Below are 72,089 nucleotides of genomic sequence, written 5' to 3'. Positions count from 1 at the left end.
TTCAGCATCTTTCAGTGCCTCACTAAAAGCTTTTGCTTTACTAAATTGATTTGCTCAGTAACTGCTAATTGTTCAGAAATTCATACACACATTTTATATACTCATCAGTATTCTTTCATTTTCTTTTTGCAGATAATATTTGTTTTTATTAGGGTTAAATCATTTTATGTCATCATCAGTTGTAATTATTAAATAATAGTAGAAATAACTAGGGATGTCACTAGAACTGATACTTTGGTACCAAGTGGATGCCAAAATTCTGAAAATATGAAGGTACTTGTTTTTCTATATTATCTGGGCCTTTTTTCTCTGATAATGCTACACTGTAAACAACAAATCCGTGCTGAATTAGAGCTAGTAACGTTAGCTGTTAGCATCCGGTGGGCAGCACAGTCCTGCGGAGCTAACAGCTAACGTTAACAGAGGTAGCACTGAGTTTCATTATGACACGTTCAAGCTCTATTAAGTTACAATGAACATTGGGCGAAGGTAAAATATAACATTATCATGATATTTTCAAATGTTATCTTGTAAAATGTAGATTTTGGAAGGAAATGCACATAAATAAAGGTTGACTGAAGGAAATGTTTTCACAGCAATATGAATAGAAACAGGTACTTTTATTTTCAGCTAATTGAGCAGGTGTTAGTAGAATATTCAAGTTACAATGAAACAAATGTTGAGCATTTTTATCTCCTGCAATGCGACTTATTTCTGAGTGAAGAACTATACTTGGCATAGTTTAGTTAGGGGATGATGATTCAATGGAATCTTTCTGATATGATTAGTCTCAAAAGTAGGCATGGTTTATTAAATAGGCTCACCTTCCTCACCTGTGTTGTTAGATCTGTTGCGATCTCTATAAACAAAACGGGACAAGATTTTGGTCTTAAATGTTCTGGTTACCGTTTGTAGTATTGACCAATTATGTTCGAGCAGGATTTGGTTGAATGCAGGTAAACAGTCCACTTAGTTATCAAAAGGCAATCTGGGAACCAACCAGCTACGGTCTGTCTACGATTTAGCTTTTTTATTTATACAAAATTAGCTTGTTAACTGCCTACCTGTGAAACAATCCGGTCGCACGTCGACTCTCAACTCTCGATCTCAAGTTGCTAATCGGACTATGGTTGTTGATATATCACAATGGTCCAACCAGCAGTGTAGAGAAGTAGATACCTTGGATACCAACCCTTGACAGGATAAGCGGTTAAAGATGTTGAATTTATTAATAGTTTAATGGTTTTAAACTATTAATAAATATATACTATCATGTTATTGTTACATTAGCTTTCAATTTTGATTTATTTATATAGTCTTAATTATTCGTAATATTATTTCACTAATTTGGCTTTTTATTATTTTTACCTTTATTATTTTTAGTGCCATTTTCATCGTTTCCTATTCGTGTTTTTTTTGTATGTTAATATATGCACAGGATCTGGATGCCTTACAAATGTTATTCCAGGACACTGCTGTCATTCTCCTGCCAGCATGAACAAGTTCTACATTTATTAAATTACACAAAGTCCATCTTCATCATGTATTCTCCAGCCTGATGGCACAGAAACCTAACTGGAGGATGTTGTTTCTGCTGTTGTTGATGATGATGCTGATTATGATGATAATGATGATAGTGATCAATCAAGTTGAATCCCACTGTACAATTGATGACAAAACATCCACCAACAGAGGCTGGTGTGCTTGAGACACAGAAAGAAGCTGAGAGGGAAGGCTGACTCACCGGTAGGTAAGCAGGTAAAGGAGATGACAAGTGGACAGCTGGTGGCTGGTGTCTGGTGGCTGTCATATTAATGACGATGGAGACTCAGAGACACAGGAAAGTTCCATCTGCAGTCTTCACGGAGGGGTGTTTGCAGAGCGTTCTTCTTTTTTTCTTCTTTAACGACAGCGAGTGCAACACCGATTACAAACACTCGGTGATATTGATGGGGAGTAATGAGTCCTTGTCAAGGGCCGGGTCGGTTTAGCACCAGGGTCAAGCTGATGTAATTCCCTGTGTTTCTCTGCCAGCTTTATTACATCGGCTGTGGTCACACCATCCTACTGGTGTTATAACACAGCACTTCCACTGTAGTAATCTTTCATTAAGTTGCAGTGTTATGAACGATCATAAAACGTATTTAAAGGCCAGGTAGCCTGAATGTAATGAAAACACTTTATGTTAACCAGAAGGGCAATTATCCACATGTGCTGATGTGGCTTAGAGACCACGGTGTTTCCACTAAGCCCTTGTTGAACAGCCTGCTGCAGTAATGTGATGACCCCGCTGTGGCTACTTTTCACAAAATGCATTTCACATATACATACAGCTGCACCCCCACTGTTAGGCCTGGGGCAGCAAACCTGTACATCCCCACTTTATGATCTTGCAATTGTGCTAGTATTGAACATATGAACTAGTGTTGATCAAAAATATAGGTATATGTGGCTATTTCATTTGTATTACTCTAAGTAAAAATGACATTTCCCGTCCTTAACTCCAGACACCCATCGCCTGTACCTCGCCGCTTCCCAGGACTGTGAATGTAGTCCTCGGCAGCATTGCAAGCAACCAAAGACTGTATATAAGAAGTGGACGTAGTTGTGGTGACGTCACCCATTGGATTGTGGACTGCCATTTTGAAGACCGAATTCGGCATCCTGGCAGTTGCCACCTTTTGTTTTTGCAGTCGCCATCTTGTTTTTTTGCAACCAGTGAACAGAAGTGGCCATATTTGGACTGTGAATGAGTGATGTAGAGACGCTGTATACGGCTCTGATAGCGGTAGCGACTTGTCAATCACAAGGTAGCCACGCCCTAGAGCATACCCTGCTTTATGGTCTATTTGACTCTAAATGGACCATCATTTACTAAATGAACATCATGCTGTTTTGAAGAAGACTTGAAACTACAGATTGAGACCATAAACTCATGTTTACAATGTTTACTGAGGTAATAATTCAAGAGAGAAGTCGAGTCATTTTCTCATAGACTTCTATACTATCAGAGGAGTCGCCCCCTGATGGCAATGCTAGGGCACTTTCACATTGGCCACACTCTTCAGAGCCAGCCTAATCGTGAAGCTCCGATGACGTCATTATGCATGATTATTAGCAATGTGCTTCTGTCGAAGCAAAGGGCTTTTGGGAACAATGTGTGTTTTAGATTGAACAGGCTGTTGGACAAGACATTTTTCAGACTACTGGGGCTTGGGAATAATAGACAGAAAGTCCCCCAAAGAACACAAATCGACAATCGCTGTAAATAATCACTGCAGCATAGTGTCTCTGTTCCATTAGCATTTATTTTAACTCTTGGCTGATCTTCATATTCCATATTATGGTCAGTGGTCACTTGCTAAGTCAAGCCCACTGTTCTGGCTTTAAAGGAGCAGTACACTTTCAGAAAAATGTCCAATTTATGAACCAACTTGGAGAAGTTGAAAGTAGTTTTATTGCAATATCAGACCTGGATTAATAACTAGTTGTATACTAAAAGACCTCTAATTTTAGTAACGTGAGTATGTGTACATACACTTAGTTGACTTAACTGCAGCGATGCCCTCCAGGCTTCCAAGGGAGGAAGATAAAACTAATCCCAGACAAACTCCCCCGTCATACTGCAACCACCCATTGACATCATAGCTACGTCAGCGGATGGTGAAAGAAAACCTTCTCTGCTGCTACAGCTGGCTACAGTGAAACAGACAACCTGGGCAAGTATTGTGGACCTTACAGACATACCAATATTTTTTAAAGGGGACATATCGTGCCCGTGCTTCAGCTTCATACTTGTATTTTGGGTTTTATTTAATAATGTTTACATATTTTAATGTTTAAAAAAACCATTATCTGGTGGTACTTCAGTGACAAAACAGAGGAATGATGGTCCAACATGTCTCGGAGCACGTCGTTAACCAGGGTCTGGAAGACAGCCTGTCCCTGGTTCACTAGGGTCTGGTGAACCTTGGCGGTGGTGACGGCGAACTGGGTCTCGTGTCTCTGGATAGCCTCCTCCATAGACACGAACCGAGCCAGTGGCGAGGTGTCGTGTGCTGGATCTATGTTCTGGCCAGATCGTACTGTAACGGGTGAGGTGTGGACCCAAGTGCAGTACGACCAGGAGACAGAGTAAAGTTCTGGAGCTTTATTCAAAGCAGAACACACAGCAGACAGACAGGCAGGAGATAACTCACGGGGTATATTCCATTCGAGCGAGCGCCGAACTGTCAGCGGAGTAGGCAGACAAAAACCAAGAGGAGCGAAAGCTAATCTCGTGGTCGGGGACAGAAGGCTGAGGGCGGTTCACCGGGGCAGGAGCAAGGTAGGAATAACGTGGTCGGGGACGGAAGGTTGAGTCAGTTACCGGGGCAGAGGCAAGGCGGAGAAGTCCAAACAAGCGGGGTCGGCAATGGGAAATCAGTCTGGGGAATAACGCTGGAAGGTCTGGCATGAATGCGGAGAACGATCTGGCAGTGAGTGTGTGTGAGACTGGGGTTTAAATACTAAGTGAGTAGGTGAGAGTGATTGTGCTGACGAGGTGGGTGTGGCAGACAGGTGCACGGCATGAGGCTGATTAGGTGAGTGAGGGAGAGTGTGGTGAGAGAGAGGGGGCTGGGCTGTGAGCTGAGAGAAATAGACAGAGTGCAGGAAGAGTGAACAGGCGTGACTGTGACACTTATTGACTGCAGTTATGGTGGTTATAGCTCGCAGTCCTAAACCCCTCGCACTCCTAAACCCCTCGCACTCCTAAACCCATGAATGGGGTAACTTTATTTTGCACTTCTGGTAGCCTCATGAATCGATATTTTTTTTAATAGGTTTTGGGTTAGATGCCTTAAATAAGGTATTTGGTTTACACAAGCTCTTTATTCTAAGATATAAAAAATAATAGTCAGTTGATACCGCTCTCGCGTATTTTGAAGCTTTTGCGGTGGCTAAATGATACTACTAATGTAGATAAAATAAAGTTTATTTTTACAATCGACACTTGAATTGATGAAGGCACTTACAAATGACAAGGTAGTACAAAATGTAAACCATACTTTGGTGATTCATTTTAACCTCTTTAGTTAAGATTTCTTTAAACTGATTTTTTTTTCTCTTCAGAAAATGTACCAAAACACTAGCTAACGAGGAAGATCTTGGGTAGATAATAATGAGATAAATATGAAACAAAATATAAATCATATCCCCTGAGTAGTCCGCCTTTACAGCAACACTCATGTGACTGTGGTGTAGTTTGTTTATAGCCTCATGTTAGATGAACCCTGCAGCAGACTATTGTTTCAGGGCGACATCTGTAAATCTTTCCATGTACGAACCGTCACAACACATTATCTCCAGAAAAAGTCCATGATCGAAGGTTCAAGCTCTTCCTATAGAAAAGGTGATCTAATCTGATTTTGGATCACACTGATGGTTAAATTAGCATATTATTGAGCCAAAAAAATCCTTAAAACTACTACATTTGAACTATTTTACAATACTGGCTTCACAAGACCACAGTGTGTTAAGTGAAGAGTAAGTGTGTGTTTGAGCATAATAATACAGGGTTATTAATGGTCTCATTAGCAACTTAGAAACAAATTTCACCATGACATCAACATTCAAGTACATAATTTTACTCATTCTTGAAATTGGACAGGGTAGAAAATAATAACTGGATAAAAACACCAAAATAAAAAAGAAATGAAGCAGGGTTTCTTAGTTTCTAAATAGTTTTTTTCACAGTAAACCTGTGAAAAAACCAAAATAGCTAATTTCAATAACAGAAAACCTTTTAGACTGCTTACCAGTAAACACAATAAAGCCCAGGTAACCAATTTAACAAAACACTTATTTTATTCTTAAAAGCCGTATTTCAATATGATAAAATCACAAAAACAGTCTGTCCTCAGGCGCTCTATCATTACAGTGTTAGCGGAATCTTTCTGCATCTCGCTGCTCTTTTCTCCGTCCCATTAGCATTGTTGGGTATGTTAATATAGTGGCTACCTTATATAATCACAACACAGGCAGAGGAGTGGGATTACAGCCTCCTAATGGCCTCATCAATGTAAATCTTCTGAATAATAATAGTAATAAGATGAAATGTGGGTACACACACAAGTTAATGCTGCTCAATAAGAACAAAAATGATTGACGCACACACAACATGCTTTGGACTTCTGAGTTTGCCCACATGGCCATGCATACTTTGGGTCACTTTAGGAAAGACACAAACTGAATAAACATTGAGCAATTTTTGTAGGTTTACTGAAATACCGATATTTAAATGTACAAATGTTGTTGTGTTTTGGGTTATATTTAAATCGCATCCTTATGTCAAATTCTTAGTAGATATTCTATTAAAAAAACAAAAACGTTGCTATTGATGGTTGGGTACTATTTGCATGTATGAATAGCTTAGACTGTATATAAAGATGGACGTCACAACAGCTCCCCAAAAGTGAAGCTAAAACATCTAGATCGCCCCCTGGTGGCAGGCTGCAGTGTTGGTCGTAAACCCCGCCCTCTCCATGTTAGCACATAGGACATGAGTAAAACAGAAAAATCAAAGTACACGTCAAATAAATGTCTTGCCAAAGAAGATTCCTGTCCTTTAAAGTAGTTCATGTAACCCTGATATATATTTTTCTGATTAGTTTGTTGTTTATTAGTTATTTGATACTATAAAAAGAGGGCGTGATGTCACGATTGACAGCTGTGATTGACAACTGCTCATAATCGGTGGGAGTCTGTGTAATACAACAAGCGTCAATTTCATCATAAATATGTTTTTAGTGATATTCTGGTGAGTTGTTGTGTTTCTCTAGCCAAACAGACAACTACAGTGTCGCTAACGTAGCAGCTAGGCTAACCGACTGGGACCTTGCTCGGCTCGGGTGGGTGTAAGGGCGGTACCATGATACTGTGGCTCCACTCCCCGATCACTACTGGGCAAACTCTGGCTCAGAATTCCAAAAATCGTATTAGGTATATTTCAGCTTCCCTTTTGTACGGCAGTATGAAGTTAAGATGGTCCGTGTAAAACTAACAGCTCTTCAACTTCAATTGCTCTTTTGGACATTTCACAACTCGATCACCATTTTACATGGTTATTGAATTGTCCAGACTTTGTTTCACTTGAAAGTGATTTTTGAACGTTTTTACAAATAATAATTAATACACTATCAGTCTTCAGTCAACCACCGATGAAACGCGACAGATTCTTAAAGCGTAGACGCTCGCCTCTATGGTAAACGTTTTAAAAACGAAAGCACAACAGTGTCGTTCAAGTTCATATTTCCTTACATAAAGCTGTTTCATTTTCCACATGTCTTTGAGTGAGTAAGAGAAGTATTATATTGTGTAACTTATGCTTCACCTGGTGTATATGTGTGTGTATCAGAGCGTGGTCAGTGCACAAAGAGAACGGTGGAGCCAGTTGATGGTACAGCCCCGCTGTCGAGCAGATGCACAGTCTGCATAATACTCTGACGGAGACAAAGACAGCCGCTGTGTGGATGTGTCAACGTACATGTGGACTTTAAAATGTAGCAGTACGTAAATAAGGAGCAGTTTCCATAACGGCATATTCTGTTTAGCGTTTTTAATGCGGGAAATACGGCATTTTGATTCTCTGAGAAAATTAGAAACATGTGTGGTACAATTCATTCTGGAAGGGTATAAAAAGCAAATTACATTGGGGAATCATGTTCAGGATCTTATTCAAAGTCATGTTTTTACCAATCTTGAACAAATGCGTGTGTGTGTGTGTGTGTTTCTGTCAGTTCAGTTGGGGGGGCAGGGACCAGGCAAACACATCTGGAAGCTTATTGTGCTTAATGAACAAAATGTTGTCATATATGCTCATATCACAGCTTGGCCCAGACATATATAAGTAATGTGCATACACCCACTCCTGGATGGATACATGGAGACAGTTATCTAATATGAGGATGAGGAATCAGGGAGCATATCATCCTCACTGAGAAGACAAAGGGCTGAGAAAAAGCAGCACATACACATGCGCCGTCCTCCGGCCCAGCGTTGTTTAAATTAATTTCAAGCTTTCGGAGAAACGCTTCACGCTTTTTGAGCGGAGAGCTACTTAGCTCGTTGTGCTGCTCGTGAAGCTAAAACAGGATCAAACGATACAATTTGTTACATGAGCGTAAAGAGGTGAAAAATTTGTTTCCGAGTTGCGTATTACTCCACATGGGCGGCCTGTAAATGGGGCCGCACAGGGAAAATACGGCTACAAACAGGCTCAGCCCTGTCTGCAGGGCTCCTTTGTGCATCTGTCAATCAAGCAGCTCGTCGATATGAGCCCCGGTGCCCATTAGCCTCTCCATATGGTGCTAGAATCTGCAGGAATGGGCTCTGTGCATTCTCATGTGTGTCGACTGAAACTCTGACATCCATCCAATCTGTCCACCTGGTTACATCTTAGGTTTAACAAAGAAATAGAGCTAGCTTTCTATCTGTTTATCTACTCCGTCTGACTGCTAACACTGAAGTTGGTTAACTGACTAAATTAATTAACAATTTTAAAAATGAATAATTTATGTTACGAGTGAAGCAAAATGCCACACGTTCTCTGGTTCCAGCACATATGACCATTTGCTGCTATTCTCTTTTTCTTCATTGAAAATTTGATTTATTTGGGTCATTAAAAGATGTCACCCTGAAATTTTGGAAATAGATATGGGCTTTGAGATGGGACTAGTTTTTGACATTTTATAGAACAAAGCATAGATTTCTTTTTACGCATTTGCAATATTTGAATAAAATTAAATAGAAATTATTGTTTGGTTTAAAATAAGTAAGATTGTTACGTAAAGACAAGACGCTTGTTAACTTATGTATGCGGCATCAGTTCAGTACTGATTTTACGTTTCAAAGATGATGTAAAATAGTTTTTACTTAAACATTACTTAAACACTAACAGCGTTCTCAGTCCTCTGGGTGTAAGTCCTATGTTGGTTTGACCCAACAGTCCACCCTGGCCTCCTCCCTACTCTGACTTTCTCATTCTTTATATTATTGGTTGCAGTTATAGCCATCAAATTAGTTTAAATGTATGAGGGCTGAAGGCTGTCAGTTAAACATACAGTCCATTAAGAGCCCATGGTAGAAAGGTAATCAATACCTTATCTCAAAGGCAGAGCTAAGCGACATCAGCAATAACTGTGAATCCATATCCATATGTGGCACATAGGGTTGATGAGCGATATGTCTTAGGTAAATAAAAAATACTCCATCGGCACACATATGGGAAGCGATGAAAGAAACCTTCATATTTGAAATAATTTCAGGCTGGAAGCCTTCTGCTTTGATGAAGACGTAAATGGAGAATGGAGCAGAGGACGCTATGAGCTTTTTACCGTTTACATTATTTATCCAACACAAAAGGAACCGTCTTTACCTCAAAGACTTTTGCTTATGTGTTCTCAGCTCCATACTGTGCCTTCCATAGTTTGCTTTCTCTTTTTTCAAACAGCAACGCATGCATAAACTGCATGTTTCTCTGCTGCACACTAGACAGCTTAATATTGGAATATTTGAATCAAAAGTGGAGGAAAAAATATTGTAGCAGTAGGTGTTCACGCAGAGCTCTACAATACCTGATATTAGTTTAGACCAGATGCAACTATGTGTTTAAATGTATTGTAATAACCATATGGTACAAACCATGAAAACAACGATGCCGAATTTACGCCTTTATGACTTCTGAGTGTTCTACTGTTTTTATTGCTTATTGCTTATTTATAATACTTGTTTTTTTTTTCATTTTTTATTTTTATCTTGTCTTTCTTTACTATGTCTCTTGTGTGCACTTTAACTCTATGCTGCTGTAAGCCTGCAAATTTCCCCGCTGCGGGACTAATAAAGGATTATCTTATCTTATCTTATCTTATCTTAATGGAGCTGCTACAATGTTAGCAAAGAGTAGCACCAATCGATCCAAGCTCCTTTGTGAAAACAACCATTTAAAAAGGTGATTTGCTTGTCGACTTGCGGAGAGAAGCCGACGTGTGGATTGGTAGATAAAATGAATACAGCTCGATGAAGCACACCGAGCGCATCCGGATGATGTTATGAACCCAGACAAGACAGCGTTTAGTTTTCCAGGATATCTGGGACTTCCACAACAAGCACAAAGCAGAAATATTTCTTCCATGGATGATGGAGGAAATAAAGGAAATAAATGGCTTAGTTGTTAGCGGTTTCCATGGAGATAAGCCACTCCCCTTATCTGGTGTGTCTAGCGCGAATGAAGCGAATGACGAAAAAAAACACAAATGACCCCGCGAGTAACCCGTTGCGAAAAATTTGCTTCGCGTTTGGTGTGAATGCAGCATGAGAGCATTGATAAACTAAGAATCAAATAATTTCTTAGTTTATGAAGGGGAAACAGTTTGAAACATTGAAACACAAATTCTCTCGATACGTTTGTATACAATGTGCTATTTTGCCTTTCTGCTGCCATTTTCTCTGCTCTTCATCTTGAGAACACTTAACCAGGCAGACAGTCGATACCAGATGTAGAGAGCAGTTCAAGACTTCTCACACACACACACACACACACACACACACACACACACACACACACACACACACACACACACACACACACACACATACAAACACACCTTTGGCTCACCTTCCTTCACAGTTCAGTGGTTATTCATTTCAATCACCCCGGCTTCGCTCTTTCAAACATGCACACATCCACATGGGCACATTAACACAACCACATCAGCACATCCCGCTCCAGCATTTAGAGGCAGCCTCCTGTAACTTATAGGTTAAAAACTCACTCAATTACAGAAGATTAAAATGTGCTTACATGTTTCTACAGGGGCAGTAAAGTGCTCAGTAGGCTATGACCCCATTCTACATGCTCCATAAAATTACAACAGTGGAAGTATTTCAAAGCAGTATAAAAAGATGCAATTTCAATGCCAAATATTATTTGGTCCAAATTATGTAGAAGATTGTAGAATGGATAAAAATATCCATGGCATTGAAATTGTGTTATATTGAGTAAAACGATTCATGTGAAGTAGTATTAAGTGCATATTTTATATATGCACTTAATGTCACCCATTGGTCTGTGGACTGGAGTTTTGAAGCCTCGAGTTCGGCGATTTCGCCATCGCCATCTTGGATTACGCACGTAGCCATGTTGTTGTTTTTTGGAGCCCATGAACGGAAGTAACCATATTTGGAATGCTGAGGAGGGACGCAGAGATGCCGTATACGGCTCTGGTAGCGGCAGCGACCTGTCAATCACAGTTAGCTTGCCCTGAATTTTACCCTGCTTTATGGTCTATTTGACTCTAAATGGACCATAATTTAGTAAATGAACATCATGCTGTATTGAAGAAGACTTGAAACTAGAGATTGAGACCATAAACTCATGTTTACAATGTTTACTGAGGGAATAAATCAAGTCTGACTTCTTTTTGCAACCTGAGGAGTCGCCCCCTGCTGGCCAGTAGAGAGAAAGTTTTAAGACTAACGCACTGGCTTCACTCGGCAGAACCGGAGGTTGCCGTCTGAGTGAGACAGAACCAGGATTTGAACTTCTTCTCTTAAGCTGTCCTTTTTATCGTCTTCGCACAACTACTTCTGCCACTTTTAGTGTGTACACTTTGAATACCTTAGAGGAGAGACTGTTCATCATTATACATTAGTTGGACAATGATTGCATCTTGCCACTCTCTGCACAGAACAGGTTTTTTATGACATTTGGAACAGCTAGAAAAACAATCTTTCCCAAGACATAACCAATCATTCTAGTTTCCTTTTCTAAACCATTGCTTACCATTCCCCTATTACCAGAAAAGAACATTGGACAGGACTTTCACTCAGGAGACATCTGTTCATGTCCCATGTAAAACCAGAAGTCAATGTTGACTTATTTGTAACGTAACTTCCACACTTAAGCAACGCCACTTCTGTAGCAATTCAACACAAACGTTGATCTTTTCTTTCCGCAACTTCCGCATTTAGGTAACGCCACTTTTCGGCCTTTTCCTAAACCTAACCAAGAACTTTTGTTCCTTAAGTGCTGCGCGGGCAACTGATCGCTCATGTCGCTGGACATTCATAGGAAAACGCAGGAAAAATAACAAAATAACTTTCGTAAAATATCATACAAAGTGTTTAAACCCGGATTACTGCGACGCACTCTTAGTAAACGAGGCAATAAACCTCGGTAGTTAACCGATACATTTAATTCCTCACAAACTTTATCACAAACATATTTCTAGCTTTCAAATCTAAAGATCCTCATGGTGGGTTACTTTGAGTGTAGTATTATCATAGTGGCCTTGCGCCCTTCAACATCACAAAAAGTTGCAATTAAGCAGTCAGGTCAATAGCAGAATAGTCAGATACAAACATTGTGCATGGAGATGTGGTTGGGCAACCTCTTATGTCCAAAACTGTCGAAGAGCAGCATCTGACTGAGGTGAAAGCGAGGATGAATGGACGGCAATTTGACCATCTGTGGGGGAGACGGCGGCTCGCAGCGAGGCAGAGCGCCGGTCATCCATCCTAAGACCTCACATCCGTCTTACCCTGGCTCTACATTTTAGACACACACACTCACACACACAATCAGTGGCGCCAACTGTGCGGCTGGGTTGTAACCTAAAGTATACAGCATCACAAATTCATGACCGGGCTCTTTGTTCATTTTTTTATCATCCATTTTATTCTTTTTATACTTAAGAAATATTTCCCTGAGCAAAGAGGCTTCATTGATTCGGTCCGCAACCCTTCGAGGCATCCCTCCCCCTCCCTACCCATCCTCCGCTCATCTTCCCTTTCTTTCCCACACTTCCACTCCCATTCTCTCCTTTCCTCACTCCCTTCCTTCCTTCCTTCCTCCCCTCCCCTGCTCTTTTCCTAAAGCCTCGACGTGCCAGGGAGGATGTAGGGAGGCGAGACCTCCCGTCGTCGGTGGGAAAAAAGGGAGAGACCATCGGCAACGCAGACAGAGGGGGGGGATGCAGCAAAAGGTATAGGGTTGGCAGGTAGCAGTATGGGGCCCGCTCGAGTTCTTCCCTCCCCCTCCCCCTCCCCCCGTTCCCCGTGCCAGGATGGTATGACCTGCAGGATTACAAAACAGCCCTCCCATGTGTCTGCCTGCTCTCTGTGCCATCCGAGAGACAAGCAACACCGAGCTCCTCCGTGGGAGCGCTGGAGAGGGCGATGGAGAGGAGGAGGGAGAAGAAGAAAGGGATGAGGGAGGGAGATGAGAAAGAAAGAGGGAGAAAGTAAAAGAGTAGAGTAGATGTTGGAGAAGAAAGAGAAACATAGTGCACAGGAAGACAGGAGAAAGAGTGAGTCTTGGAGGAGAGAGTTTTGAGTGATGGCGAAAACGCTCTCCGTAGATGAAAGCGGAGCGCCAAGAAGCACCAGCGACATTGGAGCATGTTCAGCCCTCAGGGACGGCCTGGGGGGGGAGGGCGGTAAGTCACACACTACTTTCCGCCACGCACGCATGTGCTCCTGATACTCACACTCATTCATGCATTTACTTGCTAACACATCCCAATGTATGTCCATTGAACCCCTTTTATGTGAGACCTAGAGGCTACAAGCAACACGTAGTGGACACTTTGGACAATCAGAGTGTAGCAAATGTATATGTCTTATGGGATGATGATGATGATGATGATGATGATGATGATGATGATGATGATGGTAAAGCTGATCTGGTCCGGTCAAACCTGCAGGTCAAAGGCTCCACTGTGCTTTTTTAAAGAAGGAAGAGCTGAAAAAGGTATTGCATTCAAAGTAGGACCTTTTTCCTGCACTTTGTAACATCCTCCGCTTGTGTCCGACTTCTCTTTGCCGGACGACTTGGATGGTGAGAAGGTGGGCCTTTTTCACGATGCGATAAAGAGACAGCGGAGTCGTCAGGGGGATACGGATAAGGGCGTAGAAAGGGAGAGGGGAGCTTTTTGGCTTGTGCGGAATCAATTTCATATGATGTGTGACAGACTGTCATGGAATCATTACGCAGCCCCTCCGGAGACAAAGGGATGCTTTAAGAGGCTGTGTTTTTTTTGAGCATGCGTCCCTGTGAGGGTTTGGGTTTGCGCTCCGGCCCGGAATACGCCACTCATGCGTTCCTGTGGTGCACAATCGCCCTCTCATTTCTGCGTTAACCCAGCGATTGGGCCCTTAACAAGGTTACAGCAGCCATTCCAGGAATTTTCTCTGAGAGTGGAGTTTTCTCCAGGCTACGAGAGAGAGAAGTAGAGAGAGAGAGAAAATAGAGTTCCAGGTGAAATGTTAGGGTGATGTTCAGCAGCTCTGTCGATCCAATTGATTTACTGTGCCGGCAGGCTAAAGGTCGCTTCACAGGGGAGGAATGGTGAGGATGGAGTGGGTTTTATTGTCTGAATGAAAAGGCACTTCCTCAGGTTTAGTCACTTTAACCCCCTGGGGGGGGCTCAACGGGGGCTCGGCAGCGGCCATATTAGCTCCGTCGTTACAGGTCTCGGGAGGACAACTGGGTGACGGAGGTCGTCGCGGCGAGGGAGAGGGGTGGGGGCAATGGTAAGTGGTTGCCATGGAGATCGCGGGGGACCCCTTGCGGATGGTGCTCACCTGGTCCAAAGAGACCATTATGATCATTTCCTACCTGCAGTTTCTATTTTTTTTTTTACTTCTTTAGGTGTCACTCAGAAAGAAAATGCATAGTCGGATGCCAAAAAAAGGCGGGGTCAGTTTTTTTCTAATTTTGTCTGAGGTTTATACAAAAGCAAAAAGTGTTAACACAGCTTTATTTTGCGTATGTCATTACATTATACACAAATAAACTGAGTTACACTCACGTTCAAGGCTGTGCCGCGTTCGTTACATTACCTTGGGGCTGAATTCAGACTGAAACAAAAATATGTTTTTTAACCCTTTACAGAACAACACACATCCGTGTGTCCGAGGGTTCTCATTGTTACCTCACTGGTAAGGTGCAGATTTTGCCACCCAAAATATCAGATATTTTTGTTTGTTTACTCGTCTCTGTGCTGACGTGCATCTGGCAAAGTTAAATATCAAACATGTTCCGCATGATTTCTGTGCTCAAAATCGCCTCATTTGCATGGAACGGCAGAGCCAGGAGGAGGTGTGGGGTGTTTGTGTGTTTGTGTGTGTGTGTGTGTGTGTGTGTGTGTGTGTGTGTGTGTGTGTGTGTGTGTGTGTGTGTGCGTTGCAGCTCATTAGCAGGCTAGGAGGGAGTCGGTACTGTACATATTTCCCGTACCGTCCCCTCTGTCTGGGTATTTCTGAACTCACACACATGTGCACACACACACACACACACAGACACATTTTCCCCTCTTGTTTTCTCTCTAGCCTTCATCTTAGTAGTGATCAGTATATTCCTCTCTCCTTTATTTAGCAGTTTCTTTAATGTGCTAATAACTCCAAACGCATAAAGCGGTTACTGCACGCAACTGTGTAATGCAACAACCCCCCCCTCGGCTGTAAAGCCTTATCAACACAAACTCGCACTGTAAAACATTATAATATCTCTCATGAGTTCATTTTATTGAGCTGCTTTGTCGAGATATGCATGGAGATAAATCTGGGGTCAGAGTTTGTGTAATGCTGGATGTGAACTTAAAGAAAAAGTCTAGTTTTACGGAAATAACGGTTCCCAATTCAATTAGTGTAGTTTGATTTGATCTGCAGCCATTCCATCTGAATGCTCAGTCATCCCTCCCTCCGTCTCGATGAGGCCGCGAGGCGCCGGCCGAGCTCGCCCGCCTGTGGTTTGTGTCTGCAGTGAATCATGTGAGGATACAGCAGCAGTATCACCACACACGGCTCCTTCTCAGGTTTTTTACATGAGCTGGGGCCTCTGACCCTGCAAATGTGTGTGAGCTGGCCGTGGAAGGAGTGGTGAGGCGTGCACATATAGCGTGCACGAGTAAAGGGCCATTGGGTGTGGCCTTCACGTATTTGTGTCAACGCTGTGTAACACAGGTGTGTTTAATCAGTGGATTTGCAAGCTGTAGTCATGTTTGGTGAAGCTTATGTTACATAAACTGGAAAAAATTGACAACTTTATTAAGTGTGTTTATATATGCACTTTTTAAAAATAAATATGCTTGTTGAATTGGAGTTTTTCCATTTTTTATTAAGTGCATGTGTAAATAGTGAAAGGCATTAGAGCCACTTGTATATTTGTGTAATACATATTTTCAACTATGTTCTATTTTAATCTGGAAAAATGTAGGAAATCAAACAAGTCTTGACACATATATTGGTAAATTATATTTTTTCATAGTGTCTGGAAGCAGTTCCTAATCTTGGCTGTGCAGAAATACTTAAATATATTTGTTTTTCATTTAACTCTTACAAGGAGAGTCATCATTTCTACCACGCATTGTTTAAACAGTGCAAGTTGTATACTTTGTTTTTACAATAAATTATTCCATGATTTTAAAGTACAAGGGATATAGAATTTTGGGGCATTTATGCATTTACTGACAGAGGACAATGTGGAGTTGGGGGTTCACCTTCTCAGCCATGATGAGAGCCGCATGGAGGCAAAAGATGTGCTCTGTGTTCAGTACAGAAAATGTATTATTAACCAAAAACAAAATTAAAGCAATATACTCTTTTTAAAAAATGGCCAGGCTTTCACCTGAGCTTTTAACTGCATCTATCTTTCACAAAAAGATAGTAAGTGGACCTTGAGTTGAAAAAAATGTTTTGCTCTGTCAATAATGATGTCTCATACTCAAAAAGTACCTCAGTATTAGAAGAGAGACATTACCAATATGTTTGCTTTTCACTTAATTTCCATCAGTGTAAAAACATTCTATCTGTAGGAAAGGAACTACCATGGTCGTGAATAAACTGTACATAAGCTGCTCAATGTGAATTGTTATTTTTTATTTTGAACTGTTTGGAAATGACAACATATAGAAATACCGTGCACATCATTTAGATTTACATTACACTTGTCCCTGTCTTATATGTTTCTTTGTCCTTTGGTATCTTAGTAGCCAGTTATTCAGAGTCTGTCCTGTTGAGACAAAGACAACTGGACTTGCGTTTTAAGTTCAAATATATGTATTTGTCAGTGCAGTTCAGCAATAGCTGGAGGTGGCAGAAGCACATGTTTGCAGCATTTACTATGGTGGTAAAATTTTGTATTTTACCACCCTGCTGCATTTAATACATAGAAGTAAAAAATACTGTAAAAGAGGCAATAACAAACATGAAATGGTGCATTTATTATTAAAATTGCAAATAATTACCGTTCACATCAGCCTGTGTCACTTGGCCATGCGTGCGTGCGTATGCATATGTGTGTGTCACTTAGAGGACGTTTACATCCTTTGTTCTTCATCAAAGAGCCGGTAACAAAGACAGTCCAATTTAATTAGATTTTTAATGAGCGGTTTAACACATCGCCACTTTGACTTTTGTCGAGCAAATTGCTTCAGCGGGCGCCGAAACATGTTGTAAAAGTTGTTTAAATTTCAGTTTCATTGCCGTGTTACTGATCGCAAATGTGACTTAATTTGCATCCTTTTATTTTAATTAATGACTTTTCATTTGAGAAGTTGTTTAACACAACTATTAAGGACGGTAGCATATCAGATGAAACTTTAATTAATTTAGTCTCATAATTAAAAAATACAATTAAAACAGTGCAGCTGGTGTAATGTGATTTGCAGAATCAGTCATAATTTTTTTAATATTTAAGACCATTTTCCACAGATTGCATTTACATTCCAAAGGGAAATATGAGTATATCAAACAAATGGTCACATAAACAAATAAAGAAGTATTAAGAATTGTAAAAAAAAAAAGCATTTATTGTTAACAATAGAGTTGTGTGTGGTGTGTATGTGTAGAGAACGAGAAAGAAAGTATGTGTGCGTGCGTGTGTGTGTGTGTGTGTGTGTGTGTGTGTGTGTGTGTGTGTGTGTGTGTGTGTGTGTGTGTGTGTGTGTGTGTATAGTATGCCTAATTAGTTGGACAGATTATAAATGTTGTTCCGTTAGAATCCTGACCTCGCAACCTTTTTTCTGTTTTCACAGCAGAGCTGCTCCCTGTTAAACACAGCGGGTAGGCAGGACCGAGTGATTGTTTACACACACACACACACACACACACACACACACACACACACACACACACACACACACACACACACACACACACACACACACAGTCGTGTTTCCATCACTTTAGAGCACATTACATTGAATTACATTACATTCATTTCCTGGAGACTTATCATAATCAGGTGGCAACTTCCGGCTGTGCCAATTAAGCTAATGCCGAAGTGTCTTAAACTTGCATTATCTCTACTGACCAGCAGGGGGCGACTCCTTTGGTTGCAAAAATAAGTCTGATTGTATAGAAGTCTATAAGAAAATGACTCTACTTCTCTCTTGATTTATTCCCCTAAGTAAACATTGTAAACATGAGTTTATGGTCTCAATCTGTAGTTTTAAGTCTTCTTCAATACAGCATGATGTTCATTTAGTAAATTATGGTCCATTTAGAGTCAAATAGACCATAAAGCAGATTATGCTTTAGGGACGGCTTACTGTGATTGACAGGTCTCTGGCGCTACTAAAGCCATATACTGCATTTCTACGTCCTTCCTCTACATTCCAAATATGGTAACTTCCTTTCTAGGTTGCAACAAAAAAGATGACGGCTGTAATCCAAAATGGTGATGGCGAATAGCTTAACTCAAGGCTTCAAAACGTCACTCCACAAACCAATGGGTGACATCACGATGACTGTCCACTTCCTATATACAGCCTATGATCATAACCCTAACCGCTTCTTTCCTAATGTTGAACCTAAGCCAATGTCACTCTGTAAACAGATTTATGTCCCCACCACGAGTAATAAACACCCACACACACACACACACACACACACACACACACACACACACACACACACACACACACACACACACACACACACACACACACACACATACACACACAATTCTCACCATCACACATTAAAAGGAAGCAGTCCACAGTTTTTCTAAGATTTACGTCCTTTGAGGTTGACACCAAGTCTGCAAGGGCAGGAAACACAGACAGCTAAGTCGGCGTGTTGTCTGGACTCAAACACCTCCAGTCAGCTGAAAATAACTGGCCCCGCTCAGAGCAGCACAACTTCTCATACAGTTTGATTGCTCTACTAAAACATGTATTAGCTTCTATCTAGTGGAAGGTAGCCTGGCACAGTATTTGGCCCAACAATATCATACTAATAGTATCCTTCATTCCCTGTTGAAACACCTCCCTCCCTTCTTTAAGAGCAGAAAATGGCCAACCTGGCCCAGCAGATCTTGATTCCTCATCAGCCCTGTGTTAAAACATCCACCAGCTTCCTATTCTGCTGTAATGGCACCATTAACCAGCCATCAATAATGCAGAGGGGGTAAGTACATGTAGCCGTGCTGCCCCCACGGGACTAATAGAACGGACAAAAGCAGTTTTCCTCCCTGATGGCCGGGCAGAGGGGTTGTAAAGGTGCCTGTTTGTTTTTCCTGACACTGAACCTACTTGGAGGAAAACCAACACGTTTATCACGATCAACTCGTCAAATACCGTCGGCTACGGATTAAACTACAACCCTCTAGGGACGGCGTGTCAGTTCCCTCTTGTTAAAAGCATAGCGTCTTTTAAAACAGCGTAGGTTTACTTAGTTTTTAGGGTTTGCTTGATAAGGTTCAGGCAACAATTTTTTTTTCTAAATAAACTACAAAGTAGGTTTACTCAATCTTAGGTTAGGTTTTTGTGTTAAAATAAGAATGTTTGTTACATCACTGGCGTAATCAGAATTACTGTAGTTAAGTACGCAAGTTATGTAACAAAAGCACTGTCAAATTATTGATAAATCAGACTTTTTCGCTCTTACATTGGAGTTATTTGAAAGCCGGTGCGTCTCATATAGAACCTAAAGGGTACCTAGGTGTGTCAGTATAAGACGTGTAGGGCCATTTACCAAGCATCAGTATTTGAAGGGTTGGGAGTGAGAACTGGAAAACACACACACTCACATACTGCATGTATGAATATAGTATGAATGTACACACACAGGCATTTGTGTGTAGCAATTGCACACATGCACACATGACACAGACACATCAGACATTACAGTATACACAAAAATAGCTGATGAGGAACAGGCAGCGGAACGACATGCTCAGACCACATGCTCTCAAATGCATGCTAGTCTCGCGCATCACATGATCGGTCTGTGAGTGGGAGTCTTTGTGTGCCGTGAGCATATAGGAGCGGAGGATGAGTGTGTGTGAATATGTGTGGGTGTGTGTTGGAATTCCTGGAGAAGAGGGAGGCTGCAACAAGACTAGTAGACTGTTGATGCTGCATGTTTTTTACCAGACACTGTGAGAATATTTCAGTGTGTTTGTGTGTGTGTGTGTGTGTGTGTGTGTGTGTGTGTGTGTGTGTGTGTGTGTGTGTGTGTGTGTGTGTGTGTGTGTGTGTGTGTGTGTGTGTGTGTGAGTGCTACTCCTACATGTTTCCATCCAGACAGAGCTACACATCCGCGTGGGAGGGGTTACGAGAACAATGATGGGTTCTCTTTTCTCCCTGCTTGCACACGGTGTGTGTGATTGCATGGGAGCACATGTGTGATGCCCGCTTGTGAGTGTGTGTGTGTGGAAAAAGCAGTGGACTCACACATGTGGCTGTGGAACTGAAAGGTAAGCCTTTTTGTTTTTCTTTGTCTTTGGATTCCTTTAGTGAATTGAATGAACTGAATTTGATCGCGGCATGGATTTATAACACATTTGCAACACTTAGATTTCTTCTTCTACTGTCTCTTTCTGTGTGGATATACCAAAATGGTAACTCTCAAAGTGATGGATATTAACTGAACACTCATGTTTCTTTGTTCCCATCGCCCGCCTTGCGCTTAGCGCCCCGCTAACCTCTCTCTACTTTGAGCACTTCGGTACTTAGTATGGCTTAAAGAGCTTATTGGCTCATAGCAGCTCCATCATCCACACCTACCATTCGTCATGTGTCAGTTTGACGTGTGTGTGTGTGTGTGTCTGTGTGTTCGCCGTTGGCTGCGACAAACCCTCAGAGACAACATGCCCCTGGTCCCAATTTGTCAAAACGGTTTATGACAGGGTTCCCTGAGGATACACCCCTCCATTTTTCATTGTCTTCCCACGCTCTCCTCAAACACACACACACACACACACACACACACACACACACACACACACACACACACACAGCAGTTTACACGCGTAGCATGAAATGTATTGCATGTGTATGCATCCCACACACTGGCGGCGGCAACATTTTCATTTCAAAGATCCAAAAGGAGCTGTAATGGGCAGTAAACTTTCCATTATAATTTGTTGCGGGCTAATATTATCTCCTGGCTGTGTGTGTTGGGATTTGGGATGGCATGTGAGGGACAGAGAGGGGGGGGGGGGCAGAGAAGAGAAAGGGTGGTGGAGTTGAGGCGAACACATGAAAACGGAAGGAAAAGGACGGAGGAATGGGAGAAGTAGAGCACAAAGGAGTCAGGATGAAGGAGAGAGGAGGAGTATTTTTCACACGCCTGGTTGCTCCCTGCAGACAGCATCTCCCCCCCCCCCCCCCCCCACCCCCACTCCACACACAGAGCCACTTCTCTGTCCTCCCTCCCCCCACCCAAGCCCGAGTGTATGGACGGCTGGCAAGCAGGCCCTTTGTTTGACATATAGCCGCACACAAAGGCATGCCGAGCTGAAACAGCGCTGGAGAACAGAGGCACGGGCTCACTCTCATCAGGACCACTTCTGATTGGCTAACACTACCAGCTACATACGGATGACAACGCTTTTGGCTAAATAGTTAATTTGACAATTATGTGTCTGATCACAAAAGAGATGGTGTCGACTCTTTTGTGATCACTTATGATGATGCTGCTTCCATGAGCAGCAGTGCTGCGACCTTCCTCCTCAGACAAAAGAAGACGTGGTATCGACTCTAGAGACGATATGACTCGAGTGTCTTCGGGAGTCTTGTGGAGACACGGCATGAGTCGTGCTGAATCCACGGTTTCTAGCGATTTTTGTTTCCAGTTTTGTATTCAGAAATTTGAGCTGGAACTTCTGTTGCAAAGAGGAATAAAAAAAATAGATTTGATATGTATAGATTCGTAGAGTAAATGCAGCATTTTAGGCCTGCATTTGGTGCAGTTGGCAGACCTTAACAATTGCAGAAAGTTTGTGCCTAATTTGGTCAGAGTGAGAGCGGAGCCATTTAAAATGATTGATGCACCAGCCTGTGTTTTTTGATCAGGTCAGTCATAGGTTAAATACTTGGTGCATTGCCAGGGCCTGAGTGCTGAAATAAAATAAATGATAAACCCCTCACTTATGCTTGTTAGTGTTGCTAAGCCTCTGGGACCAGGGCTGCGTTAAGTCTACCGACACCTTTTATGAGGGATTAACCCCTTTTGTGACAGAGCAGCCATCTTTGTTTACTGCCAGGAGACACTTGGTTCTCACAGGAAATTGAACAAGAGACAAAGAAACAGACTGAATTGAACAAACAGGAGAGAAATATGGCAAGGACAGAATATCATCCTTTTTTTATTTTTACGTCTACAGTGAAGGCTTCTTTCATATTTCAGGGGGATCTTTTTCAATGAGATGACAAGCTTTCTGCAGGAATCTGTTGTAAATGGATTTCACACCTCGCTCCTCGTAACAGGGGATTTAGGGCGCTGGCGGGCAAGAGAGCAATATCTGCTACTGGAACGTCAGCACTTTCCAATCTGCCATTTGAACTGCAAAACACTGTGGAAAACACCGTAGGAGACACTTCACGGAATTACCTCCGCTCGACATCATGGAATGTAAAAAAAATAAAATTAAAAATATATATAAACAGCATGCTGGTATTTAAGCATGATAAAAAAAATACAGTCACGGTTTAAGTCTGGATATAAATACAAAGTGTAAGGCAATTCTATTTATAAAAGACTTTGTGAACACGCAAAAGCCCAATCTTGCATTTTTCTATACGGAAGTTATTACCACAGCACCTAATCCCACACACTCTGCTTAGCTACTTAGAGTGTGTGTGTGTGTGTGTGTGTGTGTGTGTGTGTGTGTGTGTGTGTGTGTGTGTGTGTGTGTGTGTGTGTGTGTGTGTGTGTGTGTGTGTGTGTGTGTATGTTGGGGGAGTGTGGAAAAGGGGTGAGGCATTAATTCCAGCTGAGGATGGCAGGTATGTTAAAACCAGATAAAACGAGACATTAATTGAGTGACAGAGTTTGCTAGTGAGTTTTATCAGAGGGTGTGTGTGTGTGTGAGAGAGGATTTATGCGTGTGGTCTTAGCAAGTCCTCCTCTCCCCCTTTTGTTGAGCCGTATGTCCTGTGGGAGGCTGGCGGCTGAGGCGACCTGAACCAGGTGCACGGTTACACTGAGTGCGTCGGCGTAAACAGCTGCCTGAAAAGCCTCTTGTTCCGACAGAAGCTTGCGCAAGGGCCCTTGTTTTTCACTTTTTCTAAAGACCTGAATGATTTCTGTCAAGATTCTCAGATTTTCACACAGTTGGGTAAAAAGAAGAACAAAAATCAATCTTTTCCGCTGTTCTTCATAGAAGAATGTGTGATGCCTGAATTGAGCGGTAGTTTGTGAGTCAATACACAAATGCTCTGTCACTTCAAAGTGATGCAGTTGAAAGCTAATGCATTGTGCTATTCGAGGCCTAGTGTGTGTGTGTCTTTTTCTTGTATGCGCTACACAGTGAGGACCGTAACACGACTGAGGACTTTTTTTGGGAAAGTCTGGACATTTTGGTCAGTCTTCCATTTTTCAAAGGCCTGTTTGTAGGGTTAAGACTTTGTCTTGAATTAGGATTTATAGCTAGACTTAGAGGTACAGGGATGTGTGTGAATGTGCTGTGCGTACTAGCGAGCAGCCTTTGCCTGGTCCTATTAGCAGAGCTGTGAAGACACATTTGCTTTCATTTGAGGAGCAGACATGGGTAATTTTGACCAGACCCTAGAGCCACAGCGCATCGTCTTTCTATTCCAATCTCTTTTTTAGGCTGCCCTAATTCCATATCCTCATTTCTTGGGGAGGAGGTGAGAGATCGTTGTAACACAAAGTGCACTTCTCCAGAGAAACATTTGAACGTAATGCACTTCAAAGTGCTACATATCAGGGTTTTATTATAGTTCATGGATTGAATATAGCTCAGTGACTTTCACCAGGTTTAAAGGGTTAGTTCACCCAAATTATGAATTAACATATTGTCTCACTTATAGGGATAGCTCAGGTATTTTGAAGTTGGGTTGCATCCATAGTCTGAAAACTGTGGATTATCCATGTAAACTGGGATACTCTTTTTGGAATAAGACATTACTGTATATTATTTTACGTATAATTTTTCAATGCTGAGAACTACAACCTGAATTGCATTCACTGCCTTTGAATCCTGGTGGAAGCAGAAATGTAAGAGACAGACATCTCAAACCAAAACTGTGTACATGACAGGATAGCACTAGGTGTGAGTGAGAAATTATATGAAATCTTTAATTTGTCTGAGCTGACTCTTTACATGTCAACATTATGGAAGCATTTTCAGGTATTAATTTATATATAAATGCTTTTTATGGCATTATCATGTGCTGTTAATGTGAACCATTTAAACTGGAAAAAATGAGGACATTCCTTGTATTTTCTAAGCCAAATGTATTGTAAATATGTTAATTAAAGCACAGTATATAGAAAGAGTAGACTAAGAGGTAATTATATTCAAATCCTATGCATTTAAATGGCAATACAGTTTTGCCTTATTTGGAAAAAGTATTCAGTTTGTTAAAGCTGGTTTCAGATCGTGTAATTTAGGCACTTCTTTTGTTCTAACTTTTTCAATTATTGCAACCTATTATTTACAACATATTGGATATTTTGTTAAATAGCAGAATAAGTATAATACGTGGTTTCACTATGTGATTAAAAAACAGCTAAACCACTAAACCCATACATATTCAATTTTATGTCTTTTCAGCAAGGATGAGCAGAATAAGGATAAACATTTTTGCCAGACCCAGATTGTCGAGCCCTTCGATAATCATTTTATTTTGAGTTTTAGGAGAGACTTTTCTTTCACATCATTCCCACCATGTTGTAACCATGTTAATCCTGGTGCTTGAGTGTTTTCTTCCAAGTGTTATTTGGAATTATTATATTCACGTCCTGTTATAATATTCTGAATAAGACCAAAACCTCCACTGAGTCCATCCTGTGTGGATTTATCTACCACCGTCTCATCTCATCTCAACATTGGGAATCCATTTAGTCTCCTTTCATGCTAAAATCGATTGCCTCCACTTGTCTGCCTTTACACCCCAACAATCTCTGCCTGCATTGGTCCAGAAGCAGCGGCTGCTTTTTCCCGAGCCAGTCAATGTTGATCATCAGAGCTGGGCTATGAGGGAGAGCTGGGAGCAGTATGGCCGAATGATTAATGAGCTTATTATAAACGTAGAGTGGACCTCGTCACAGCCGCACCGCCTGGGAGAGAGCCAGTCAATTGGAACGCAGCATGCACAGATAGGCTATAATGATACAATACACACACACAAGTAATGAAAGCACAACCAACCACAACACACATGCAAAAACACAAACGTGCATCCAATGCCTGTGTGTATTCACTAGCTGCTCTTAGGTGATGAATTACACTGAATTTTAAAAAGATACAATTTAATTCATGGGTGTGTGTCTGCGAGTTCTTGTACTTGCTACATAGTGAGGACCTGAACAAGTTCTTAACGAAAGAGTGAGGACATTTTAGTCAGTCCTCATTTCTACAAAGGCCTGTTTGAGGGTTCAGACTTGGTTGTAAGGTTCAGGTTAGAATTAGGATTAGATAAGGAAATTAGGGTAAGACATTTAGTTGTGATGGTTTTAGTTAGGGTAAGGGGCTAGGGAATACTTTATGTCTATGAGTGTCCTCACAAAGATAGACGTACAGGGATGTGTGTGTGTGTGTGTGTGTGTGTGTGTGTGTGTGTGTGTGTGTGTGTGTGGATTCTCAGTTCATCCAGTAAAACATGCAGCACTGTGCTAATCTTAAAGAAAAACAAATTAATGACTTTGATATTTGCTTTCTTTCTGCAGGCCGGCCATCAGCAGCCCTGGAATCAGCTGAGAGGTAAGGAATTACTGCAAATGAAACTGTGTACTGCCTTTCAGCTGACTGTTTACGTCAATAGTGTAGAAACAAAGGTCGGCTTCATTTGGGTTTGATTGCACTGATTTGGTCTGACTCAAATTTGTTTGATCTTCAATTTCTTCTTTTCAAATGTTAATCAGAAGTAAAGCCTTTGCACTGAATGCAAAAAGTCTGTTTTTAAAATGAAAATATTTATTTCATATTGTTTATTATTTAATTAAGAATGACCTTTCACAGACTTAGGAAACAGAGTTCAGGATCTGTTGAATAGAAAATACAACACAATAATCTTAATCCTAATTAAATACATTTAGAATGAATCTAAAGACAAATTTCTATATATTCAATACATTAACAATTTTATCTACACAATTGTTATCCTTAATTGTTACCAAACAGGTCAACGTCACTCTTTACTGTTCATTCTGACAATAAAGCTGCCTGTTTGTTTGGTCAAGGCTGGTTTTCCACTGCAAATTCAGATGCCCTGTGGCCAATATTGCGAGGCAGCAGTGGGTCGACCTCTAGTCCTGGAAACTCATATGACTCAGCTGAAACATGGCATGAAAACTAATTAGGGGTCAATCTGACATTGAGTTGTCCCTTTATTGTCAACAAGTAACACTAACAAGCCACCTTAAGGACACTCAAGAAGATGTTTTGGAACGGCTTAATATCTGATGAAGGGAAAAAATAATCACTGAAGTCAAATCGTCAAGGACTATGATTAGAACTCATTGAAAATATACTTTGGTCTTTTGCATTTCCATTTAAACAATTATTTCTAAAAACAATACAAATAAGATGGAATGTAACTGGTCATTCCTAGTCAATTTCCTACTAAGTGCTATATTTGAAAGGATAATAATGAGGGAAAATCTGATATTTTTCACTTGAAACTGTTTGTAAGTACTCTCATACTCTCTATATTTGTATGATTATTAATACATCAATTCTGATGACTCCCCTTTTCGGCAAAAGTTCTGAATTCCTCATTATATTCATTCAGAGCATTTTATGGTCTTAAATGTCAGACATGATTGACCTGCCATGTTGTTTATGAACCAGACGAAAACCTCAAGCACGTCATGGCGTCCTCTGGTCTGGTCGTTTGCATGCTGCACAGAGGAAGCCTCTGACCGTCAGCGTGTCCATTCAGCAAATCCTGCCCTACTGGAACTGCTCAAGTTTTTACCCCAAAATGTAATGATTTAAGTAAAGGGGACCTGCATTTTTTGTCCCCCGTTTTGCTAATCCCCACAATGAAACTGTGAAATCAGATTTATGTCCCCATAAAACAGGTTTTTCCATAACAATAACTACTACCTGTCTAATCCTAAACCTTACCCCAACACTAACCAGCACCTAACTGCCCCACCCTAAACCAAGTCTTCACCCTAAAATGCAGTGTTTGCATTCTGTCACCAGAAGAAATGCGAGTCCCTACAAAGTAGCTGTGTAAACAGCTTTGTGTCCCGACAACATGAGCAATACATACACACAGTCCCTCGGGAACTTGCCAGACATCCTACACAGTTACATGTAAGTAGAGGGAATAAGCAAGCTTACTTTCAAAGGACGCTTTAGGCAAAATGCTAAAATAATCCTTTGCTTTCCCTCGAATCACTAAAAGTTCTAACTTTGTTGGCAACGTCTCCTCTTAATGTAAAACAAACTTGTTCCTAAAGACTAAGAGATAAAGTTCTTGTGTCTGAAAATGTTTTAATTAGTTTATAGACTTCTTGGTTGGACTCAATCTGATAATCCTGCCTCTATTTGCGTGCACCTGTTTAGAAGCCATGAGTCACTGTATTCAATTTGCACCCTTTGAAGTATTTAAGCAAATTACATAATTGCATAAACGCATCAATATAATTTCAGTTGCACAACTCACACATGCAGCTCCTTGCAGGATTAACCATTTAATCGCCGTCTGATTTCGCCCTTTCTTCCATCGTTTTCACATTAGGATTAATATAGCTAGAACTTTTCTCATTCACCTGGCTCAATCAACAGCGCTATGTTTCAGTCTTATTACAGATCCTATCTTTAATGTGGCCTGGAAATGACTTCAGCTATGGCATAGCCTTAAGGTACCCAGCTCCCGTTTAAATGATTGCAGTTAGTATTAGTGACACATACTTTGGGACGCAGAGCCTCCGAGTTCACGTGGAAGCTAATTAGGAAAAGTAACAAATGTAATAGGTGCTGGTAATTCAGCCCCACCGTCTCTGCGGATGACGACTCAATTTGGTCCTCCTACACACACTGAGAGAGAAATGGGATGCTCAGTGGCATCACCTGCAGAGACCGGTCAGTCAGAGGATATTTCATTTTCCGAGCCTTCTATGTTTGCAAAGAGCGATCTTCTTCTCCTCTCTTCTCCCTTTATATTCATCTTTTAATTCTTTCTCCACCTCTTCATCCATCTCCTAACTGTTCTTCCTTGCATCCTCCTCTTCTTCCTTCCTGTCTGTCTGTTGGTGCCAGCTGGTTCAGTGCTGCTGCAGTGTGCCACGCCTGCCAAACATCCGGCCTGAACCGACAAACGAGTCTAGGGTCACCACTCCTCTCTCTCCATCCCTTTTTTTTCCTCTCTCTGCAGCTGCAATACAATAGCTCCCTCATCACCAGACGATTGGTGACTTAACATTATATTATAGACATCTGTATATACATATTCATTGACATAAGTAACTATAGAAACATCTTCAAAGCACACAAATACACACACACACACACACACACACACACACACATATATATATATATATATATATACTGTTCACTACATACATACTTAATGTATAATTCTCATAGCAACTTTACATCACATCTTTATTTTCTCCTTCTTTGCCCGGGCTGAAGTAATTAGTGCATTTGTTGGGGACTATTTTCTGCAGTGGATTAATACACATTTGCTTCTCTGATACGATAAGATAAAATAAAACTTTATTAATCCCTAAAAAAATTCTTGGGTCCGAGTTTCATTAAGAATAAAAACAGAAGAATAGCAAAAAACAATAGAATGAAAATAAAACATATATGAACAACAAAATAATAATTATTAATTGTAAAGAAATAGTACGGACACAATTGCAAAATAGAACACAATAGCAATAACAGTAAGGTGACTAAATAATGTAAAAAAAATCAGCTAAAATAGAAAAAGTAAAATACAGTAACAAAGATTAAATACAAAAGTAAAAATATAAAGTCTATACGAAGTGAAACTAACACCAGTGCCTAATGGAAACTAAACAGGAAAAGTAATATTGAGCATGATATTTAGAGAGATATTGTCAATAGTATTAAAAAAGTAGTAGAAAGTTATACAGCACATGGATTAATGAATGTAGTATGTGTTATCTAGTGAGTATTTCAGGCTTTGTTACCCGCACAACACAACACATTGTTGGTTTGGGTCTGCAAATGGGATTATGAGAATAGTATTCTTGGTTTAAGGCATGGTTTTGTGTGTGTTTGTGTGTGTTTGCGTGTACATATATGAACCTATAGCTGCTCAGTCCATCTGTAGCTCCCTCTAAGCCACAGAGACTTTAATAGCAGCCCATGCAGAGCGACAGACACAGACCAGTGGCTTCTTCTAATGAGCAGACTGTTGTTGGTCTGCCGTGGGGACCCTGCTTCAGGGCTTGCACTTCCTACAACATCTTAAGAACTAATTAAACACTAAAAGTTGCCTTGTTACACAAGAAAGTCAAGATTTATACGGAGCTCAAAGAAAACTACTTCTTTTCTTTGTTTATCCCTCCCTGTCTTTCATATGCATTCGGATACAGTATGGCAAGGTGCTGGTTCAAGTTTGGACTATCTATCAGCCCAGAAAGAAACAATCTCCTATTTATAGACATTAATTATTCTTCCTGCTGCTCTGCCAGTGTCCTGATGGACCTGCAGATACTGTCATCTTCACTTTGGAAAGTAAATGCGGATCGTTCCCATGCTGATTTACAGATACTCGAAACACAGCCTGCAGACTTAGGAGCCAACAACTCCTTTCAAAGTAAAACTACTGACTTCACCTTGCATGCATACAGTGGGTTTTCACTTTCATTATCGATTAATGTGCAGATTCATTTCTCAGTTTATCGATTCCTCACTCATGTAAAAATCAACATATTTTGGTTAAGATTGGATGAAGTTCAATGTCACAAGATCCGCCCTTTTGAGTCTCCATGATCCTAAATTTATTTTATTTCATTTATATATTATTATAAAGAGGCAAATTGTTCAGATATTTCCCTAAAGTTGAAGTACCAATACAACAGAATATAAAGACTCATTACAAGTAAAATCTTACATAAGTAGATAAACATTTTTAGTAGAACTGTATTTAATGTAAAAAATGTATGCAGACAAAGTAATTTTCATACTGTTATATAATATATTATTGGTTAATTCTTGATGCAATATCCTAAAGTAGCATTTTACTGTTGTAGTCAATGGAGGCGGAGATAATTTTAACTTCATGTATACTGTTACTCTTATTTCAAGAAAAACCTGATCTTTAACTAAACCATACCAAGTATTCTTGTTATATTTTTTATTTCTTTTTTTTCAGTTCATATGATTAAGCACATGTTTTAATCTGCAACTGTAATTTGGGAAAAAAATAAGTTTGCCTCAAAATATAATTGAGAAAGCAGTTTAGAAGTTAAATTTCTCCCTATTTATAAGGTGTGTTTCTTAAAAGTATAAAGAACCTTAAAATGGTTGCACTAAAGTAAAGCAGTAAACATCAGAATGGTGATTAAGCACAGTATCTGTCCGTTTATCTCAAACACATACACGTATCAGTCATTGAAGATGGCTTTTTCTCTTATTATAAAGATCCCATTCCATCGTGCCAGCCGAGAGGCCCGATCATTCATTCTCCCACCTAACAACCTGTGAACATTTTGCAAAGGCAACACACCCAAATCTCCAAAATCAGCTGAAATTTCCCCGCTCGCATAACTCTGACTTTAGGATGACCGCTACTTTCTCTGTGTAGCTACTTTGAAATGTCTATCATTGGTCCCCCCCCCCCCCCCCCCCCTGGGAATGTGGAGAAATGGTGGATTGGCAGGCCGGGGCTGCTGTCAGCATCCTCTCTGTCACCTGTCCTGCTTCGGCAGCCAGCTGCTCCTCCTGCGATAAGACCGGAGTTTATTCTGGGGCTGGAAATACTGGACTCAATCTGGCCGCCGCCTCGCAAGCTGCAGCCCATATTCCTCGCTGTCAGTCAGCCAGTCATGGCCAAAGCTGATCTAGCTTGTTTGAAAATGTCTTTTGTGTTGTTTTTTTCCCATTTAACTTTTTTCCCCAGCTGCTGTGAAATAGCTTCATTTTTTACTTCTACAAGTCTGTGTCAACTTGCCAGAGTTAAATAAACTGCATGCGATAGAAATTTGAGTTAAAATTGATTCACGAAAAAATAAATAAATAGGAAAACATCTGCTTAAGAAATGAAAAGAACTTAAAATGGTGGTAAACCTCAATCAAAAGACTATAATTACATATATCATACATTTAGTTTATACGTATATAAAAAAAAAAAATGGGACTAAATGAATGACATCCCTGTCGCTCTCCTCATATCTCGGAGGTGTCAGCCACTTTCCTCTCCCCATTTTCCTCCTCCTCCTTGCGAAATGAATGATGTTAAATCGATGATGCCAGTGGCAGGCGCCGTCTGAATGACTGATCTGAATAAAATGGGCACGGCACCACTAGCAAACAAAAAGCTTGCTTTTATCCAGGCAGACTCTGCTTCTCTCCCCGGTTCTTTTCTGTCTCCCACCCTCTCCCTGTGCTGTGTAGTGCGGAGTAAGCACAGCTGTCTGAAAGCGACGTGAAGGATGGACGGCTCTTACAGGAGGGGGGAGAGGTGGGGAGGCGAGGACCCCAGGGTACGGCAGCGTTAACTGGGTGTGGCATGGCCTGGTTGCATTTCTTTGGCTGGATTGAGAGATGTGGCCAAGCTGCAGACTGTCACTGAGTATCTGGCTGTCGGCCACGAAGTGAAAACCCTGTGACCTAGCCAGCTATGCAGATGATTTAGCCTTTTACCTTCACTTATTCACTTATTCAGGGAAAGTTAAATGGACCTCTGCCGTCCTTGGACAAAAAGACTCCACAGCTATAAAATAATCCTAGTTTGTTACAACTTGGCAGTGCTGGAAGAAGTCTAGCATAGTAAAAGTCTAGCATTCAAAAACTACCCAAACGCAGATTGGCATTGTACGTTTCTGCAAACCACGGACTTGTAGAATCTCAACATTTTTGTGCCAAAAATCTGTTTCATATTAACATTTCTACAAATACTAACGTTATAGTGTTTTAAATGTCGTGGCACTTTTTGCATTTCAAAACTACATTCTTATCATGTTTGGATTCAGGCAACAAAAACACGGGTGGGTTTTCATAATACATTATGTTTGGATTAAAAAAGTACATTTCAAACAGGCCACAACTACCAGTCTCCTTGGTGAAAGTACCAGGTTTGTCCCATCTATCCACCCTGACCTCTCTAAACAGTCTAACACCGCTGTAATTGAACATATTTGTGATATGTGATGTACAGATGAAATGCGGGACAAAATAGTTAGTATGGAAGCAAAACAAGGCCATCAGAATTTAAATCTTGTAAATGAACTGACTAATTACAAAATTATGAAAGAGACACTACTTAATATTAAGTTTGAATATCATAGAAACATCTATCTGAAATGATGTGGTTTGAATTCCTCTCTTTGAATAAAAAATCAATGACATTTTGAGTTGTGCAATAAACAAAAAAAAGATTTTGAATATTAATAACACCCAAGTGTCCAGTATAAAAAACAAAACAATATTGAAGTTGCTTAAATTGGTCATTTTCAGATCCAAATATTTAATTCCACTAAAACCTTTAGGTTGCAACATTTAATTGGTGGATTCAGAAGTCACAAGTCAAGATACAAAATTTAAACTAAAACAGAACCGATGCAGCCTGAAAGGAATCAATCAGTCCTCTCTCCTATCAGGCCACATTTAGTCAGTCACATGAGCCAAGAAAGAGAAGTTCAGATGGACAACGGGAAACGGGAAAAATACTTACAAAATTTTAACCATTTCAAAATTAGGTTCTGGAAATTTCAAAGACTGGAATCTAAATCACAAAAATGTTTTATTGTTAAGTAAAATGTTTAAACACTATCAATTCAGTGTTATTTAATATGTGACCATTATTCAGGAGACCTAATTTTTTAAAACAGTTCACAACATTTTATTTAAAGGTGAAAAAGTGGGCACAATAGAGATGTCGGTAATAAATTCTCTTTATACAGGAAAAACTTTACAAAAACTACAGCAACCATAGTGGGTCAAAGTTGGTCGGTTGCGGATTCAAATCCTTAAAGACTTTCTTTGCTTCAGAAGTGACAATTAAAACAGTGAGGACATTTTATCAATAAAGATGATGGCCAAAAAGTACTGAAAGTAGCAGTATTGACGACCTGCCATTAATAAGGCTGTTAAGTGTGTAGCAGGTTAAATGTGCAGACTGTCACACAGTGCTGTAGTCGGTTATACTGGTAGAAGGCATTTGATTTTGACTTTCACCTACTTTTGCCTCTATTTATTTGTGAAATTCAAAAAAGATTTTAACCACAATAAGTTGAACACAGAGGAAACTGCATGCACAGCAAATTTGACAGCGATTAAGAAATTGTGCTTCTAAAGGATTGATTGGCTATAGAATCTGCTTCCACATCTGAAACAGTAAATGCTGTTTTAGGCTGAAAGCCTGCCACGGTCATAAAAAATTTCATCTGGACTGGCTGGATGTTCATTGTCATGAACACCATCGATAAATGAAACAAGTGCAAATAGATCAAAAATATTTTTGTATCATCACCACCAACAAAGAATAACAATCAATAGGTTTTTAGACTTAGACTTTTTAGATTAACTGTAAATGACATGCATGAGTTATTTCTTTTCATATAAATGTTTGAAATAAGCATCCCACTCACCTTGAGAATACACTGCTCTTCGTTCAATGAATTGACCTGCTGTTGCGTCCATTATATTGTCGTTCGGGGGGAGTCATCATTCCAAAGGTGTCTGCTTAGCAGAATATTTTGATGAATGGGACGCAGATGAAACCGGCAGGAGAGCTGTCGGGCCTGTCAGGGAAAGAGAGGCATGATCGCCGCTAGATGCCGAGCGGGTTTGTCCTTCCCAGGGATTCAAATCAGTGGACATCACAGACAGACAGACAGCTGGTTTGATATAGCCGACTCGGGGGGGGGACTGGATTAGGTTGAAGAGGGTTTGGACAGACATTATAGAAGTGTCAGGTACAAAGAAGGAGTTTGCCGGAAAATGAATTGATATATTTCTAAATACAGAAAGCTTTTGAATAAAAATGTAGTAGGGATTTGAAAGGGATAAAAGCATTCATGTTCTTAGGTTGGATGCTGTGGGATTGGGAAAAAAATATTGCATTTCAAGGTTTTGGGGATACAGTTGGCTGCGTTTACAAAATGCAGCATGTACTTTTCTGTAAAAAATTCAGCTCAGTTTCCACAAATAAATCGAAATAAGAAGACCTAAGTTGAAAACAGGATTTTTGTTGCTTTGACATTGTGCTGGAAGTCCAGTTGTCAATCCTTAAATGTAAAAACTTATCAGATGCCAAAACACTGCACAGCCCTTTATAAACAAAACTGTGCGGTTTTTTTTAACACGTGACCAAGCGGCTATATTTGACCAGTTGAGGGTGAGAATGTTTTGTTTCTTTCTGCCTCTGTGCAGTCCGTAAATGACATTGGAACTGAACACTGGCATTACTTTTGCACCGACAAGGACAAATCTCGCTCACCAAAAAAAAAAAAAAATTCCAGACTTGTTGGATCAAACACAATGGAAATCAATGAATACCTTTAAATAAGTCATTGCCCGAAAGCTTGAAGCTCAGATCCTCGACTGCTTTCACCTTTTCTGAAACCGTGATGCACTTCTTCAAACAACTCTCTGTTTCCTTTCCCCAAAACACACTCACTCACACACACACTGACACACACACACTCACACACACACACACACACACACACACACACACACACACACACACACACACACACACACACACACACACACACACACACACACAAAGCCTGCTACAGCTCATAATCCCTCAGGCGAGTTTTGATTGTTACTTAAATCTTTGTGCTCCTTCCCCGAGAAAGAAATCCAAAAACCTTTGGCTCTGAAATGAGCTAGACTGTGTGAACTCCTTGGCGGCACACAAGTTTTATTTCCCCCACACTGCCCAGGGACATTGACAGGCACTCTTTGTCCTACAACATCTCGGCCGCTGATGCCCGCTTTTAGCTAGATTGAATCCAACTTCAAAATGAACTCGTAAACTGTGCGGTTGCCTCAAAGTCCAGGACTCTCTGCTATAACAGAAAATGCATTACTGTACAGTAAATATGGTGTAACGCAAAACTGGGCTGGGTCATGTAGGCGGATGGTGTTGTTTGCCAGCACTATATTGACAATAGCCTGTTCCCGTGGACAGACGTTGCCTTCCACCCTCAGGAGGTTTTTTGGCAGTTCTGCAGATGAAACAAGAACATATTCTCCAGTCTAAATGTCCATATTATGGATGCTACCGTAAAGCGATTCAGGTTCCAACACCCAAACAATCTTTGATCTGTGCTTTAAATAGATATGTAGTATCGTCGAAATAGACACTCACATTTAAAGCACAGTAGGGCAGGACTGAAGAATAACGCAATGAAAACACCTCGAAAGAAACTACTTCCATCGCATTTTGAACTGAAATATAACCGCAACCCCCTGAGAAGCAGCACTATGCCACAAGACATCCAGTCTGCCGGGGGTGTTTCATGCAGACTGCCACATGGGTTATAATGAATCCCACTGCTTTTCTTGTCAAGACCCACCATGTGTTGCATTCAAGCGCTATGATTTGCCAGGCATCCATACTCGCCAAGGTACTGGTAACGGGATAATGTTTGGGTCCAATGCCCTGACAAATAGGCTATCCTGACCCTAGGTACTTGAGGTCAATGCCTATCCTGAACCAATCGTCTTGCCAAGAAAAGCAGGGGGATTTTATAATCACGCTTGCCACACAGTTGACCCGATCAGTGGCGAGGAATCACTCTCCAATATGTACCTCTTCCGGTCTCACCAAATGCTGTTGTGTTTTCTCTGTTGCCGTTGCGTTTTTCACTTCAGGGCCACCATACCGTAGACTCTGCACCTTCTTTTCCGCTTGTGTTCGCTGAAGTGTTTATTTCCATCATGCCCAGTGACATTCTTTTTCTGAAGGACACTGGTACTTGGCCAAGAGCTTCCGCTGGGCCGGCACCAGCCGTTTAATTGAAACAGTGCAAAGAAATTTCTTTTGGCATAAGAGCTCGACCAGAAAGGCCGGCGGACCTGATAAAAAGGGATTAGGAGGAACGCGTTGTGGGGGATATTATTTCGAGTGTGACACGGCAGCTTGTGAAGGAATTAGTAAAGGCCTGACCCATCCTGGGTGGGTCAGGCAGAAGGACAAACCAATGATTAATGGAGTGGTCAAAGGCTAGACTTAAAACCAATTTCACAACAAGAGCTGTGGAACATTAAAAACTGGTCGAACTTGGCAGCACAAGTGGAACACCTCGCTCAACTGCAGTCCGACCTGGTCCTATTTATAAATCCACATAAATAACCCTCAACAGCACACAAGCACGAGTCATTATTAGAATGATAAAGGAGGAGTTAGATTATTTTGAAATTCATATTACTTTTTTTTTTTTGCTTCTTGTATCAGGAAAATCCAGAAAATACAATTAATTAAATAAAAAATTTCAATGGTTTGAACTTAACTAAATACATGTACCCTGGAACTACATTTAAAGCTACACTATTCAACGTCTATATGTTTGATCAAATGTAATGTGAAAACATGTAGTGGCAAATCAACAGAGGATTATTACCTGACTCTGCATTTACCCTCAGGCAAACTACTATTAATACTAATGAAAGATAATGTCACTCTGTGTCTGCAGGATGTGCAATGTATTGTCCACATTTACTTTATAAGGAGATGATATATCTTTAATTTATTTTGTTCCGCTGCCCCTAAGCGGTTAACTATATATTAATTCATCTTAACAGTTTTTGAGCAATGGCTAAAACACATTTTCTGAAACAACAGGGCTGTAAATGCAGTCCGACATCGACCAAGCCGGTAGAAAAATACAAAATATTCACATTTCATGCAAAGGCAAACACCTTATTCAAAACTCAATAAACTCTTCTACATTTTCCATCATAACAGTATCAGACACGGTTACTTTAACTAAAGATGACATGAACGTAATTCATGTAATTACAGTATATTACAGTTAAGGCCCTCTAACTCTCTCTATAGTTGATCACACCAAAGAGCAAACCTGCATCCTATCTGTCGTGCTTAAGCTCTGATTTCTAAGTGATCTTATTGTCTAATTGGTCAAAGGTGTGTTCCCAGGTGCATTCTGGGTACAGGTGATTGCTAATTGATTATGCTATTTCAGTCGCAGTGTTTAGAAAGCAACACACACAAGCTATTAGTTTTGAATAGCAGTCTAATGTAGATAACCGCGTGTTGTAGAATTTTAAAAAGGCAGACAATGTGTTTGTGGTTTAGCATCCCTGATCAATAGATTGACTATATAAGTCAGTGCTTTCAATAATTGTGCCACAAGTACCAGGTGTTTTCCCATTTCATACTACTTTCAGCAGCAAAAAATGCAATTTTTAGTCCCTTACATTTATTTCACACCTACAGTAACTGGACACTTAACTAAAACATGATTTGATTATGAAATACCAAATAAAATATGTGCTCTTCTAAACTACCTGATGGTATGTAAAATAGGTATTAGTGCCAGTCCTTGAAACAGTGCTTGCCTTCTCTCATTCTTTAGCCCTAATATCTCAATAATTACTTTTATTTGAGTATTTTAATATTGTGTTGTTGGTACCAAAAAATCTCAATACTACCACATACTAGTTGTTGTCTTTCTTTTATTAAATCTAACAAAATATATCCTTCACTTTCATAGAATGAAGCAAAATGAAGATATTTAGGACAACTTTATTTTGCTTAAATAATTAATACCAGCCTGACTTCCAACAGACCAGTTTGTCTACAATCCTTCATTGATCATTTCAGTAAACAGACCCATTAGTGAATCTTTTCACTAAGACGACACGATACACTGAAGCGAAACGTTGCTTGAAGACCATTACAGTGTAAACCCACTATTACCATGACTCCATTTCAGTCATGGTAATAGCAGGCTGCTTCAAGGTGGATTAAGGCTTGCCGCTTTGAAACTAAAGTTATTCTCAGCCCCATCACGGCCCTGTCCTCAATACCAAAGCACTTTATAAATAGGCAACCAAATAGGGCACTGTTACATCTGAGCGCTGCCTTGTGTCATGCAGTCACGCTGAGTTTTCGTTGAAAGGCTCCTTACAGATAATCACAGAGAGCATTTTACAGTGATGTTATTGAGTTTCATGTGATGTTTGAGGCTGTCCAGGGGTCAAATATTTCTGTTTGTAAACCCTAGTTTTCCAACACTGTATTTACTTTAAAGCTAATTGTCCTGCTTAAAATAAATTCCCCTTTTTTTCTGCAGGTGTGTGACCAGCTTGCCATCAGTCCATCAGTCTCAAAAGTGAGTGAACAGACAAGAAATCTGCTGTATTCGACCTGCCCTCCAGTGGAGACAGTGTGTATGCTCCCATGTTGCTCTCTGTCCCAGCTCGCCCTCATCGTCTTAACCTTCTCCACCACCACTGCAGTCCATTAGCAGAGGACATTAGTGTACTATGGAGAGCAGGTGAGTATTCACAGTACACCACATTTAATGCTAATAAGGCCGATTTAGGTCTCTATCCAAACAGTTAAAATAAAGGTGGGTGAACTCCATTTCCTTGTGTGGCTCAGCTGTGTCTGCTGCCCTCTTGAGAACAATAAAGTAACTGTAAACACTCGGTGGCTCGTTCCTGTCACTGAAGATGAACTCCTTCCTCCATGCCGCACCACAGTGCTGTGACTGTGTGCGTGTGTGTGTGGGTGGGGAGGGTCAGCTGGTGTTGTGAATCAGGCCGCTGAGATGTCGAGACACGGCTTCTTCACAACACCAGGGTTCCTCCCCACTGCTTCCTGCTGGAATGTATGGCACAGGTACAAGATGTAAGTAACTGCTATCTGCTTTTCTTTGTATTATTTCTAGTGTGACCAAAGCTTTTTTTACCATAGATTTTCAATGTGCACATTTGAGTCCATTGCAAATGTATTATTTAGTCAAGCTTATTTCCTCTTTTTTTCTAAATACCAATGATGTCAAAAAATTTCACAGATGTTTTTTTCCTATCTTTCTTAGAATAGGTGTCAGCATCTCGGAGTATCCAGACTAAGACATACTGATGTAAAAAAGTAATTTTCTTGATTCTGGAAACCACATCACTATTTTATAAGTAGTTTGATTCTGGCTGGGTCTTTAGTAGCATGTCCAGCCTGATATGACAAAAATGTGTGAGATGACCACAGCCTCTCAATAGTGCATTTTAAGTTATGAAGGCTACTTACATTAAGTTACATAACCAATTCAACATTGACTGGTGAGCTACATCAGTTACATTATGTTAACAAGTCAAACGTTGACTTATTTTGAAATAAGAACGCTACGTACGTTATTTTTACCATTACATTTGCTTTCCTATGCTTAACCAGGTAGTTTTGTTGCCTGAATCTAAATTGTTTACACGTTATGCGTTAAGAGGTTGAAGTCATTTATCGTATTTCTGTGGGATCACATTGTGCATGTCATATCCCTCTCTTTCCAAATGCCAAAATCGAGATTACATTACTTGTTGAGATGTTTTGCAACATTTTTATTGAACAATGTTGACTGTCAAATGCATAGTAGAGCATATGCATTTGGCTGAATAGGGCTTTGTCTTGGAAGAGTGCTCTAACATCAGACAATGGTTGGATTCTGTCCATACATACAGCGACTGCTGGCAGCAGCACATATGACTGTGGAGCTTTTGTCCACCCAGATTTTCTGTCTTGGCTCTGAAATCTCTTATCCTATAAGTGTCTTTAGTACTGTTAATGTATGAGTGGTAAATAAACGTCTCGTCAATATATTATCTGTGTCTTTGTGTCATTATTAACAATTATCAAGGGCCATTTTGACACTTTCTAGAATAAAAAAAAGTACACAATTGTTGCATTGTACAGCTTTTACTACATTACACACTTACTCGACAGTCTGATATAGATAGATAGAGAGATAGATATCTTTCACAGATGCAGATAAATAAAAGCTTAGCAACACAGAAAAATGGATGAAAGAAAGATTAAGGCACAGTGAAAATATAAAACCATGCTTGTGTCAGTGAGAGCTCACATGTAGCTGGAATGTTTTAGGAGTTCACCTAATAATGAATTGAAACATCACACGCTGGTCTTCTTAATTTGGGATACTTCATTCAGGTAGGAGATGAATAACTTGGTTCCCTCAATATAGTTGTACCTGGGAGAAGAACATTAAAGGAAGAAAAAGGGTTATTAAGAGGAATTTTTCCAACCAAAAAATCTGAATGTGGGGCCTGACAATCTTTGTCACAGTGACAAAAGCATATATGGAACAACATGCGAGTCTCATTAACATCATATTCAGCAAACGTCCACCATTATTCAAAGCAACATCATTATAATCCCTGTTCTGCTTTTGTTGTTTTTGCATGCACCTTTAATTAGATTCATTTTATCCTGGCATCCCTATCATCTTGCAGTGGTAACGGTGAATATTAGGTGAACGGATTATTTCATTTCATGTGGATGATCAAGAGAGGATAAGACAGCGTGAGCCCTGGAGGTTCACATCCCTGTGTCTTACCTCCTGATAAAATCACATCTTCTCTCCTTCAGCTTATGCTCATATTAACACTCCCAGCAGACTCAACAGACAAAATGAACTCATAAAGGTGCAATTTAAAACTTGCTGTAAAAATGTAATGGAAAAAAGGTAGATATATGTGTGAAACCGGTTGAGTCGAACCTGCTAATTTTCTCATTCTGGGAGTGCATTCCGTCGTCAAAACCCCCGATGGGCACCATAATGATGCTTTTACCCGTCACGTCCTGGAAGGTTCTGGCGATAGGGATGGTCCCGCCCTCGCGTATCAGATCAGCATCCATGTCAAAAACTGGGGAAGGTAGGACATTTTATATTACAGTGAAATGGACATGTCTCTACCACAGAATAATAAAAAGGACTGAAAACAAAACCAACTAGAGGCATATAACACGAAATATAAAAGGAATGTAGAAATGATAAAAGAGAAGCCAGAAGCAGTAGTAATGACCACAACACCATAAAACCCCATCTATTAGAATTTGGTGTAAGGCCAGCTAACCTCCTCAGGCAGGTTGTTTCAAAACCTCAGAGCCCTGATGAAACCCTTAATCAGCTTCAGCCAAACAATGAAACACAGACGTATTGTACCAACCTGCTCCCAGGAAACCCTACAGCGAGCCCAACATCTTTTTTTGTCTTAAAGGGCCAGTTAACATCTGGATTGTCAAGGCTGGTTCAGCCTTTGGACGTCTACGTAACTAGGTATGGGAAAGGACTGGCATCAAGCAGGAGACAAAAGTGAGTCCTGGCACTATGCCAGGAAATTGAGACACTACTAATTGAGATGTGTGAGGTAACCACTGGTGATCAAGTGGCAGGAAATGAATGATATTGAAGTCCTGAGCAAGGCCAAATATTCCCTTCATCCCCGCCCGACTTGCTTACCCACAGCTGAAATTCAGATTTTTTCCGATCAACTTCAGGTACAGTGCTATAAACTCATAATTAGATAACCTCTGATGCAGTGAGAGGACTTAAATGAGAGGTGATGGGTGTGTTCTGTACCTCTCTTCACAGCAGCCTTCCCAGCCTCATAGAGAGGATGCTGAGTGTCAGCCAGCCAAGGCTTGGCCCCGATCACCATCGTGACTTTCAGCTTATTGGGACTCTTTCGCTTGGCAAACACCGAGTGAAGGTAATCTGTCACCTAAAGAATCAAACCAACAAGATAAGAGCAGAGATACTTTATGGCAAGAAAGTATTAGCTTGTTCTGAAAAGAATAGGCCTGATTTGGATTCACACCCTGTTTTACCTGTCTCTTGACGATAGCGGGGTCCATGTTGGGAACTTGTCTAATGGAGAATTTAGCGGTAACCTTAGCTGGGATGACGGTCTTTGTGCCAGGGTCAGAGAAGGCTCCCTCGATGCCATGGATGGTGAGGGTGGGGTAGCGCCACATGTGGGCCAACAAGTCCACCTGCAGGAAACACACAATGACATTCACACATCTTGTTGTTTCTACCTTGCCTTAAACGCAGATTCTTTTTGACCGTTTTCAAGACGATAGTCTGACCTTATTAGTGTACATGAGCTGGCTGACACCGATCTCGGTCTTGTAGTTGTCCAAGTCAAATTGGATGTCCTGATACATTCTCCATTCCTCATCAGAGAGAGGAGCCACGGCCTCCCTGATCCCCGGAATCAGGATCTTACCGCTGGGGCTGATTAGTGTGTCTAATACGAGAAGTTAGAAAAAAGAAGACATTTTATGTGGTTTCAACCCCTTATCCGACCAACAACTAAGGACTACAGACTGGGAACCCCATAAATAAACTACTGTAAGAAACAGCCGTCATAGCAAAATGTTAACTTATTTCCTCTCAAAACATTATTAGTCATGCAATGAATGTCCTCTGAGCAAAAGAGGTAAAAACAACAGGTCGTTGCCAAAGACAGGGTGGGGAAGTCAGAAAGTATTGAGGGGGGGATAACATATTTGTTTGTTTTGGTCTTTTCATGGTATTTGTTGACAATAAGAAATATGTAAAGTAATGCTAGCTTATCCTGGGATTCTGGTCAGGTCTAATTTCTTAAAGAGATGACGCAAGTCATGAAGTGTACTGTTTAAGATAAAGGTTAAAAGATAGAATTCAATTATTTGCCCTGCGGGTACCTGGCATATTGGCAAGGCTTGGTCCAGTGTCTAATGTTCTTGCGAGTGACTGAATACATTCATATATTAATGTGTACCACCTCAAGAACACTCACCAAGAATGCCAATGAGGTCAGTCATTGGTTCAATCACAGTGCCTCCGTAAACACCGGAGTGCAAGTCCTGTTTAGGTCCATCAACCTGCAAACGCACCAGGAGAGAGCTGAGTGACAGACGTCTGGCCGAAGAATCAGGAACAATTTATTTGAAACTAAACATTTCAGTTTGGGTTTGTGTTTTTTTTTGTGTGTGTGTGTGTGTGTGTGTGTGTGTGTGTGTGTGTGTGTGTGTGTGTGTGTGTGTGTGTGTGTATGTGCGTGAGTGTGTTATCCAATCACAACCTCTGCAAAGAAGTAGCAGTTGCCCCTGGTGCCGTAGGTGAGGGCGGGCCGCCTGCTGAGCCAGCCGCAGTCTGAGATGATGATGTAATCCACGTCAGAGAAAAAGGTGTCCCGCTGCGCCAGGATCATGGCATCCAGGCCGTTGGAGCCCGTCTCCTCCATACCCTCGATGACGAACTTCACATTTACCGGCAGCTCCTGGTGGACAGACAGGACAGACAGTGCTACTCCTTCACAAGCTGTTGGAAGACATCTCATTTGCAACCAGGGGTTAACCTCCGGTTATGGCGAGTGAAGCCAATGCGGAAGTGTCTTAAAACGTGCATATTCTCTAATGACCAGCAGGGGGCGACGCCTTTCAGTTGCGAAAAGAAGTCCGATTGTATAGTAAAAGTAATAGTATAGTAAAGTCTATGAGAAAATGAATCTACTTCTCACTTGATTTATTACCTCATACATGAGTTTATGGTGTCAATCTCTAGTTTTAAAGTCTTCTTCAATACAACATGATGTTCGTTTAGTAAATTATGGTCCATTTAGAGTCAAATAGACCGTAAAGCAGAGTATGCATTTTAATTTGCTGTAAAAAATAAATAAATGCCGACAGCCGTAATCCAAGAAGACGACGGCCAAATCGTCTAATTTAAGACTTAAAAAGTCAGACCACAAACCAATGGGTGACGTCACGATCACTACATCCACTTCTAATATACAGTCTGAAACAGATTAATTTTTTTATGAAATGGTGTTTTCAGCAGGATGTGAGGACCTAAAAATCCTGAGCCATTAGCCACGTGTGAAACCAGTCGACACCCACACATCGCTCTCTCCTTAATGCATCCAGCATCTGGCTGAAGCCTTTTCCTGTGCATATTCAGCTCTGTGTTTTGTTGGGGTTTTTTCACAAGATAAAATGGCAGCTAGGATGGTGGGAACAGACTGCTGCAGTGACTTTGCAAAAAAAAAACAACAGCAGTGACTCTGCAAGTCAGTCTGGCGGAAGCTCAGCTCTTCTCTCTCACTTGCCTGAGGATATGCAGATTATCCCAGCGGTAACACTTTCTGTGACTTGTAATGTTTGTAATGTTCTGCTTGTAATGTGTATTAAATATCCATAATGCTTATAACAATAATTATATTATAATACAATAGCATAGTATATTTCCCATAGTTGTTATATATCATTATCATTTTGTAATGGATTATAATCAATGTTATAATACATTACAATGTGATTATAGATTAAGATTATTAGTGGTTACTGTTTGCTTTAAGTGATGTAAAAAAAATATTTTACAACGTTTACAAAAATGTCAGCGAGTGGCCAGCAATTATGAGGCTTTATGATACCTGACCTTAAAGTCTTTAGAAAATGCATTATAATGTGTATAATGATATTTGTCATAATGCATTACTGATGTCCACGAGTGCTTGTAACTATAATTATACGGTGATATGAACAGATTTAAAGCATTATAGACATGGCCGTCGCAGAAGTGTTACCACTCACGCTAGTTGACCTCTGTTTCCCCTCTTTAAATTTTCAGCGTTTTCTAGTAAAGATGATTTGCAAAGGAGTGCTCTAATCGGTCCTCTGGTCTCACTTGAGGTCACATTGCCTCTGTAGCTCCAAAAGCCACTCACACATTTGATTCTGTTATCCGTGGAATGCAAAGCTAACCAAATACAACGGTGGTATTGTAAATTTTCTCTCACCATATTGAGGGCCCAGTACGCACCCACAGCATGGATCCAGGCTAAAACTGGGGCCTTGTTGTCCGACGCCCCTCTTCCATACAGGTTACCTTCAGGCACAAGAATCATCATATGAGTATGGGTGTGCTTTAAGACAACATGTGAAGTGAAGTACTGAATGTTACAACAAGCAGTGAAATCGATTATGCGATATATATATAATATTCAAGATGTTTGTAATTATGTTTTGTTGCATGGTTTATATTTTTCTCTGCTTAGTTATGAATGTAAAACACTGTTTGCATTACACATTCGATCAAAATCTGATTTTATCACGTGACCGAAGTGCCATACATAGGTCACATGATGACAACAGGACCATCTCCTTGACAACTGGCAAAAACTCTACCCACTGCTGACAAAAAGAAAGCTCTGTAGTGGTTGCTTGTATATGCATTGTTAGATTGCCATAGTAGAACAGCAGCCACTACAATGGACCCTACTGCATCAAGCTATATGCTGCCATCCCATGGCCAGCCTTTGTATGTGCAACACAAATCCCTTAAAAACCAAGATGGCTGCCGTATGAGCAGAAAGGCTGAGCAGTTGAAGAATATCTTGCCAATCCTTCTTCAGTAGATGACTCGTACAGGTGAATAAATGCCAGATGAGCATGCATATATTTTTTTTTACATACAACTTCTGTTGGTTTGTCTAATGTTTTGCTGCACAGCATACGTTTGTCATGGTGTGCTGAGGAGATTAATTAAAGGCTGTTACCATTGATGTCGGTCAGGTTGTAAGGATCCGTCGCCCAGCCGTCCTCCAGCTTCGCCGGCTGGACGTCCACGTGGCCGTAGACGCACACCGTGTGTTTGCTTGGGTCGCTGCCAAACAGAGCTGTCACCACTTTAGGCAACGCTAACTTCTGCCCATTGGGAAGCTGTGGACATTTAACAGCAAGGTTAACATCAACACGAACTGCTGCAGTGTCCCTCAATCATTTGGATTTTCACTTTTCTTAAGCGCAGCAAGTGGTTTGCGTTTACGTGTTGCAACAGTAAAGTAAACCGACTGACCAGTACTCAATTAACTGCACACTCTGCACATTCTCAATCTGTGTATATATTTTTCAAATATCAACAGATTTTCTGAATTAAAGAGAGCAAAAATTGTTTTTGATTTAGGTGTGGGACATTGGGAGATACCTATGTCTTTAAGTATTATGGTACTATTATTAGTTTGTTGATGTATAGTAGGCACCCCAGGACTTTATAGTCATTGGCATGCCACACTTTATAAGATGCTGCATCTGGAATGCATTCAGGCGAGCTACGTGGTGGCTCAAGAGACAATCAGGGCATTCTCCATAGGTTTCTCAATGCTGGAATTAAACCAAACAGGAGGGACAAGTTTGTTTCCATGAAATCAAGCTCTTATGTAACTGCAGCAGTGGAAGAAGAACTCAGATCTTTTACTGAATGAAGCAAATCGACAATATGGATATACTCGACAATATGGATATACTCTGCTTCAAGTAAAAGCTCTGCGTTCAAAATATACTTAACTAAACAGTAAAAGCAATTATTATGCAGAGTCGCCCTTCCAGAATAATATATATTATTGGATTATAAATGTTGATGCATTTGTTGGTTCTTCACTTTAATGTTACAGCTGGTGAAAGTGGGGCTAATTTTAATACTTTGGGCTATATGCCGCCGGGTAGTTTAATCTATAACAATCCATCATAATTTTTTATTAATAATCTGAATCTGCAAAGTAACTAACACTGCAAAATATATGTAGGGCAGTAAAAAAATACAAAAGTGGCCTCCAAAATGTGGTGGAATATGAGTATAAATTACAATGTAATGGAAATACTAAAGTAGAAGTACCTCAAAATAGTGCTAATGTACATTACTTGAGTAAGAGTACTCAGTTAGATTCCATCACTGAGTAAATTAGAACTTCTCACAGGATTTTTATTGTCTAGTTAATTCAGAATATTTTTTTTTCATGTGAACTTTTTCTATTAATTGCTGAGATAATTTATTTATTCATTCATCTTGTTGACTCAGAAAAACGGCAAATATTTTTTCAAAAGTGAACGCAATGGTATAATTTGATATCGAAGGGTCATCAGCTACTGTTTTTACTCTTCATTAAGACAATATACTGCAGTAACAATTCATGCTACGTTGGTCCTTATTAGTGGCGATAAGCTGAGGATGTTGACCTCTAGTTTGACCTCAAACATCATAAATGTGTAATGAGTTTGGGAAGCAGCTTTCATGTGTCTCAGTCAGTAATGAGGAGGAAGATTTAGTCCTGACCGCTCCGCTGCCTTTTTTGAAGTTACCAGCTGGTTTGCCCGCTGTCGCCCTCCCCGATGAGCCAAGCTCACTATTTGAAACGGGGCGTATTTACTAACCACTTAGGGCGACGATTACAGCGCAAAGCTCTAATATATCACAAAGGCGTAGAGTCGGCTCTGTCACTGACTTCTTGCTCTCCGATGTCCACCAGCTCCACAGTCCCTCCCATGAGCCTCAGCTTCTCAGCGACCACCTCCATCATGCGGTGCAGTTCTGGCCTCTTCAAGACATTGCTGGAGTCGCTTTCGATTGCAACCCAGTCACGCAGAGCCTGAAACACACACATGCATAGCCTTATCCTTCTGCCATCTTGTAAAATATACTTCAGTACTACTGCACACTACGAGTATCCAATAACTAAATGTGTTCTTCAGTTTCAATCAAGCAATCTCAGTAGGAAAAAAAGAAGCAAAGCTGTGCAGTATGTGCCCTTTTGACGCGTCTAATGTTGCCACATTTTGGCTAAAAGGGGGTAATGCCTCAACTAAAATTCTGCTTTAATGTAGGCTACTTAAAGGGGACACATCATGAAAAACTCAGTGTTCATGCACGTATATTTGGGTATTTAAAGTGCCTAACAACCCACAAACTGTGAAATAAGACAAGTATACCAATCTCTCAGATATATTCAGGCAGACAAATAATGTGGTTTTCTAAATATTAAAGCATGTTACCATGGTTTAAAGAGGTTAGCACTGGTTGGCATTAGACAAGCTGAATGTGTGCAAGCAATCATATTAGTGAAACGTTTTAAAGATGATCATGTTCTATTCATCTCCGTAAAAACACAATATTGTCAACCTAGCTTTATGTTCCTTTTTGATCATTTTTAACTTTGTCAGGACAATAGCAAAAAATGGTTTTCCATTGAAAATAAAAATGACAGAAAAGTTCTCATGATGGAAATGAAAACCCTTTTTACCTTTTTGAATACTACTAAATTTCTCCAGTTAACTTTAATAATTTATGTTGATTAATTAAACTGCTATAATTAAGTCAGCATATCTGGTTGCTCTATGGAACTTACTGTGGTACAAATTTGACATCTCTAGTGCTTGGACTCTGAAACGTATTTCTAAAGGAAGAAGGACAAATATATATTGTACCTCCACATATTCCTCTTGATGGCTGTCAATGTACTGCGCAAGCTCCGTATACTGGAAGGCATGGACAGTAGAGATGACCAGCAGTATGGAGGGCAGAACTGGAAGATTCATCTGTTGGAAGAGTCAGAAAGTGAATTATTGACAGAGCAGATAGCTGTTTTACATCATCAGAGTATATTTGACAACAGAATACTCCCCCAGTACAGTAAACACAGATTCCAGAGTCCAGATTCCCCCAATGCAAACCTAACCGCCTAAAATAAGAAATGACATGTAACCAAACATTTGATCTCCCTATTCAACATTAGGGATGCAACTAACAATTTTATTTTATGTTCAAATGTTTAATTGTTAGTTTATAAAATGTTTATAAAGAATGGAAAAAATAAAAAAAATCCCAGAGTGCCATAGTTACGTCTTCAAAGATGTCTGAAAACCCAAAGATATTCAGTTTACAATCACAGCGCATCCAGCTTGAAGGATATTCAGTCTGAAAAGTCAAATACTTTCAAATAAAAAGTACCCTCACAGTCTTTCGACTTACCTTGTGTCTGCTGGAGGTGTGTGTGTGTGACAGTCTCCTACTGCAGGCAGACTGTGGCCTGCACATTTATATACCCTCCCTTCGGTGTCACACTCAGAGGTCACACAGTCAAACATTTCCTGACACTGTGCCAAGACTGCTGACAAATTAATTTATTTTTCCGCTGACGGGCACTAGAAATACACTCAATCTATTGATCCTGCTCCAAGAATGCACAGTGGGGTTCAGAAGGGACAAAAGCAGCGCGGTGAAATGAACAAATTCCCGTTGTTTGTGTCTCGGAATCTCCAAGCAAACCCCCAACCCCCCACTATAGTTTGTAATGGAAAATTATATTAGTGTATGTTGGAAGTATATAGTGTAAAGGTTTTGAATGAAATGTACTATGATGTGTACTCTAAAGGTCGAGAACCTCGTCTCTCTGTATGTTAAGTTACACTGTGTGGAGATGTTTCATGCAAAGAAATAAAATACCGCAAGGACATTTCATTTGTCATTTGATCATTATTTCAACGCTCATTGGGACTCATCTCGGGACATAGATAGTACTAGTACAAATTGGGTATTAGTATAGTAAATTGTATTGGAAAACTTCCACCACAGTTACACAAAAGCAGAGCAGCTTTTCTTGGTCCATACTAGGCGAGTGTCCCGTTGTGCTACACTTAACATTGAGTTACTTTTAAGCATTCCTAGTTGACGTGCAGCTCCATTTGATAATTACCCTAAAATAGGTTTGTCTAAAAAATGTTAATCCCATCATGTCTCCATGTTCATTGGATAAATTGTCCTCGGTTAAAACTCCCTGTGTCTTTCTGTGTGTCCCAGTGTGAGACAGGACTTGGGCCTGTGAAATTGGCATGAATGTTGGAGGGGATAAAAAACCTAAACCGCTAAGGTCATGTCCACATTAACCCGTTTTCAAATGAAAACGGGGTTTTAAAACTAAAACAATCTCCATCCACACATGCGTTTCAGCATCGTTTTCGAAATGATTTGCGTCCAGATTTGCTCCCCTGAAAACGAATATCACGTGACTATTCACGTACACTGGGCATGCGTGTGCCGGTGTAAACAGGAAGTACATTGGTTGCTTGGTTACAGATAATACGATTACACTACTCTAGATACTCGTCGTGCTTGATACTTAGGAACTTCCTCTAAAATCTTCCTCCATAAACTCAAACAGACACATTTCTTGGAAGTTTTTAGAAGTTTTATTTTTCAAACTTAGTTACATCACTGCAGGTCTAACTCTATTTCTCCCACACAATGAACAGTTATTAAACGAAGTTTACTAGATTATGGGTCCATACATTTGGTCAACACAAGTCCGTCAGAAGTCCGTTCCGTAGGGCTGATAACGCCGCTAGCTAATCGCTCCAATAACAGCTGATTACAGCTGAAGCCAAAGAACCGCTAATCCCCTCCGGGTTGCCATGCATCACCTATGTTCCCCTGGGTCCTAAGTCCCTACATGCAAGGCCTCTTGTTGTCAATCAAGCATACCTTGAACATCTATGTACAAACATTTGTAACAAATACCACATTATCCTTGTTGAATTACCCTGGTAGTCGATCGGTATCAAGGCTGTTGTTGTTGTTCTCTTCCGGAAAAGGGTCACCTGGTAAGGGGGTGACGAATCAGGAAAGGACAGACCACATGACACATGACAATAAAAACCTGTGCAATACAGTACACTGTGCAATAATAGTTATAATAGTTTTTCTGTCTGTAAATATAACATTTCAGTTATTGTTGTTTTTCTACTGTTTCTTATTGCTTATTTATAATACTTATCTTGTCTTTCTTTTACTATGTCTCTTGTGTGCACTTTACTCTATGCTGCTGTAAGCCTGCAAATTTCCCCGCTGCGGGACTAATAAAGGATTATCTTATCTTATCTTAACTGCTAAGAACCAATCAAGTAGCGAACACCAGTGCCTACGTCATCGTTTTCGGACTTCTTCATTTTCCGTCATCCACACTATCTGGAAAACGTGGCGTTTTCAAACTTATCCGTCCTCGGGAGCGTTTTCGAACTCCTTCGTTTTCGGTGCCCTAAAACGCCGTATAGTGTGGACGCTCGGTGCAAACGCAGCAAAAGATATTCGGATTCATTTGAAATGGGTTAGTGTGGATGTGGCCTAAATAGGCAACTGAAACTTCATACCTGTGTCCATGTTTGTTTTTGAGTGTGCTGTGTTTTGAGTATTCCAATTTCAAAGCAATGGATAGGGCAAAGTAAAATAAATAAAACAAATGAATGGAATAGAAAAATAGTCTGCGTAAACCTAGTTCATCTAGAGAGCAAATTAAACCAACATGTCTGTCTGTCTGCTAGCTAGTGTCTAGCTGTCAGCTAGCTAGCTGGTAATGTTTAGTCATCTTAGCAGTTGTGTATGCTGGGGTATAATGCATGACTAATTCCTACTTATTTTTTTACTTAGCCAACCACTTCTAAATCCCCCTGATGCGCGTCTTTGTCATACATTGTTTAAAGGAACCATAATGTTAGATTACTGGACGCCATCATGCTAACATAGATCCTCAGATAGCGAGTATTTTTCTCATCTTTACAATCTGACCAGTGACAAAGCATTAGTTAGTCAGGGCTATGGTTAGTAGTTGGTTTTGTAAAAATATGCTAAATTGTAATTTCATACAATGTTGTTCAGAGAATAAGTTAAGATAGCTAACAAGTGCTAACGTCAGTTGTCACTTGTGGCCACAGTAAGTACATATTCACATATTCTTTGGCTTGAAGGAGAGGTTTTATTTTCTTAAAGTATTCAACTTCAAACAAATTATATCAAAATTACCTTTAAGCATTGACACTTTATGTTTATGCTTAATGCAATGAATATTATCATTTTTTACAACCTAGCCCGATTCTGCACTCTATCTAACAAGTGGAGCTGACGAGATTGCATTTTACTGGGGTTGTAACTTTACATTGTAGGATTTTAAGTGAAGGATTAATAGATTGAAGTCGGTGTTACAGTTTTTTTGGTGAATTAAATTTTAGCATTAGTTTAATTTAACTACAACACCAACAGACAACCGGGTGCAACAAGACCACAGGTTTAACGTTAGCAAGCTAACGCTCGAGCTAGTAGGGTGTGTTTTAGCAACAAAGCTTCATCCAGCTCCCTCCACGCCCCAACTCTTTGCCCACTTTCAATCTTTTTCTGCCCTCATGATATAGTAATAACAACCAGCAAAGGACACTTAAAGGGGACACATCAGGCTCATTTCCAGGTGCATTTATGTATTTAGGGTTTCTGCTAGAACATGTTTACATGATTTGATGATTGAACATTTTTAATTTTTTTCATACCATCTGTCTCAATATATGTTGCCACTCTCTGACACATTTTGACTAACATTTTGTTAATATACGTAAAGGTTTATGTAATATTTACAGTTCATCGAAAAGGGGTAAAATTAACTTATTGTCTTTCTAACTGAATCTTGTTTTAATAATTAACAATAGCTTTGTCTTTACCAGAGCTAGCAAAAGCACGCTTATGCCGATGAGTTAGCCGTGGTTCAGACGGTTTAAAACTTCCTTATCTTCTTGCTTTAAACTCTGTGTGCTACTGGTTTTCAGGGTTAGTAAGTCGTTTCTGTCTCCCAAATCAGTTATGGAAGAAGTACTCATAACTTTTACTTCAAGGGGCTGTAAGGAACTTTATACTGGTTATGAAACGGTGTTAGTTTGATACTGATGTCTCTTAATGACTTACAAAAGTAAACGAGACCACCAGCAAATGCCAGCTGATGCATGACCATTAGCAATTATGCACACATTTATGTACATAAAAATTACTATCATTACAAATAGAGCATATATATTCTAAGTAGCCTATACAAACTGAGAGGTTCCCAGATAGCTCACTTGGTCGAGTAAGTTTTCAATGTAGCGGCCCGAGTTTAAAGCCAACCGCTGGCCATTTGCTGCATGTCGTCTCCTCTCTCTCTCTCCTCTATCCTCAAAATCAGGGGTGCCCACACTTTTTCGGCTTGCAAGCTACTTTTAAAATGACCAAGTCAAAATGATCTACCTACAATAAAAATGCTAAATATCTATTTCTATACATACTGAGTATACTTTATATTCACAATATACAGTATGTTGGCATACCTTGCATAACTGCATGAACTCTTATGGCACAATACAATTCCGTACATTTTTGGTCATTACCTTACTCTGATGACTTGCACTGAATGGAATCAGCCAGGGTTGCATAGTCCGGACAGTAGCTGCTGGTAGCCAGCCTCAAGCAGACTTCTAAATGATCATCAGTCATGCCACCAGCGGGTTCTTAGATTGCCGCCACGACGGGTACCGATCGCCTTCCGACCACAACTTCTAGCAGCAGCTTCCACAATGGAGGATCTGAACATGGCCCACTCGGATTCCATGTCCCCAGCCTCCCCCGGGATGCACGAGAAATTATTCCGGAGGTGGGAGTTGAAGACCTTGCGGACAGGGTCCTCAGCCAGATGTTCCCAGTTCACCCTCACCACACGTTTGGGTTTACCAGGTCTGTCCAGCAGCCTCCCCCACCACCTGATCGAACTCACCATCAGGTGGTGATCAGTTGACAGCTCTGCTCTCTTCACCCGAGTGTCCAAGACATACGGCCGCAGGTCTGATGACACAACTACAAAGTCGATCATAGACCTTTGGCCTAGGGTGTTCTGGTACCAAGTACACTTATGAACATGGTGTTTGTTATGGACAGTCCATGACTAGCACAGAAGTCCAACAAGACAGCACCACTCGGGTTCAGATCGGGCAGGCCATTCCTCCCAATCACACCCCTCCAGGTTTCTCCATCGTTACCCACATGAGCATTGAAGTCTCCCAGAAGAACTATGGAGTCCCCAGTTGTCGCCCTTTCCAGAACGCCACCCAAGGACTCCAAGAAGGCTGCGTACTCCGAACTGCCGTTTGGTGCATAGGCACAAACGACAGTCAGAGACTTCCCCCCCCTCGCGATTCGCAGTCGCCGGGAGGTGGTGCAGGGAGCCCCTCCACCACGATAAGGTGGCGATTCCCATACCAAGATAAATGTTTAAAATATGTAGTTCAGAATTGGTTGGAGCTTGACAAATGTCTTCTCGAGTCTGTCCCTAGACAAGAAAGAAGAATAAATGGTATGAGAGAATATATATAAATAACCTATCAAAAAGCTCAGTAAGACGAAATCAGTCATTAAAATACAGGTGTAATCCATTTGGGATGAGTACAAAACAAACAATACATTAGAAAAATCACAGATATCTCAATACATTACATTGAGTAGTAGCTCTTCAACGAAAACCTTGGGGAACAGGTCTGTAGGGTGAAGATCCAAAAAGCCTCACGTTGTTTTAACATCAGGTAAAGATCACCGCCTTTAAGGAGTAGACTGACTTTTTCAATGCCAGAAAAACGTAAAGTGAAAATTTCATGTTTTTCATCATTAAAATTCACTCTTTATGGAAAACACTGAGTTTGTGTGAGGATGATAAAAATTGTGGGTTTTTAAAGTATAATTGCACTGTGCACAGCTACCACAACGGTAGTTGCCATTTGGTAGGGGGCTTAGCAGTTATATAGGGTGTTCGGGCTTGTAATGTGCAAAATCTGTCTTTTGTATTTTAGGTTTTACCCCCGTTGATTGACAAAAAGAGGCAGAGCAGTAAAACTTGAGGCTTGTTCATGGTCTGATTTTAAATATGCCAATTATTTCTCGAGTGAGGAGAATAAGAAGTAATGCAAGTCACAGAAAATCTTTTCTCATTTTTTCCAGCAATTCCAAGCGAGGTTGTCATATAAGCCCTATGGATCAATTCAATAGGGTACCCTCTCTGGACAAATCTGGGTTTCATGTCTTCAGATTTAATCATGAAATCTACAATGTTGTTGCATATGCTTCTTAGTCTAAAATAAAATTGCTCTTTGGGAGCCGTCTCTTGAGTTGGTTAGAATCAAATCTGCTTGCCAATAGAAGGGAGTTTTAGCGGTGTCTTTTTGGTATGCAGAGGTTTATAAGGTGCCATTATTCTTTATAACCCACATGTCTAGATAGTGAATTTTGTCCTCACTGTAATCCATAGGAAATTGCAGATTGCTGTTAAAACTGTTCAATAGAATGAATAAATATTTTCCATGACAAAAGTAGCTAAATCGATGATGAATTGGTAAGAAAAAAAAGCCCCAGTTATGAAAATAGAAGTTTACAGCCTCCAAACCAATGTCATGTGGTTTATTAGTGTAAAGGCTGGCAATACCATCAACATTATTAGAAGAAAATCTATTGGTAAACCAGTGAGACATGAAACATGATTAATAAAATCTGTTGAATCTCAAATGTATGCCGGTAGAATGTGGACATAAGGTTTCATAAAAAAAAGTCAACAAACTCTGACAGGGAAGTCAATAGTAATGAAATAGTCTGAGCTACTATGGGACGCCCTGGAGAATCAGAGAATGATTTGGGTATTTTAGGCAACGTAAGTATGGTATTACTGTAATCCAACTTTTTGTTAAATGTGTTATCAATAAAATACCATTTTTAATAGTTTTCTTAGTCTGTTAATTTGCTTGGAAAGTAACGCCAGCTAACATTTTGAGAGTCTGAGGTGCCCAAACATAAAATAAAATATATTATTTGAATGTACTGAAAATGTATTGAAACTGAATAGGTTTTAATCGAATGAAATTATATGTCATGAATTGATAAAATAATTTTAGAAGGATACCCTTGACTCAAACACAAAAATATGCATGTCACGTCACTGACCGAGTAGTTGTAGTAGTAATAAAAATATTAAATAACATTCATAAAGTGTATGTTACCTTACTTAGTTTTTCATTTAATGACATATCACATCATACATAGGAAGTAGATAATTCATTTCAGTATTAACACAACTCATTATTTTTTTTATTTTTATTTAATCCATACTTTTGCATTGACACACCTGTGTGCACTTTAAAACAGTTAGTTAACCTAATCTGCGTGTCTTTGGACCGTGGGAGGAAACCCACGCGACACGGGGAGAACATATGAACTTTAAACTGCCGGGCAGGGTCCAACCTGGGACCTGCCTTGCTGTGGGAGGAAACCGGAGCACCCGGAGAAAACCCATGCGACACGGGGAGAACATGTAAACTTTACACAGCAAGGCAGCTTCCAACTTAGAAACTACCAGCTGTGCGGTAACATTGCTGCCCCACCATGCCGTGTCTTCACTAAATAACATCAACACTGCAGCAAGTTAGGAACTTGAACATCCTGGAGAAGAATTGGCGGGCCCTCTTGATGTACTTTTTCTGAGTTTTTACTTCAACAAACCCAGAATCATCAGCATGGATGGTGGCTGGTGGTCCATCTTCAGTGCCAGTGATGGTTCTTTTAGCTGTGGCTGGTGGTTTATCTTTAGTGCCAGTGATGGTTCTTTTAGCTCTGGCTGGTGGTTTATCTTCAGTGCCAGTGATGGTTCTTTTAGCTCTGGCTGGTGGTCCATCTTCAGTGCCAGTGATGGTTCTTTTAGCTCTGGCTGGTGGTTTATCTTTAGTGCCAATGATGGTTCTTTTAGCTCTGGCTGGTGGTTTATCTTCAGTGCCAGTGATGGTTCTTTTAGCTCTGGCTGGTGGTTTATCTTCAGTGCCAGTGATGGTTCTTTTAGCTCTGGCTGGTGGTTTATCTTCAGTGCCAGTGATGGTTCTTTTAGCTCTGGCTGGGGGGTTATCCTTATTGCCAGTGATGGTTCTTTTAGCTCTGGCTGGTGGTTTATCTTTAATGCCAGTGGTGTTTTTTTTAGCTGTGGCTGGTGGTTTATATTTAGTGCCAGTGGTGTTTTTTTTAGCTGTGGCTGGTGGTTTATTTTTAGTGCCAGTGGTGTTTTTTTTAGCTGTTTCTTTATCAGCTGAAAGTGAGTCATTCAAGTTAGAAGTGGACACTCCACTCCACTTAAACACTTCGATGTACGTTACCTCAGCAGGTGGCTGCTCCTGTTGACATTCATTGTTGATTGATTGTTCTGAAGGCACAAATACTCTGTTGTTAGAGTCACTCCAGTGTTTCATCGTGATGAAACGGTGACTTAGAGCTTCGCTGGCTGGGATTCTTTTTTCAGGATCCACACGCAGCATGTCTTTGAAGAGGCTTAAAAAGGCTGATGTGTTAGTGACATCCTTCGCTTGTGGGTGTGTCTTCGTCATGTCATCGAGACTGGTGAACCTGTTGGAAATACCGTTGAAGAGTATGGTCCTGGAGCCTGTATGAAGTTTGTATTCAGCTCGTGTGTTCATCCGCCACAAGTTTTTGCACTTGCTGAAAAAATTATTGGAAGTAATCCCAGTATCCAGCAGGTGATCATCAGGCTGACCATTCAGCTGCACGATGAGTCTCATCACCTCATATTGACAGCGTGTTGGATAGAGGTCGCTGCCCAGGTACATGTAGGCCAAAACGCAGCCCAGGGACCACATATCTACAGCCTCATTCAGTCGAAGGCCCAAGATGACCTCAGGGGCCCTGTAACCGATGGCCTGAATATTGGTGCCAGGCGGCATTGTTGAAACCCGACGGGCCAAACCAAAGTCAATCAGTTTTACCTTGAAGGGATGTGACTTATGATTTACCAGCATTATGTTGTCTGGCTTGATGTCTGAATGTACCAGACCTATGCTATTGAGGGCATTTAAAGCAACCAGCATCTGTTGTGTGATTTTTCTAATCCCATACAAACACAGTGGCTTGTTCGATCTCTTTTCCATTAATTTATCCAGGGTCATGTCCATCATTTCAAATGCCAGACAAGTGTGTCCATTGTGCTTAAAATGCTCGGTTAACTTGAGCAAGTGGTTCTTGTCTGCGTCAAGCTGCCTAAGTTTTTTAAGCATGGCCAGCTCATTTTTGCCAGCCCACGCTACGTCCTTTCGCACAATCTTCACTGCCATCTTCTCCTTGGTTCCTAATTTAACGCACATGGCCACTTTCCCAAAAGTCCCTTCCCCAAGAAACTTCTCTATCTGATACTGATCTGTTGTACCAGACAGAACTTCATTCAGATTTAGCTTAAAAATCCCGTCCTCACTGTTGATATGTTTCTGATTTTCCATTTTTTCAAGTACAATTGTTAAACACTTGACAACTGAACCGATTGAGTGATTTTGAAGTGATCGAATGATTTTGTCTCAAACCAAGCTGGATATTATAAGGTTTAAATTGGTCAACTGCTCTTTGTGGCTTTGAAGGTGTTGGAGTGACATCACAAGCTTTATGACATCACATTTAGAATGTTCAGTTGTTTGGCTTTGATCTTTGATCACAAACTGATTCTTTATCGGTGACACATGTTCACTCTTGAATCCTTATGTTGTCATAGTTGTCATGGCAACGCATTGCCTTCCGACTTCAAATTACGTTAGATTCAGGTGGATATGTTGATTTGAAGTGGTGATTAAAAAAAAACCTCCCACCCCCCCCATGAAAGTCAATTATTCATAGTTTTCATGTGACGTCACGTCCTTAGGGGAATGCCCCTTGGAGGGCAAAATAACACTGTCCTCCGCTGCCCAACAGCTTACGAAGCGAGTGATTTCTGTTGTTTCGTCAAAATACGGGATAGTTGTTGTGCAATCAGATGCAAAACGGATGAGGAGACAAGCCCGGGCCGTGTATCTACAGAATCCCGTCCAAGCTACAAAACCCTGAGATGAGGACATTGTGGATTTGTGCCATTAAACGTGCCTCCGTCCCGGTGGAGGGCGAACGATGCCAGCCGTCAAAGTATATGCGTATGTTCAGCGAACATTCCATCAAAGGTAAGCTCAAGTAAACACAGAGTATGCTAAGTGTTGTATTTTAAGCAATAAGTCATGTTTTTACGTAATTGTTCTGACATGGTTTGCTGTTGTAAACCGATGCAACCAACTCCAGTGGCTTTGATGAGCTAACGGCATTGTGTCCCAATCCGGATGTTTTTAGCTAACATTCCAGTAAAAAAGGCACTTAAAATACTGATATAAATGATCGTGTAATGTTTTCAGTTGTTTTAATGGTGTTAAACTAAAGCTCAACGTCTTACCTTTCTAACTAAATATCGTTTTAATTAACCGTAGTCGGTAAAAGGACGCTAACGCCGGTGAATTAGCCGTGCTCTGCCCTTGTCCCAATCCGGATTTACTTTCCTCGCTGTTAACACTCGGCGCTGCTGGTTTTTCGGGGATATTAACTTGTACAAGTGTCGCCAAAATTACCTTCTATGCTGTCAACACATCCGGGACCGTAGTTCTGTCCTTCACGATAAGATTTCACGTTTCAACAACTCCAAATTATGCAATAAAAGATCCTTAATTTCCATTTAAGTGTATACCAACACCTGCTGGATGTTTTGTTAAACTCTTCTCATTTCAATCTCTTGCAAATCACCAGCTGATGCATGGCATTTAACAAGTATGCACACATATACTGTAAATGACAATTACTATCATAAAACACAGTACAGAGTAATATTACAACTAAAAACACAAGTATTCATGATTTTAAGGCTACATTGTTAAAGCAACAGACAAATAACTTGTAATAATGATTGAAAAGATGATGCGAAGATTTATTTAAAATACAAACGAGACAAACACAAATTGAAAATTAAAAAAAAAACCTGGACACAAAAAACATTTAAAAGCATCCTCGTCATCATCCAACTCCTCGTCCCAGCCCACACACATGGTGTGATACCATGTGTGGCAGCTGTCACACTGGACCCACGACACCAATCCCTCCGAACTCTCCGGAGGGTCAGGTTCCCTGCACCAGCCACACTCCCAAACTGTCAGCATCATCTCTTCAGGAGTGTGACCTATTTACAGAACTTTTTACCTTTTAAGTACAATTTGTTTATCAGGGTTTCATGTGTTGGCATACAAAGAAAGTTAACATTAAGTACACTACCGGTGGATGTCGTGGGTCCAGCAGAAGAGGAGCTGGATGTTGACGGTCTGGTCTCTGCAGGTCGGGAGGCTGTATAAATAACAAAGCATAACCATGTTTTGTTTACTATCCATCATGTTATTATATTGCTTGTGTTTTTCAGATTATAAAAAGCATTTACAGTGGGAGGAAGGAGTTTGGGACCCATGGAGGCCACGTCCCGCTGACGATGTCGAAGGCTCTAAAATAATAATCATATTTTATTATTACAACACTAAAATACATACTCATAAGAATGTCTATTCGTAACAATAGTTAATACATTCTGATTTATACGTGAATTCAAATGCAAAATAGGTTACAGACATAAAAAACGTCTGTAGCGCCCACTTTATCAGGTAAAATGATTTTCTGGTTTACATTAGTGGTATTTACAATGTAGAATAATAATCAAATGCACTAAAGTTTGATAAGCTGGCGCTTAACCGTTCATTTGCTGACCAGGAGATGGGGGAAGATGGCGGTGACCCTCAGCAGGCAGGCTTGGGGGCGGTGTTGTACTACTGCTCACAGGCAGCCGGGGACCGTGGGAGGCACAAGAGGGGACAGAGTGGGATGAGGGACCGACGATGGAAAGTCCGGAGCTGGTGGCTGTAGTAGCCCCGAGGGACAGTGGTCTTCTGCGGCTGGGTCGGGAGCCGCCAGACAGGGTAGAGGCTGCCGGGCCGGTGTCTTCGGCCCGCTGCTGCTCTTGGTCTCTTCTGGCCAGAGCTTGGGCCTCCCTCCTTGCTGCACGGTCCTCCGCCTCCACGATAACCTCGGACATCTCCTGAGCTGTGAGTAGCCTGGCCTTGATGATGTTCCTCCTGACCTTGCTGTTGTTTCTGTTAAAGTTTATTTCGGCCAGGAGGTGGGCCAGGTCTACCGTTATCCAGCCTGATGTTACCAGGGGATGGGTTACAGTGGGTACGGAAAGTATTCAGACCCCTTTAAATTTTTCACCCTTTGTTTCATTGCAGCCATTTGCTAAAATCACGTGCATCTGCGCAATATAATAGCACATGATTACCGAAAATATATACTGATATCAGCACAAGAAGGCAATTAAACAACAATTCAGGGAAAATTATCTTTATCAAACATCCCAGATCATGTACCAAAAATAAAGCAAAGGCTCAAAACAATAGCCTACAAACAGTGGGCACGGCGCAATTGCGCATTAGGCAAAAAAAAAAAAAAAAATCCAATAAATAGAAATAAATGTGCACAATAATAAAAGGGAACCATAAAAGTTCGTTATTTAGCAATAAACTGAAACGAAATAAAGTGCATAACAATAACAAGGAAGGCTCACTCAGAACAAATACAAAAATAAAATAATAAAATGCCTCATATCCTGAGCAATAAAATTGATAATTCCTTCTGTGATATCATGTTTGCGTTTGGATGATATAGGAGGCTTAACATCCAGCGTGGTCTGGGTGTATCGGAGGGATCCTGCCGCTGTTGCGGGCGGGTGCGCCTGCAGTTATAAAACGAATAAACGATTATTAGACTAAAATATTGAAATATGTTTAATATGATATTAATAGGCTATAATATTGAAATATTACAGTTTTTAGATGATACGCCATGTTTGTAGTCGAGCTGTGATATGCAAACTGTTGTTTGCAAATTTTACATTCGACTTTTTTCCCGCCATCTATTTTGGAAAAATTCTGCCACACTGCCGATGTCTTTGACATGGATGGTAGAGGAGGACTCAAATGAAACTTAAATGAAACGCTCAAAATAAAAATAAATATTCAGCAATTAAACCACCGGACGTTGAATAACATGGACCTTCTTCAATCTACCTGTCTCTAGTGGGTTGGGCTAATCCAAAATAGTGAAAACAAGGGGGGTGTTCTCTGAAGACAGGCTGTTTTCTGTGAAACAGGGCTCTGAAAACACCCCCATTAGCACTTGGTACTTTCCTCCTGATGACGACTTTATGAAATTAACACGGCAAAAAATCGACCAATCAGAATTTTGGTCGACCCAGAACGTATCGACCAATAAGTCGACCAGTCGACTAGGACTTTACAGCCCTAGTCATAAGTATTCAGACCCTTTGCTCAGTATTGAGTAGAAGCACCCTTTTGAGCTAGTACAGCCATGAGTCTTCTTGGGAATGATGCAACAAGTTTCTCACACCTGGATTTGGGGATCCTCTGCCATTCTTCCTTGCAGATCCTCTCCAGTTCTGTCAGGTTGGATGGTGAACGTTGGTGGACAGCCATTTTCAGGTCTCTCCAGAGATGCTCAATTGGGTTTAGGTCAGGGCTCTGGCTGGGCCAGTCAAGAATGGTCACAGACTTGTTCCGAAGCCACTCCTTTGTTATTTTAGCTGTGTGCTTCGGGTCATTGTCTTGTTGGAAGGTGAACCTTCGGCCCAGTCTGAGGTCCTGAGCACTCTGGAGGAGGTTTTCTTCCAGGATATCTCTGTACTTGGCCGCATTCATCTTTCCTTCAATTGCAACCAGTCGTCCTGTCCCTGCAGCTGAAAAACACCCCCATAGCATGATGCTGCCACCACCATGTTTCACTGTTGGGATTGTATTGGGCAGGTGATGAGCAGTGCCTGGTTTTCTCCACACATACCGCTTAGAATTAACGCCAAAAAGTTCAATCTTGGTCTCATCAGACCAGAGAATCTTATTTCTCATAGTTTGGGAGTCCTCCATGTGTTTTTTGGCAAACTCTATGCGGGCTTTTCATATGTCTTGAGGAGAGGCTTCCGTCGGGCCACTCTGCCATAAAGCCCCGACTGGTGGAGGGCTGCAGTGATAGTTGACTTTGTGGAACTTTCTCCCATCTCCCTACTGCATCTCTGGAGCTCAGCCACAATGATCTTTGGGTTCTTCTTTACCTCTCTCACCAAGGCTCTTCTCCCACGATTGCTCAGTTTGGCTGGACGGCCAGGTCTAGGAAGAGTTCTGGTCATCCCATACTTCTTCCATTTAAGGATTATGGAGGCCACTGTGCTCTTAGGAACCTTGAGTGCTGCAGAAATTCTTTTGTAACCTTGGCCAGATCTGTGCCTTGCCACAATTCTGTCTCTGAGCTCCTTGGGCAGTTCCTTCGACCTCATGATTCTCATTTGTTCTGACAAGCTGTAAGGTCTTATATAGACAGGTGTGTGCCTTTCCTAATCAAGTCCAATCAGTTTAATTAAACACAGCTGGACTCCAATGAAGGAGTAGAACCATCTCAAGGAGGATCAGAAGAAATGGACAGCATGTGAGTTAAATATGAGTGTCACAGCAAAGGGTCTGAATACTTATGACCATGTGATATTTCAGTTTTTCTTTTTTAATAAATTTGCAAAAAATTCTACATTTCTGTGTACATTAATGCGAAAAAAAATGAACTTTTTCGATTTTAGCAAATGGCTGCAATGAAACAAAGAGTGAAAAATTTAAAGGGGTCTGAATACTTTCCGTACCCACTGTATGTATGGGTTGGGGGAGCAGGGGCAGGTGGAGGTTGGTTTTGAGGATTGGGTATAGTGGCTGGGTTTAGGGGACAGGGGAAAGGGGCTGTTTGGGTGGGGGAAAGGGGATGTTGGGAGGGAAGGGCAACATCAGGCGCAGCCCAGGAAGATGCCGATGAGGTTGGCGGAGGTAGTGAGGAGGTCCACGCCGCGGGCCGGACGGCATGACCCGTGACCAGTCAATGGCCATTGGGTCCAGAGGGTAGAGGCCACACCTCCTGAACCCAGCCACCACCACTCTCCGATCTTTCAGCTTCTGGTAGGAGTCTCTTAGGACCCTTGAAAACTCCTTCTTGGAAACCAAGAAGGAGTGGCTCACTGCCGACAGATCTCCTGTTACCCCAGAGAAATCTGCCTTCAAGGGTCCGAAGAAACTCACATCCAGAGGCTGGAGGATGTGAGAAGTATGTGGTTGTTACAGGTCTCAGTGCTAGAGAGCCTGAATACAGATGATGTGTGCCTGTGAAAACAGGAATAAATGAGGAAGCAGGCAGTTCTGTGGCGTCTTCATTGAAAGTTTTCCCGGGCTATGGTTTTTACATATTTTTTCCAAGTGCATTGTCTTTCACATAATCACATAAATGTACAACAACTTAAATAAGCAACATTCACACTCTATATTCACTATCCCCACTTAATCACTCCATCCAATCAATATAACTGGGACAACTGGGCATAAAACCCTCTCTAACCGTTCCACAACAGCAAAAATGGACCCACAGCTACTGTGGCGTAGGTCAGCGGTCCCCAACCTTTTTTGCGCCACGGACCGGTTTAATGTTAGACAACATTTTCACGGACCGGCGGATAAATACACAAAATAAAATAAAAACTGGTATTTTCTAAATATAATAATAAACGTGAATCGACTGTGTACTCTTATGCAACTTTATTAGCAGCGCACTCGTAACAACGTGCAAACAACATAACATGAGTAAATAACTGCGGCTCTGCCCCCAACACTCTCTGGTCGCTATGGTAACGGTTAAACGTGCCTTCAAAATAAGACAGAACACAAAAACAAATATAAAGTGCATGAAAAATACAACTCACTATTAGGCCTATTGCTAAATCAGTGGGAGCCCTGAGCTTGTTTCCCTGCAACGAGACGGTCCCATCTAGGAATAATGGGAGACAATGACACCCGAAGTGTGTTGCTTACGTCCAGCCTACTCCGATATTTAGTTTTGGTTGCCGTCACTGCAGAAAATCCCGCTTCACACAAATAGGATGTCGGAAATGGCAACAGGGTTTTCAGTGCTGTTGTGGCGATCTCAGGGTATTCTGCTGTGACTTTGATCCAGAACACCGGCAGAGTGGTTGTTTCGAACATACTTTTAAGGCCGCCGTCATTTGCGATCTCCAGCAGCTGATCTTCTTCTTGCATCGACATGCTGGATTCCCCTGGTTTGTTGACAAATGGGTTGCGGATCCATTCCTTGGCAGTTCGTGGGTCTTTTGTGGTTGGGAAGTAGCGCTCAAACTCATTTAAAAGCATAGACAGGTGATCGTGCACTAGCTGGGTGAATGAAGGCTCGGGCTCAGTCTCTTCCAAAATCCCCGCGAATGTTTGAAACATGTCAAATATGCCTCTGTTCACGCGCCGTCCCCACAAATCCAGTTTGGCTTTAAATGCAGCTACTTTATCTGCCAACTGGAAGACAGTTGTCATTTTCCCCTGAAGTGACCGATTTAGTTCATTGAGCAGGTTGAATATGTCGCACAAGTAAGCGAGTTTTGCGACCCATTCCTCGTCACTGAAATGTGCTGCCAGCGGTGACATTTTTTCTGAGAGAAATCTCTGCAGCGGCTCTCGTAATTCAAACACTCTGGCCAGCGATCTCCCTCGGGATAACCATCTTATTTCTGTGTGTAAGAGTAGGTGTCTGTGCTCCGCGTCCATCTCCTCACAAAGCTGCTCGAATAGGCGCGAGTTAAGGGCGTGTGCTTTGATGTGGTTAATAACTTTAACAACATCATTCAATACGCTGTTAAGTTCCGCAGGTATTTTTCGGCTAGCCAGCATTTCCCTGTGAATGACACAATGCGTAGACTCACATTCAGGTGCAACCTCCTTAATCCGAGTAGTTAAACCAGACAGCCGTCCGGTCATGGCAGCAGCTCCGTCTGTGCATATGCCGACACAAAAGGACCATTTCAGTTTTCCTGATATATAATCATCCAGCGACTTGAATAGTTCTGCGGCTGTGGTTTTGGTTGGCAACGATAGTGAACATAAGATATCCTCATGCACATCCTCCTGATAAAGATATCGCACATAAACAAGTAGTATTGCCTTGCTGTCAACATCTGTAGACTCGTCAGCCTGGAGTGCGTACCACGGTGATTTATTGATCCTCTCCAACAATTGTGTCTCAATGTCCTCTGCTATTTCCTGAATGCGCCGAGTGACAGTGCTGGCCGAAAGAGGCACCTGTGCTATCTTTTTAACCGCATCCTCTCCTAGAATTTCACGGCAAATGTCTTTAGTGGCGGGCAGGATCAATTCTTCACCAATGGTGAATGGCTTCTTAGCCTTAGCGATACGATTAGCCACCAAGTATGAGGCTCTCAGTGCACTCGCATTTGTTGATGTGGTGGCCCTCAGTAATTGCTTCTGTCCTTCTTGTTCACGCTTTTTTCTTTCAAAATACTCTGAAGGCTTGTCTTTTAATGCAGGGTGCTTGGTCTCTAAGTGGCGACGCAGTTTTGAAGGCTTCATTGCATCATTAGAGAGCCGCTCGCTGCATATTATGCAGAGCGGGCTTGGTGCGCGGGAATCACCTGTCGGAATAAATCCATATTTTAAGTAGGACTCCTGCACTGTAAACGATTTAATGTTAAATTAACAGTAACTTACTGGCAACAATTATCCAGTAGTTGATGTATTTCCTATCACAGTAAAACTACTGTCAAAACTTATAACAGTAGTACAACAGTACTGTCGTTTGTTTTACAGTAGTTGTATTGTACTGTAACATTAAGTACAGTATTTTACTGTTATTTATGTTTTTAGTTTGAGTACTACTGTTAAATATATAACAGTACAATACTGTATCTCATTTTACAGGTTTTTTATACTGTTAAATTATTCTTACTTTTACTGTTATTTATATGCCAGTATTCTTACTTTTACTGTTATTTATATGACAGTTCTACTGTATAACAAACTCTATTTATCAGAATAAAATACATTTTCTATAGCTATAGACATTTGAGGGATTGATTTACAAAAAAAAGCTTTTTTTTGTAAATATTTTTATAATACAAAAACATATAAACAACAATCAACAGCAATAAACAACAATATCAAACAATTTATCGTATATATATATATATATATAGTATCTTTAAAAAAAAAAATAGAAAACAAACAACAACAATATTACAACAATATTAAAATTATATATATACAACATCAGTGTGTTATCACTTTTTTAATGAAGTGTTATGAATGTGAGTGGTTCAGGAACTAAATACTCAATAAATGGGGAGATATTGAAGAACAGAAGACAGGGAGCGGAAAGCCAACAGGGATAAAACACAGGGCCTTTTTTAGATGAAAAACTCTTGGGCAAAAGTAGTTTTGGAGTATACAAATGACTGCAGGGTGGAAAATGCCAACGTACCAAACCTGGACCCACTCTCTCATTGTCCATGCATATAAATAAAACACAATATTATATATTATATTATCTATCAACATTATTTATTATTATTATTTATCAATCGAAGCAGCAGCTCCTGGTACAGCAACGCAGGCTGAAACCCTGTCAAGTTCTGAAAGTGGTCTGTAAAGGAAAAAAAAATAAGTTGACTCAGCAAAAAATAATTAAAAATGCAAAACTCACATTATTAAAACAGTGTGAAGGCACAGGGACACTGCTCTTCACTTATCACACTGGACAAGCAATTTTAAAAGGCTAAGTGAATGAAAATATAAGTCTTGACATGATATGTATTGGCCCCTTTCAATTGCATTCTGATGGAGTACAGAGCCAAAAAAAATGTCACTGGACTCAAGACTGCCCTATGTGCAGTAGCACTGTGAAATATAGGTGGTATGTTCATTTGGTTACTGTTAATTAATTAGTCTACTTGACTATGTGCACAGTCTTATTTGCCCATAATAGTCATTCAATTAATACTCTTACCTTAGAAATTCTGCCAATCAAATTCGGTGAAGTCCCTTATGAATGCAGCCACGTGGGGATTGAGGGACACCTGCTTCCTCTGCACCATCTTATTTGTCTTCTTGCTCGTCTGGAACTTCGCCGTGCACTTGGAAAATTCAGGATTGATCCTGACGAGAAACCTAAAAAAATACAAAAATTAATTAAACCCATCGCTCGTGCACAATCTGTTTTGAGTGGTTTAAATCTAAGTGAACTGTACGTTATCATGGAAATAACATAAAACAATTACTTACATCAGCTAGAATGAACAGGGCGTCCTCTTTTTCATGAAAGAAGGCCATCATGGTCAATACGACAGCAAGGCAGGGGTCAACTTCTGGCTCTTTTGCCAAGTTGGCGAGGACTGTCCTTACTTCTTTTCCCCAACGAAGCAGCTGTGACTGGAAAAATGTCATTACCCTCTTCCCCTTGCTTTCCATGGACTCCCTGAGTCTTGCATCCAGCTCGATCCCTGTCAGCTGGTTGAAGTGATCAAGGAGGAATCTCTTCTGGAAGAGGAATGGCCATTCTTTAATCAGTTCCTGCATAGCTGGCAGCATGTTTATATTGCGCCGTTGGGTCTCGAAAGTAGTCTCCATCAGTTCTGCTACTCTTGCCCTGTCCGCTCCTCTTTGGCCCTCGTGGCTGAAAATGAGCTTGAGCTCCTCTTTTTTATGAAGAAGAGACTCCTTCGTTTCTCCCTCTGGGAGAACGATTGGCTGCCAGTTAATGCAGCCATATGAGTCTGTTTTGGCACATTTTCTGGCTGGCTCACTGTTGCCAGCAGTGGCAGCAGGAGTCACAGCAGGCCTTCTCTCTTTTCTCAATCGAGCTAGAGTGTTGTTTCTGTTGAGATTGTCGACTCTGGACTTCAGCTGCTGACAGAGCATGTAGTGGCCACTCCCCATCTTTTCTCCCTCTTCTGTCCTGTCTTGAAGGCTATTAGGATATTTTTCTATGATGCCTTTTGCAATAAATGCACACTGGCTGAGGGTGGGGTTTAGGCAATGCTGTCTCATTTCATCCACCATCATTCTAACCATATGTCTCCTGTCCGAGATATCGGGCTTCTCCTTCTCATTCAGCTTTCTCCGGAGGCTGGCTCTACACTTCTCTAGGGGTACTCTAAATGATGTGGTCCAGTTGCTGTTTCCAGCTGGAATCATGGGGGACTGCACTGTTGTTTCCAGTTCTGAGACTGGTGTCAGGGTCAGTATTTGTGAGAGGTCTTGATGGCTCATAGTCGTCATTTGTTGGCTGCCTTTATGTACAGATAAAGTTTAATGTTTCTCTGCATACCAACATTTAAGATATACAATTTCTATATAAAATATTTACATTTAAAATCTAATTTTGTTTCAATTAATTGATTAATTTAGTTGGTAGCCATCTAGTAAGTGGGATAATGTATAGCAAACGGGTCACAATTCGAGGCGAACAAGATATCTCTGCATACAGATCCTGTCAGTATTATTGTGTTGTTTTTCTCATATTTATTTTTTTAATAATGAATACATTTGATTCATTCCCTTGTCCTCCTTAGTGGGGACAAGGGGTCTGCCAGCGACGTGGCCAGACAGCAGACCCACTGGATTTCTCAAGAGTGACCCTTTTGCTATAAATGATGCCTTACCTCTGTTGCTGAATTTGTGAAGAAGTTTCCTGCAATCAACAATTGACAGCAGGTCTTTTATGTCATCTTCTCTGATATACATCATGTCGTCTGCCTCCCTCAGACCCATTGCAGAGAGACTTTCTACAAGTCTCCCGTGAGTCTCGTCATCAATATGGGGGAGGGTGCCACGTATGATGTCCTCCATCACTCGTGACCTAAACAGACAGAATGGTGGAGAACAGCAAGATCGAGATCAAACCTCCTATATACAGGCACCGGGTAATAGTCAGCAAGACTGTCAGCACCTACACAAACATACTGAGTCTCACAGCTATGCTGTAGACAGTGCACCCCAAGGTCCAAAACTGGAACTGACTGATATTTTTCCGAAACAAAATACACCTTTTCCTGTTTGACTATTATTAGAGCAATCTTACCCAGCACATAGCCACTGTCATTGAGATTAAGAACAACAGTCATGCCCTTTTTGTATGTGGTGCCTTTGTATGTGGCACTTGCTGTTTCCATTGTGGTGTCTTTTGTTAACCCCCTGCACGTCACTGCTTGCTGAATCGCTGCATTGTAGATTTGACTATCAAATGCATTTGCCTGATCAATTTGGAGAACGGGAGCAAAAATGTTCCCACTGTGCAGGTAGGCCTGTAGTAACTGGTGCCTTTCTGCCAGAGTGCTACCGAGACTCTTAAAGTTGCGGAGCTTTCGTGCACACTGCTTAAAATATGTGTGCTTACTTTCAAAGCGCAATGTCCAGAGGCGAATGAGAGGACCAAATTTTAAGATAAGGTCTGGATAGTGGAGAAGGTAGTGGTGTTTTGGTTTTGCAGATTTGTCTGGAAAAAGAGACACTCTAGAGTCCAGATATTCCCTGATTAGAATGTTAAGATAGGCCACCTGGTTGGCATGGATTTTGGGTGCACAAATAAGCTCCACTATCTCCCTAAGTTTAAGGCACAACAACCAGACTTGGTCTTCCAGGGGATTCTTTATTCGATCACCAATAAGAATTGGGAGAAGCCGCAATAGGCACCAGTTCTGAGCAGCACTCCCACCCAACTTTTGCCCTTTTGGCCTTACATCACATGGCCGGTTACTGGCATCACTTCCTTGTAATTTCAGATTAGATATACTTCTGTTCAACTGAGTATACGAAAAGTGTTTTCCCACAGACACCAGGTTCTCAATGTACAACGCGAGATCATTGGAAACAATCCCCTCAAAAAGATCGTGCCCTAGGCATGGTGGAAGGCCTGGTTGGCACACATGAAAATGTTTAAGTTTGTTGAAAACTGAGTCAAACTTCACACCCTCAATCATGAATTCCTGACCCCTGGACAACTCCTCAACACAGTTTTCATAGGTTTCTTTTGTCCTTACTGGGCCAAGCTTTGTGGGCTCTCTTTCAAAACTTTCTCTATCTATACTGCAGTATCGACAAAAGTTTTTGCTTCTGCTGAAATTTTCTGTGAATCCCCCAATAGAATGTGATCCCAGGTTATCACCTACGATTGCTATCACTGCCCCCTGCAAGGTCACACCACTGTTTAAAGTAATGCCAGACTCCTCAATCTCCTTAAGCTCATCTACTAGGGTAGAAAATACTTTTTCTTGGCCAAAATGGCGAATATCAACTTCCCTGCAAAGAAGCACCAACTGCACAGGGTCTATAGCGGATCTATTATGTGGCAGTATTTCACCCAGTGTCATGTAAACAGCAAGGAGCTTGTGCTTCTTCTTGCCTGATCCAAGTGGGTTTGCAACCTCAAAAGCATCCTGATATAGTATGATTGACACAGAGGATGGTGCTTGCTGTAACAGGGTGTTTTCTCTACAGTTCTTACCATCGTGCACATCCTCTAACACATGTGCGGCTCCCGCAGAGTGCATCTTTGTAGCATTGTACTGTTCCCAAACTTTAGGGTTGCTCAGAAGTGCTTTTAAAGTGTCTTTAACTGGCACATACTGGCAGAAACGTTCTTTACCATTAGGATCAATTCCAAGATAAACCTGAGTTGGCTCAACGTAACTGAAATTACTCTTGAAAAATGTCTTTCTAGTTTGATCTGAGCGAAAAACACCCTCATTGTGCATCTTCAGTAGATTTTCTTTTGATAGGCCATCCAGTATTTCATTGATTCTATCTCTGGGTATCCCAAGTTTTTCTAGTTCTTGACTTATTATAGTCAGTATGTGTGCCATTCCATTTGAATTGATTGCTTGGAACTCTTCAATTAGAGCTGAGATTGTTGTGGCTGGCAAAAGCATCTTAGCTTGCATTCTAAGATAGAAGAGCGCTAAGTTTGTCAGGAATACATCTCCATCTTCTTTGTTTGAGAAACTCTCCCCAATTTCAGCAAAT

General features: G+C 40.9%; 1 protein-coding gene across 1 annotated transcript; it reads right to left on the bottom strand.

Annotated features, from left to right (window-relative positions):
• Positions 1-40,537: 40,537 nt before the first annotated feature.
• On the bottom strand, positions 40,538-49,533 carry cndp1 (carnosine dipeptidase 1). The gene is made up of 12 exons (XM_054621156.1): positions 49,450-49,533; positions 48,906-49,016; positions 47,927-48,070; positions 46,205-46,367; positions 45,446-45,534; positions 43,730-43,927; positions 43,445-43,529; positions 42,750-42,910; positions 42,489-42,653; positions 42,241-42,382; positions 41,377-41,524; positions 40,538-40,848 (listed from the first exon to the last, which is right to left on the bottom strand). The coding sequence occupies exons 1-12, from the start codon at positions 49,513-49,515 to the stop codon at positions 40,770-40,772; spliced, it is 1,551 nt and encodes a 516-aa protein (XP_054477131.1). The 5' UTR covers positions 49,516-49,533; the 3' UTR covers positions 40,538-40,769.
• Between the last annotated feature and the right edge of the window lie 22,556 nt (positions 49,534-72,089).

The sequence above is a fragment of the Anoplopoma fimbria genome, chromosome 20 (assembly GCF_027596085.1).
Source record: "Anoplopoma fimbria isolate UVic2021 breed Golden Eagle Sablefish chromosome 20, Afim_UVic_2022, whole genome shotgun sequence".
NCBI classification, from domain to species: Eukaryota; Metazoa; Chordata; class Actinopteri; order Perciformes; family Anoplopomatidae; genus Anoplopoma; species Anoplopoma fimbria.
The sequence above is the reverse complement of the archived record's forward strand: the minus strand, read 5'-3'. Positions and strand labels throughout refer to the sequence as shown.

Bases quoted from the DNA above. Each gene is read 5' to 3' on its own strand.
- cndp1 (XM_054621156.1), bottom strand. From the start codon at position 49,515: ATGTGCAGGCCACAGTCTGCCTGCAGTAGGAGACTGTCACACACACAC. The intron at 42,911-43,444 runs GTGAGTGTTCTT...TTCTCGTATTAG, and splicing joins TGACCTCATTGGCATTCTTG to ACACACTAATCAGCCCCAGC. The intron at 40,849-41,376 runs GTTCGACTCAAC...TTCTTCTCCCAG, and splicing joins CAGAATGAGAAAATTAGCAG to GTACAACTATATTGAGGGAA.